Source organism: Cannabis sativa, chromosome 6 (genome assembly GCF_029168945.1).
Source record: "Cannabis sativa cultivar Pink pepper isolate KNU-18-1 chromosome 6, ASM2916894v1, whole genome shotgun sequence".
Taxonomy (NCBI): domain Eukaryota; kingdom Viridiplantae; phylum Streptophyta; class Magnoliopsida; order Rosales; family Cannabaceae; genus Cannabis; species Cannabis sativa.
The window spans coordinates 63553031-63625119 of NC_083606.1; the positions used below are offsets into that span (position 1 = coordinate 63553031).

The following is a 72089-nucleotide window of genomic DNA, read 5'->3' on the forward strand; positions in this document are numbered from 1 at the left end:
AGGTGAAAAAAATGATATTAAAGGTGTCATTATATGATGAGGAGGATGATAGAGATGGTAGCTAGTGGTGAAGGGAATAGTGGTAATGATGTTGAGGTATCAAAAGATGTTGTCAACGATGAAAAAAAAAAAAAGTTGATGATGATTTTTTCAAAGGTTATAGCCAGCTACCTGTTGAGGATGATGATGTTGTTATGGCTGGTTTAAAAGCTATTGCAAAATTTTATGTATTTTCTTTTTTATTAATTTATTTTCTTTTATTGTTTGTTTATTGTTATAATGTTATTATTTTGTTGTTTTGCAGCAATCCTATGCTTTAGTTCCATACGATCCACAATTAGTATCTTCTACTAATCTAGTAAATTTTTTTTCTAATTGTTTTGTTTATGTTTATATATTATTTTTTTAATATATATGTGTTTTTATCTTTTTTATGTAGGATTTGACATCTGTTGTTAATATAGAAGAGTCTGACCCTAATGTTGCAGTCGAGAATTTTATTGATATTGATGAGGTCACTCCTCCCGTTGAGAGGAGAATCCTAAAGCCTGGTTTACATTTGCAGTCTCCTTATGCCAAGCAGTTGAGTTCATCATCTAAGCCTACTATAGTTACAAGTAAGGTTAAAGGTTTATGTTAATTGAGTTCATCATCTAAGCCTACTATAGTTACAAGTAAGGTTAAAGGTTTATGTTAATTGAGTTCATCATCTAAGCCTACTATAGTTACAAGTAAGGTTAAAGGTTTATGTTTGCAATAATCTATTGTTGACGATGTCAATGATAATGATGAGAAAGTCTTTGATGCTTGGTTCAAATCTAGTTTGCTGAAGAGACCCACGTATGTTATTTTTGTGTTTTTGTCTATGTTATTTGTGTATAGCATTTATTTTTTTTAGATATTTAATTTTCTATTAATATTTTTGTTTGTTTTGTGTTTATAGGAAGGATATGAATGGTCATTCTTGTATTTTGTCCCTGCTAATAATAAGCTTGAGCCAGGTTTTAATTTTGGTTGTGAATATGTTCAGCGGAAGATGTGGTTTCACTCGTTGCTTCATTGTGATCAGTTTCTTAGTGATTCTGTGAGGTTTTTTGTTGTTTTTTTTTTGTTGGTTTTTGTTAAATCATCTTTTTAATATTTTCAGCATATGGATGTGATTTTTTATTATTAGAAAAAGAAAGCTAAGTATTCTACTGCAACAAACATGAAGATTACAACTACATATTGCTATTTCAATAGTAGCATCAGGTATTTGCATGAAAAGTATGTAAGTATGAATGAACAAATGTCCCTTGTTCATCCAAAGCACCAAATTACTCATTTCATAAAGGGTAAACGTCTTCGATGTGGTATACGTTGGAGTCAGGCTAACCATGTGTTGTTATTGGTGCACATAAAGACTATTAGTCATTGGGTAAGTCTAGAATTATATATTTGTATAATTCTCTAAGGACCCCGAAGTATGAGGCTGCTTCTTTGCTTTCTTTGGAACCTTATTCTGTCATGTTGCCATTGTTTTTCTCTCTGTTAGGTGTTTATGATGAGCTTCCTTACCTTACCAGCATTTGTGAATCCTACTACACATTTCACTATTGTCAATGCTGAAGCACTTCCTGAACAAGTGGATAAGTATGAATTTTTATTGTTTCTGTTATGTTTTAATTTTGTAATTTTATTGTTATTTTAACATGTCTTATATTGCTGTTTATTTTTGTTGATTCTAGTGATTGTGGGGCATTTGTTGCTGATTTTGCTGAGTATTTCATTGAGGGGAAGAATATTTCTGCTAACTTTGATGTTGAAGAGTATCGCCTAATTAAGGCTTTCTGTGTTGATATATAAGTTTGGACTAATAAAATAGGTTGAGAATGTTGAAAGTGAGCCAGAAAGCCCACCTAAATCTCCAAAGAAGACGACGGCAAAAGCGAGAGGAAAAGCGGAAGAAAAAGTGAAGTGATTTGAATTTAAGGAAAATAGTTTATGTTTAACTTTTGTTGTTTAGTCAGGATATGATAGAATATGTTGATAACTTACTGTAGGTTTTTTTTTAATTTTTTTTTTTATTTTTGTGTTTATGTTGTTTAGCCACAACTTAAAGCAAATGTTAGTTTCTTGCTCATGGCTTTTTTTTTTTTTTTGTTAGCCTCAACTACAAAGCAATGTTGGTTTATTCCTTAATTTTACTATTCTATATAATGTTGATTTTATATATAGTTGTGATCAAAGTTTTATTATGATTTTTTTTGTTTGCATTTTAAATTATTATTAATATTTTTTATACAATGTTAAAATAAAAAATCAACATGTTTATCCGTTTTCTAATGTTTTTTTTATATGATTCTAGGTAAATTAAGCTTGATTTTTTTTTTAAAGCATTTAGTATCTAGAAACCAATTTTTAGCTGTTTTAAGGGTTTGTTCTTTAATTTTTTGTAAACAACGTTAACATTAAATTTTAATGTTTTTGTAACATTAATCAAGCCATTTGATGAAATTCAAAATTAAATCATTCATTATCAAATTAATTCATTTAAAATGCAATTCAGAGTTAATCTATTCAATAGCCACCAAATTCAAAGTTAATCAATTCAATAGTAATCATTGTTTAAAATTCCTTGTTTTTTGTTTTTTCTCTTTGTATCTGTAAAATTATTCTATTTATGTTGTTTTTTTTTTGTTGTTGTAGTATTTTGTAGCTGATGTTTTTTCAGTCTAGACTTGGGTTCTTGCATGTCCTCCTATTGTGTCCTTTTCTTCCACATTTGGTGTATTTGTTTTGTGTCTTTGTCTCCCAAATTGGTCTTGTTCTTTTCTTTTTTGGTCTTTCTGCTTTCACCCTTTCTAGTGGTGGTAATATTTCAATATCTTTGATTTTTTATGGAATGTCCTAATTGCGCTAATTTTCTACTGGGTATACAGTTGCTTCATAGGTTTCTAGCCAGTTTTTTGTGTTGTAGTAATCTGAACAGTAATTCTTTGGGTCGAGATACATCTTTTTCATCACTGCTAAGACATGCGCACATGACATTTCATCTATTTAAAACCTATTGCATGTGCATATTTTTTGTTCTAGATTCACCACCCATGATCTTTTTACTTTGTACACTTCAAATATGTGTTCATTTGATGCTCTAACCTTAGAACACATATGTTGAGTATTTATTTTGGCATTATAACACAAACAAATATTAATTCAACATTATGAAATTATGTTTATTAAATATTATGTACCTTTAATTTCAAAGTAGCTTTGTAGTTGCCCTTCATCTTCATCTCTGCAGCTGGAGTCAATTTTTTTAATGTTCCTTGTGCCATTTTCCTTTTTTTGCATGTCCATTATTGGATTAAAGTCCTCAAAGCTTCCATTAGTATTGTTATTGGTAGTTCTCTAGCTGCCAGGTTTGCTGCATTTAATGATTCAGCAACATTTTATGTCATGGTACTGTATCTTTTGTTTTTAGAATACAATCTGGACCATTTCTCATATCCAATATTTTGTAGATATGGTCGATCCCGTTTGTCTAAGGCGTCGAGCTCTTTCATGTGATATTTAAATTTTTTAGCAGTGTATGCCTTTGCTGCACGAGAAAATGTCTTTTTAAAGAACCTTGTATTTTTCTTGAATGTTGTCTTCAAGTTGTTGAGTAGGTGATACACACAATATCCATGTTGTATTTCAAGGAAGACTTGTTGAGCTGCCTTTATTATACTTTTATGTCTATCAGATATAACACGCTGTTCTTGTCTAACACCAAATGTGGCTCTTAATTTTTCAAAGAACCATTCCCATGAGATATTATTTTTCGAATCTGCCACACAAAAAGCTAATGGGAATGTTTTACTTGCTGCATCTTGTGCACTAGCTGTTAGTAGTGTCCCCTCATATGAAGCTTTGAGAAAAGTTTCGTCTACTACTATTATAGGTTTGTATTTTTTCCATGCTTTCACTGAAGCGTTTTGTGCCATGAAGCAAAACAAGAAATTGTTGTTTTCTTCAGTTTCAATGTGTACTACAGATCATGGGTTTGTTTTTTGAAGCATATAGAAATAACTAGGCAACAACTGATAAGACTCCTTTGCTTTTTCTCTAACTATGTTTAGAGCATGTTCCCTACTCCTCCATGCCTTCATGTAATTCATTTATAACCCATATTTTCATTCATCTCAAATCTAATATCTGCTGGTGTAGTTGTTATTTTTATGTTCAAAAACTTGTATTTAACACAGTCCCTTATTATCTTTGTTGAAGCTTGCATTTGATCTCCAAATTTGATGCTTAGTGCAAGTGTATTTTTCATTGTATTTCCTTACTATGAAATTCTCTGTTGCCCCATTCCTTGAAGCTCTTAGTGACCATTTGCAATCTTTATCCACAACTTAATTTAAAATTCCTTTGTGCAAGATTTTTTCACCTTGTATTAAAATTATTGTTTTATTGCAAAGTAGCTAAGGACGTTCTTCAAAGTTTCCTTATCTTTGTACATTTGCCCTTTCTCAATTTCTGGATGTTGTTTATCTGTGATGACAAATGCTTCTTCATCGTGGCTTTCTTGTTGATCATTTGTCTATCTTGTTAGTTGAGCTACCATTTCTGCAGTAATATTTTTGCATAGTCAACAAAGTCAAATCCATCATTATCTTCTATTTTGTTTTCTTTTTGTTGATGCATGTGTTGGTGTTTCCCCTGACTGAATTCCATATTCAAGCATGTGGACTTCATGTCGTGTGTTAACCTCAGTTAAAAAAGGTAATTGTGATATTGTTTTTGTGTTGGGGACCATACTTATGCACAAAGGATGTTTTGTCATGTCCTTTTCTGTTGATTTTAACTGCAAGTCAAACTCCAGGCTTTCATCATTCGTGATCTTTAACGCTGGATATCCAAACTGTATCTGAAACGGCATTTGTAGGGTACTTGAGTTTCTACTGAAGTTATATTTTTTCAACAGTCCGTCCACTAATTCTGTATATTTGTAGTTTTTTTGGATGCGTATCCATGTAGCTTCAAAACTAATGTACTGATTAGTCTCATCCCATTGTTTATTGCTTTGAACTAGAACATGTATTGATTCCATTTGTTTGCAAATCAACTAAACATTTTCCAAGCTATGCAATGAGTGTATTCTTATTACCATTGGATATCACCCGCGATATGGAGAAAACTATGAATAAGTTTTGGTGGCAAAGGTCTAATAAGGCAAAAAATGGCATTCATTGGTTCTCTTGGGATCAGCTTTGTATGCATAAGTCTAAAGGTGGTATGGGATTCCGCTCATTGAGAGATTTTAACCTGTCCATGCTAGGAAAACAATGGTGGAGACTCATGACTCGTCCTAATTCCTTGGTTGCAAAAGTCTTCAAAGCTCAGTACTTTCCTAATAGTACTTTCCTTTCGGCTGAATTGGGAAAGAACCCAAGTTTCGTTTGGCGTAGTCTCCTTGAAGCGCAAGATTTGGTAAGAAAAGGAACTCGGTGGTGTGTTGGTACTGGGGAAGAGATTAATGTCCTACATGAACCATGGCTGCCTAGTGAAGAACAACCTTTTGTTATGTCAACTCATCCTGGTTTGATGGGCAGTAAGGTGTGTAATCTTATGGAGATAGGGGGTGGGAATTGGGACAGGAAAATCTTAGATGATTTATTTGAGGAGCGGGACAAGAAGCTTATAATGGACATACATTTGCATAGTACTCAAGGAAGAGTTAAATTAAACTGGATTCATGAAACTTCAGGATTTTACTCTGTCAAGAGTGCCTATAAGCTTCTACAGAAGTTAAAGGGCAGATGGCATCAACAAGAGGATGAGCAAACGAAATTTTGGACAAAGTTTTGGAAGCTAAAAATCCCTCCCAAGGTTAAAAACCTGGTTTGGCGTGCTGGCAGGGAGTGTTTGCCTACTTTGAAACAGCTGTGGTTAAGGAGAGTGGATGTGCAAATCCTTTGTCCAATATGCCGTGATGCAGAGGAGTCAATTGAACATGCTTTATTGCTGTGTACAAGAGCGAAACAGGTCTGGGATTGTGTTGGTATTGGGACTGCAATTGCAGCTACTGGTGCGGGTAATTTTCTGGACTGGTGCATCCAGTCTTTTGCTACTGCTGATGCAAATAAAAGGAAGTTGCTACCGGTTCTCTGTTGGGCGATATGGAGTGCACGAAACGACTTTGTGTGGCAGCAAAAAACTGCTACTGCTGCTGCTATTTTGAACACAGCAACGGGATTCCTTGATCAATGGAGTAAAGCTCAGAATACTCTTATCGAGACGTCTTGGTCGAGTTATACGACTCATGACGGAGCTGAGCAATGGGTTGTTCCAAGTGAAAATAAAATCAAGGTCAATGTTGATGCTGCGTTGTTTAAAAGTAGTAACAAGTATGGTTGCGGATTTGTTGCTAGAGATCACCATGGTATGCTAGTCCAAGGGAAAACACTCTTGTTCACAGGTTCGGCTTCTCCGGAGCTTGCTGAATCAATTATCATACGGGAAGCATTGAGTTGGATAAAAAGTCATGGGTGGCAACATGCTACATTGGAAACCGATTGTCTTACGGTAGTTCAAGCACTTAGAAGCTCAATGGACATGATTTCCCCCTTTGGTCAAGTCATTTTGGAGTGTAAAAAGTTGTTATCTGATTTGAAAACTGTTTCTGTTTTATTTGTTAAGCGATCAGCTAATATGGTAGCTCATAACTGTGCAAAAGCTTCTATATTATATCCTGGTTGTACTTTCGATATGGAGTCTGTTCCATTCGAGTTGCTACCCTCTTTGGTAGCAGATTTTGATGGTTAATAAAGTTGCATTTTACCATTCAAAAAAAATTGTATTTTTCATGTATGAAAATATATGAATTACATTAATTAACCAATAAATTAACATTAATCTTTATTTTTCTTTTTTACAGAAAAATTAATTCTTTATCAAACAAAAATTTAAAATTTCTAATAGGCAATTAAAAAAAACAATTTTGTTCTAACTTATTATCATTAAATCAACAATTTCTATTTATTTCAATATATATGTAACTCTATTTTTTTTTTATTTTATACATGAATAATTTGAGCATTAAAATGATTTACAAAATTTAATATAATTAAACAACAATAAACATTTGAATTAATTTGTATTTTTCATGTATAAAAACATTTAAATTATATTTATTAACCAATAAATCAACAATAATCTTTATTTATTTTTTAAAGGAAATATTATTTCTTTATGGAATTAAGAAAATTAATTTTATTCCAACTTATTAACAATAAATCAACAATTTTTATTTTATTTTCAAGGTATATGTAACTCAATTTTTTATTTTTTATTTTATACTTGAACAAATTGATCATTCAAATGATTTACAGAAATTAAACAATTAAACAACAATAATTATTTACTGTTATATATTTTTTTAATTTTTTTGAATCAAATATCTCAATCATTAACATGCAATTATCAAAAGTAATCCAATACCTTGTTAATTTTTTTTGGATTTGATTGGGAGCTCCGATCAACAATTTTTCAACTCATTCTTGTATGATCTGCAATAATTAAATGATTTTTAGTATAGAACTTTTTCTATTAATTTTGTGTTTCATGACTCTGTTTTTTCATACCAGTTTTCAAAATGATTTTGGATTTAGTAGGGAGCTGGGATCAATAATTTTTCAACTCATTGTAGTATGAACTGCAACTATTAAACAACAATTATATGTTTTGTACTATAGATATTTATCTATTCATTTCGAATTTTGTTGCTTTGATGTTTAATGCTTGTTTTCAATTTGAATTTGGAATTAGTAGGGGGGCTCCGATCAACAATCTCTCAACTATTTATTGTATTGTAAAGACCGCTTAGTTTAAATTTGAAAATTAGCTGATAATTAGGGTTTAATTATGAAAATTATTTATTGCTATTAAAATAATTATTTATGATGATTTATTTTGAATTCAGAATGCATTTTATATGTCATATATAGAAATTTTATAATTTTGTATTTTCGGTGCCCGACAACATTGGAATGAGGTGTATGGCTCAGTAGAATCACATCTTAGTATTTTAGTATAGCGAGGCGGTATTGCTAGACTTCGGGAATATCGGGACTGGTCGGGAATTTAGAGTTTTCCCAAAATACCCTTGGTGACTTTTAGTAATTTTTAGTGTTTAAAAGGGAAAAATGGTCTTTTGTATCAAGTTGTATTTTGTCTTTTGTGGGATAAATTAAGCTGATTTTTTTTTTATGGTTATTGGCTGAGTTATTTTGGTAAAACTAAGTCATTACTCCATTTTATTTCAAGAAAATAAGAATTTGTCAAAGTTACACTTTCTCTCTCTCTCTCTCTCTCTCTCTCTCTCTCTCTCTCTCTCTCTCTCTCTCTCTCTCTCTCTCTCTCTCTCTCTCTCTCTCTCTCTCTCTCTCTCTCGAATCCACCTAGAGGTAGCTAGGGTTTGGATTGTTTTTCAACAATTCAAGCAGTTTGCAGCAAGGATTTAGTGTTCTTGAGCTTTAGGTAAGGTCTCTAGCAACTCTCTTTTAGTTCTTGATTTTTAAAGTTAGAGAATCATGCATGTTTTTCCAAGTTTGGTTGATGTTCTTGTTGCTAGTGTTGAATTGTGTTTTCAGTAGTTATATTATGATTTCATATGGTGATTTGAGCAGGTCTTGTTAGTTAGTTAGTTGGATGAGCAAGCTTTGAGTTTTTGAACTCAAGCTTGACTCATCAATGGCAAATTTTGATTCTGTGTATGGGTGGCTATTTTATTGCTTTAGAAATATTCATTGGGGTCTAATTAGCAGGTTTGGAAGGTTTGGTACGATTTGGGGTTGTTTTGAGGAAGATTTAAATTTTTGAAACTTTTCTGCACTGAACCGAAATTCCGGTTCAGTCGGACTTGTAGGAACCGGAATTTCGGTTGGTCCCAGGAAAAACCCCACAGAACCGCAATTCCTGTTGGGGCAATTTTGGGAACCCTAGTTTTTCCCATTTTTGTGAAATTTAGGGTATTGCCATGTTATTTATCGATAGGGAAACTTTTAGTTTCAAGTTTAAGTCCCCGGAAAGTGATTTAGCTTGTCACTCATCTATGTTATAATTGATGTGATTTAGGAGCCTGTAATTCGCCGAGCAACTGTTCCACTCAGGTTGACCGGCACACCTGAATTCGAAATCGAGGTAAGATTAGTATAACAGTATGCATATGTATTTACATGTTTAGTGTGCATGTTAGGAAGCCTGTTAGAATACATTAGTTATGTATGTTGGCTTTTGTACTATCTGACAGTATCACATCGGTACGACTAGAGTATGACTAGCGTACCGAGTATAGGCTGATATTATGGTCGATAGTATCGTACTACTTGACAGTATCACATTGGTATCGTTAGAGTATGACTGACATACCGAGTACAAACTGATATAGTATCACATCGGTACGGCTAGAGTATGACTAGCGTACCGAGTATAGGCTGTTACTATGTCAAAAGTACCGTCGTACGAACGTTCAAGACTCAGTACCGTGTGGGACACGGGGATTAGGGTTGTGGTCAGGGGTATGGGCGTCTGATCATAACCCGGGATTTATGTATGTTATATGATTTATGCTTTTCTTACTGAGTCTATCGACTCACAGTGCTATGTTTATGTGTAGGTAAGGGCAAGGCTAAAGTTGAGGAACCGTGAGGACGAGCAGATGAAGATTGTACATGTCGGAGTGATTAGGCCTGGAGCGTACGATCCTCGGGACATCAGGGCTTTCGTTGTTAGTCGCTGGGCGACAAATGTTTTGTAAATGAATAGCAAACTTTTGTAAAGTGTTTTGTAAATGGGATCCCGAAATATTTTGTATGTAATACTATAAGTATTTAACAAAATAAGCAAAATTTTAATTAATCACGATTTTCATTAACCTCGTTGATTAGCAACGAGCTGCACAGTACGTTTAAAATCACGTTAACACGCCTATGCTAGTTAAAGTGTGACAATTTGGTATCAAAGCTGCCAGGTTGTCTTCCGAAGATCGTCACGACATGTACAATCATCATCAGCAGTTAACTCATTCCACGGTTCAGTAAGCTTTTATTGCTTTAGTAGCTTATTTTAAATATTATGATTTAAGAAAAGCCTGTTAGGAAGCATGTTAGTAGCCTGATAGTAGAATAGGCGCATGTTTTAATTTCCAAGTAAGCGGCATTAGTAACTTCTCGTTGATCATGATCTGACCAGACTAGCTCATGGTTACGCAGGCTATTCAGTCTAAATGGACGCCAGGCGACATACCAGGAGCCAGGGCAACTCGGTCAGGTCAAATGAAGGCAGGGAGCTCAATTTCCCCCAAATACTCAGGGTCGGGGTAGAGGTCCCAGGGGCAGGGCACGTGGTCGGGGTGATGCTAACCCGCCACAGGCTGCCCAAGCTACTCAGGAAGCCCAGAATTGGGAAAATAGGTTTGTAGAAATGCAAGCTAAAATCAATGAACAAGAGGAAGTAATTCGGTAGTTGAGACAGCAGGGTGCTCCTGCAGTGCCTGTTCCAGAGATACCAGTGGCACCCGCCCCTGTTGTGCAGGCCGAATCGGTTGTGGCAACGAACCGAATGGAACCCTTGTATGAAAGGTTCTACAAGCAAGCACCTCTGGTTTTTCTGGGAGGTCCGGACGTTATGAAAGCCGAGCAGTGGCTAAAAATGATTACAAGAATCTTGAATTTCATGGGCGTTACTGGAAATGATAGAGTGGTCTGTGCCACTTTTCAATTTCAAGAGGATGCTCTAGTTTGGTGGGACATGGTGTCCATGATACATGATGTCACTACTATGACCTGGGAGAAATTCCAGGAGCTGTTTAATGTTAAGTACTATAATGAGGCCGTCAAAAGTGCCAAGAGAAAAGAGTTCACTCACTTGACCGAGAAGGAAAACATGAGTGTTAAAGAGTATACGACCCAGTTTAATCGTCGGGTGAGGTTGGCCTCGGGTATAGTGCCAACTGATTTCAGCAAAAAGGAAAAGTATATGGATGGATTGAATGCGAAGATTAGACATGATCTAATGATCACTAATGATGACAAAACCACCTATGCTGAAATGGTGGAAAAGGCACTGCGAGCGGAGGGCGCAGTTGGATGCAAGACTGAGTCTGTTGGGACTCCAGTGGTTGGCGGGGCTCCAACCCCTCCTGCATCAGGCTTTAGCAGGGGAGGTAGTGGTTCGGCCATGGATCAGAAAAGGAAAGCATCCACTGCAACCGGTGGCTCGGGTCAGAATAAGAGGTTCTAGGGAAACCAGGGTCGAGGTGGTCACCAGGGTAAGTCTGAGACCCGATACACTTACCCAGAGTGCCCCAGTTGTAAAAAGCACCATCTGGGGGAGTGTAGAGGACAAGGGTGCATTTACTGTGGCATGCCAGGGCACTACAAGAGGGATTGCCCTCAACTCAGAACTGAAGCACCGAAGGCTCCAGCGAAACCTACTCCAGCAAGGGTGCTCGCCATTACTTAGGCTGATGCAGAAGCCAGTCCTTCAGTGGTAACAGGTCAGCTCTCGGTCAACAACTCTTTTTACTCTGTACTATTTGACTCTGGGGCCACCCATTCTTATGTGGCAACTAGAATCTTTAGTAAATTAGATAGACCACACGATAGTTACGAATCAGGGTTCGGAACCTTATTACCTGACGGAGAGTTAGTTATCTCCAAAAGGTGGATTAGGTCTATACCGATCTGGATTGATGATAGGAAGATAAGTGCTGACCTAATAGAGATGAGCCAGTATTGACTGTAAGAGGAAGATGGTAATCTTCCAACCTGAAGGTGAAGAACCGTTTATTTTTGTCGGTTCGGTTCAGGGATCTCGGATCCCGGTGCTTTCGGCCTTATCAGCTAAAGAATTGTTGTGTGATGGATGTCTAGGGTTTCTGGCCGTGGTATTAGACACCACTCGGTCAGACTCTGTTCGACCAGAAGACATCAAGGTGGTTCAGGAATTTCTAGATGTTTTTCCCGATGAACTTCCGGGTTTACCACCTCAGCGAGAAATTGACTTTATAATTGATTTGGCACCTGGAGCACAACTGGTTTCCAAGGCTCTATATAGAATGGCTCCAGCTGAGCTTAAAGAATTAAAAATTCAGCTCCAGGGGTTGCTTGACATAGGGTTTATTCGGCCTAGTGTGTCACCCTGGGGAGCTCCGGTATTGTTTGTCAAGAAAAAAGATGGGTCTCTAAGAATGTGCATCGACTATCGGGAGTTAAATAAGCTAACCGTTAAGAATAAATATCCATTACCTAGGATCGATGATCTTTTCGATCAACTTTAGGGGAAGACGGTCTTCTCAAAGATTGATCTCCAGTCGGGCTATCATCAGTTGAGAATCCGAGAGGAGGACATTCCAAAGACGGCTTTCCGTACTAAGTATGGACATTATGAATTCCTGGTTATGTCGTTTGGACTAACCAATGCTCCTGCAGCATTTATGGACTTGGTGAATAAAGTATTCAAGGATTTCCTCAATATCTGTGTAATTGTGTTTATCGATGACATTCTTGTGTACTCTCAATCGGAAGAGGAGCATGAGTTACATCTCCGAATGGTTCTGCAACGGCTTCGAGAACACAAGCTTTATGCCAAATTCAAGAAATGTGAATTTTGGTTATCTCAGGTGTCCTTTCTAGGGCATATTGTTTGCAAGGATGGGATCAAGGTGGATCCAGGAAAGATAGAATCCGTCACGGATTGGCCTAGACCGAAAATAGTGACAGAAATTAGAAGTTTCTTGGGTCTAGCTGGTTATTAGCGTCGGTTTGTGGAAGGGTTCTCTAAAATCACAACACCCTTAACCGAGCTTACCAAAAAGAATCAGCGTTTTGTATGGTCAGAAAAATGTGAGGCTAGTTTTCAGGAGCTGAAACAGAGGTTGATTACAGCTCCAGTGCTAGCTTTGCCTTCTGACAAAGAAAAGTTCGTGGTTTATTGTGATGCATCCAGGCAAGGTCTGGGATGCGTGCTGATGCAAGCCGACCGGGTTATCTCTTATGCCTCTCGTCAGTTGAAAGATTATGAGTAGCGATACCCGACTCATGACCTAGAATTGGCCGCGGTAGTGTTTGCCTTAAAAATTTGGCGGCATTATCTTTACGGAGAAATATGTGAAATTTATACCGACCATAAAAGTCTCAAATATTTCTTTACTCAGAAAGATTTGAATATGAGACAGAGGCGTTGGTTGGAGTTAGTAAAGGATTACAATTGTGAAATTCTTTATCACCTTGGGAAGGCCAATGTAGTGGTCGATGCCCTGAGCAGGAAGGGTCCCGGGCAGGTAGCTAGTATGGTTCAGATTTCACCTCAGTTAGCAGAGGACATGGTCCGATCTAGCATTGAATTTGTTGTAGGCAAGCTTCACAACTTGACGCTGCAATCTGATATGTTCAAACGAATTAAATTCGCTCAGATGACTCATCCAGAATTGGTAAAAATCAAAGAGGAGGTTTCAGCTGGTCAAGCTAGAGATTTTTCAGTGTTAGACAGTGGGATGCTATTGTTTAAAGCTAGATTTGTGTTCCAAATAGTGTGGAACTCAGAAATAAAATTCTTGAAGAGGCTCATACTACCCCATATTCTTTTCATCCTGGCACCACCAAGATGTATCAGGATCTTAAACCTTACTTCTGGTAGAGCGGTATGAAGAAGAATTTGGTAGAATTCGTATCAAGATGCCTAACCTGTCAGCAGATTAAAGCTGAACATCAGAGACCAGCAGGGTTGTTGCAGCCTTTAACCCTACCTGAATGGAAGTGGGAGGACATCACGATGGATTTTGTGGTTGGGTTGTGGTAGATCGTTTCACGAAGTCTGCTCATTTCCTGCCAGTTAAAACAACCTATTCAATGGATCAATTGGCAAAGTTGTATGTTAAAAAGATAGTAGGGGTGTTTACGGATTAGTTTGGTCCAGATTTTAATAATTTTTGAACCAAACCAGTATAACAGTTTTTTGAATATTAGAAACCAAACTGGACCAAAAAATTTCTTAAACCAAACCATTAAGAACGGTCTGGTTTGGTTCGAAACCACGGTTTATGTTAAATTTATAATTATTCATATTTTTTAAGTAATTGTACTATTTTTATTAAATTTTTAATTTTATTTTTCAAAATATATATTTAACATGATAAGTAACATATTTATAACCTATAAATAACGATATAAAAATATTCTTAAAAGTTATACATAACATAAAAATCTAAAATTCATGCAATAAAAAACTTGACACACAAATGTTAGGCTACTTTTAGCCTATATTTTGGGATTGCCTTTATGTTCGTTTTTCGTTGTTTTAGGACGGAATTATGCGTGTTTTCTAAGTTTTCAGGTTCCTCGGAGTTACAGAGGTCTCGGGATGCAAAAGTGCAGTAAAAGATGAGCGGAGCCAAGAAAAATGCGATTTTTTAGACTTACGCATATCTGGCCGCGGCCAGAAACACCATCGTCGCGGTCATAGTGAAATTACAGAGACATGTTTTTGTAGGCTTATCTGGCCGCTGCGAGATACACCATCATCGCGGCCATAGTGGACTTACAGAATCAACAATTTTCGATGCTTATCTGGCCGCGGCGAGGTACACTCTAGCCGCGGCGAGATCCCGTAGGACCAGGGGCGAAATCGTCCGAAAAACCCTAAAAATCACTTATTAATAGAAAACTGTGGTTGAAAGTCAGGGGGAAGCGATTTGGAACCCTAAAACACAACAGAAAGCGGCAGGAAGAGTAGAGGAAATCAAAGTGAAGATCCAGAGTTATTCCACCAACAGTTTCTTTCTCTATTCCTCTTTAATTTATTTATGTTGAATAGTGTTATAGGAATGGTTATGGATTTATTTCTGAACTAAATTTCCCATTTAGGGAGGATGATGAATGTTGTTTAATGTTTGTACCTAGTTAATGCATAATTACCATTCCTCCATTCTTGATTGTGAAATTATCTTTATTTGTGTTTAGTTCCATGTGTAAGCTTGATCACCTTGTGCATGTTCTATGATCTCAATTCAAAATCTGAAAAGTGAGAATTGAGAATGCTAAAATTGGATAATCGATGTTCTATGTGAAACGAGAGTATTCACATGACTTATGTGACAAGTAGATTATTGCTTAATGCTGATTTCATGTTAGTTTAATTAAGAGATTTATTAGAGAACATGTGTCTAGAAGATCTGAAAAGAGCTAGGTTAATTTATAATCTATCATTTACTTCAAGAAAAGGATAGCAATTAGGCATTAACAATTAGGTAAACATACAACAGGATTCTCCTCCCTATTATCTCATCTTGCTTACTTTCACTTGTGTTCTTTAAGTTTCTGAATTACTTTAGATTCTTTTGAATCATAAACACTATTGAATTGCCAAATAGAATCATAAGTATATTTTAGTAGTAATTAATCCAATTCCCTGTGGTTCGACCTCACTTGCGTGAGTATACTACTTGATTGCGTGCACTTGCATAGTAATTAATATTTTTAGCAACAAGTTTTTGGCACCGTTGCCGGGGAATTGTATAAAGATTAATATTACACAAAATTATACTAACATCTACTTTGGTTATTTTTCTTGCTAATTGCTACTCTGTCTCTTGCAATATTTTTCTTTATCTATTTCAGGAATTCTAAGTGTATGCGTCGTCAAGGACAAGCAGTCATATTACCAGTTGATCCTGAAATCGAGAAAACTTGTAGGAGAAACAGAAAGCATAAGAGGCAAGAAAGAGTTCCAGCAACTGCTGAAATACCAGAAATCATGGCTGCTAATGCGAATGCTAATGCTGCAAACAATGGAGGTAACAACGGTAATAATGGAGGTGTCGTTGAAGATCAAGCTAATGGCCGCAGGTTGAGAGATTATATTCTCCCTACTCTTACAGGGGCTCAGTCATGTATCAGGCCACCGGCAGTGGAGGCTAACAACTTTGAAATCAAGCCTGCCATACTCCAAATGGTGCAGTCTTCAGTCCAGTTTGGTGGACTCCCTTCTGAAGATCCCGATCTACATCTATCAAACTTCATAGAGTTATGTCAGACTTTCAAAGTAAATGGGGTTAGTGATGACGCCATCCGATTGAGACTGTATCCTTTCTCACTCAGAGAAAGAGCCAAGAGTTGGTTGAACTCCTTGCCACCAAACTCCATAGCCACTTGGAATGACTTGGCAACAAAATTTTTGTCAAAATTCTTTCCTCCAGCAAAGTCTGCCAAGTTGGGTGGAGAAATCAACAACTTCTGTTAGTAGGATAATGAGTCTCTCCATGAGTCTTGGGAGTATTGGAATTTATTTTACCAGGATCTTAGATCTACTCACAAGTATGTTTATTAACACCCTAAATATGAACTTTCTAAAACGATGAAATAAACACATATAAAGTTAAAGAAACCTTACATTGGGTGCAGCGGAATATAATGACTCCTTCCGTTCAGATATCTAGCCCTTGATTCCTTTCTGTAGCAGAGCATTATCAATATCTGAACCTGGATCTCTTTCTCTGAATCTTTGATGCTGAAACTCCTTCTTGCTGAAAGTCTTTCTTCACGATATTCCTCACTATGATTGAGGTATCACTTGCTGTGTGTGGGCACTACTCATACACTAAGAATTTCGAAATTTAAGGAAGAAGAAAGAGAGAGTGGGTTCGGCCAAAGATAGGGAGAGAGAAGGCTCAGGTTTTTCTCTGAAGGAAAAATAGAAAATTTAAGTGTAAATTTCCTGAAGCCTTCACTATCTATTTATAGCATTCCACTAGGGTTAGGTTTGAATTATTTGGCATTAAAATAATGAAAATATCGTAGGAAAAACCCTACAAAAGTGGTCGGCCCTACATAGTGGATTTGGGCCTCACTTTTTGCAATTTTGCAGTTTTATCTTTTCTGCATCTGATTTTCTCAAAAACGCCAATTTTCTAATTCAACCATTTAAATGTCAATTCTAACTATTTAATAACTATAAATAATTATTAAATAATATTGTCATTTATCATATTTATTAATTGAACCATACAAAGTATCATAATTAACAAATATGCCCCTACAAACTCTTTCTTTACAATTTTGCCCTTACTTAGTGAAAAATTCACAAATAGACATAGTCTAATTTGAGAATTATAATTGATTAATCAAAACTAATTATATGAGTCTTACAACCAATATTATCTCAACTAGTGCGGGGACCATGGGTCTATATAACCGAGCTTCCAATAAGTAGATCAAGAATTTATCACTAAAATTCACTAACTTATTAATTCTTCGTTGAATCCACGCATAGAACTTAGAATTGCACTCTCAGTTATATAGAATGCTCTATATGTTCCACCATATAGACACATCATTAGTTATCCATTGTTATAATCCTAATGCGATCACTGATCCTCTATATGAATGATCTACACTGTAAAGGGATTAAATTACCGTTACACCCTACAATGTATTTATTCCTTAAAACACTTGACCCCGTATAAATGATATTTCAGCTTATGTGAAATGAGTACTCCACCATTTATGTTCGTTTGGTCAAGCTCGAAGGAGATCATCCTTTGCTTACTATTCGCCAGATAGAAGCTATAGATTCCATGTTTATGATAGCGCTCCCACTCAATTGTACTACCGTGTTCTCAAAATGTACGTTTCACCCTGACCTAAAAGTAGGCTTAACTAACAAATCAAAGAACACGAATAGCCTTTCAAGATTGAGCCTAATCATATCAGGATTAAGATCATTTGATCTAGGATCAACTAGGCGATATTGACTTGAATAGATATTATGGTAAGTTTAATAAATCTAAGTCAAAGTTCAATATCGGTCCCTTCCGATGCATACTCCATGCATCCACCCTGAGCTTTACTTTAACCAATGCTCTGGAAAGAACATAGCACTTCTCCAAATGCAAGTAAACTCTGTTGTAGATTATCATATCAGTAAAACCCTATGTCTGATAAATCTAGGAAACTTTATTCACATAGTCATGTTTACTTTCCAATGTGTTGACGGCACAATAAACAGGATCAAGTATGTGAAAAGGGTTTCAGATGAATTTATACATTATGTACATATAATCATGAAATAAATCATGTGAACCATGCAACATTAAATGTTATTTCTGATCTATATTAATAAGTAAATCTGATTATATTGAAATGAGTTTTATTTAGGGCATAAAACCCAACAAACTCCCACTTTCACTAATATAAAACAAAAAGTGTGTTTCAAATAATCTCAACACCTTGATATACAAATCAAGTGTAGTAGTAGTAAACTTCTCGTAATAGGATCTGAAAGGTTGAATTAACCACAACCTTTCCTCCACTATTACTCTTCCTTAATCACAAAATCATTGATAATGTGAAATTCCTCTCTATATGTCTACTCTCTTGGGATACTGGATTCTATACTTTTGGCAACTACTTTTGGTTAATAGGAAAATAACACTAGTAGTTTAGGCAATTTGGAATGGTGCCAAAAATGTATAGAACTTTCCTTAGACTGAATAAGTACCTTTCCTGCAACTTTAACATTCAGTCCCTTTCTGGTAGACTTAGAGACTTTAGATAGGTTTTTACACTTCTCCAAAATCACTATTCCACCCCCAGAGTAACCACCATCTTATCAGAAAGATTTACTAGCACAAAGGCAAATTTCGAAATCTTATATGGTGTAGTCTAAGAGTTTTAAACACACCCTTATAGACTAACATATAGTTCCTCTTCTTAATCTTAGGATTTACTTGATTGTGTTCCAATGTTCTTCTCCTGGATTAATCTGATACCTACTCATTACTCCCACTCAACAGCAGGTGTCTGGTCTAAGGCATACAAAAGCATATCTAAGACCTCTCACTGTTGATATAAGAAATTCTTTCATGGCTTTATCTTTTCTGGAATAGTTAAGACTTTTCCTTAGATAAATAAAATCTATACCTAAGAAGTTGTGAAGCCTCTATAGATTGCCATTAGAAAGAAAATGCTTCAGCATCTTACTAAAGTAAGTTGCTTGCATTAGAGTAAGTAATTACCAGGTATACCACAAGCCATAGGTTTAGATAAACTCAAACCTATAATAATAGGAACAGGAAGTTTGTTAAGTCCATAGAATAGACTTATTAACTAAAATTTCCTTTTATGTCCTTGTAATAGAAAACTTTAGGTTATTCCATGCGAATGGATTAAACCATAGTTCTATTGGCTTTTCTTCTTATTTTCTTATCTTGACAATCCATTACTTGTTTAAACTCACAATGGATTTTAATCACTAGTATCTCCCAAGTCATAAGAAGGTGAGTTCCTATAAACTCTCCCACTACGACGAGGTACCGTGAATTATGTCTAAGAAAACTAAATGGTATTGATCTCTTCGGTTGTGACAAGACAACAGAGGCAGTGGGATCATCATATATCAAATAAGATGACAGAACACTTTTGGAATCAAGAATTAAATATCTCCTTTATTTGCTACTTGTTTTCAGACTTAGTCATTATCTTAGAAAAGTAGTATTTGTTTGAACAAACACTTTCTTATCTATTGACAATGGGATGGTCCACCCCTAATCACTTAGAATAGCTAACAAACCATGGTTAACAGTTCTAGCTTTTCTTAAGATTTTGATTAGGTCATCCATGAATCTAGTAATGATTTACATTAAGTACCCACCCATGACATCATTCTTAAATTGTATTACCATAAAAGGATTTAGGAAACGACTAGTAACTAATCATCAATATGCAACTCGAAATTTCTGGGGAGGTAAGTTTGGATATAATTCAAAAATCAAATTAATGATCTTTGAACTGCATATCTACTAACTATTTCTCCACCCCTATCAGTTCGCAAGATCTTTAACCACTTACCTTAATGGTTTTAACCATTGCTAGAAATTTATGAAATTTTTCAAACATTTCAAATTTCTTGCTAAAAGGTATAATCTAGAGTTATCGTTTTAAGAATACAACGAAAAACTCATATCCACCCCTGAATGTACATCCATCTGCAAATGAGATGAACTACTTTCAGTGGATATAGGCATATTAACTCTTTGCAGAGATTGATCTTGTCAAATCCACTATGAACAAGATACAAATGCCATAGATTAAAAAAAATGTGGTAGTGTCTATTGATGACATAGGTTTAGTTACATCAAAGAGTTCTTAGAATACTGCAAGTGGATCCTGGTCACAGAATACCTAACTCATATTCCATACAGTTTTAATCCATTAATAGAAGATGGATATTAAACACTTGAGAAAGTGTAACTGTATTGTATTCTGGAATTAGAAATATAAGAAAATTTCTATATGGAATCTAAAATTAAAGTCAAAGACTTAAATTTATACCAAATATAATGAGTAATTCTATCTTGGATCAGCACTACTAATTTAACTCTAAGTCTGATTTGCCCATACAAGTAGGAGATTTCTAAGATTGAGGATTTATATCAATTGGGAATAGAATTTCGGGATTATAATCATATGCGTCATTTAATTTCTTAAGAGAAAATATAATGACATGAAATGATTTATAGACCATTCATCCAATGATATATTATTGAGCTAATTCGAAATGAATAAGCTAAGAGGAATTAGGATAATTTCGTTTATAAATAAGAATCCAACGATACTTCGATTAGCGAAAGACAAAGTAATCTTATTTATGTAATCTTCTTGTTTCATATTGTAAAAATACTAGTCTAAGGTGTCATCAATTGATGAACAGCTAGATGTTGCATATACAATATTTATCTTTCGAGATCTTACACTATTATGTATGTCTAATGGTGAAAATCCATTAGGGATTTATCTCATTAGAAAAACAAACATGTTAGACCAACAATGAAGATTCGAAATTAAACTACAACTTAATAACAGAAAATAACATGGTTCAATATAAATTCATACACAATTCAGAAATTATAAACATATAGCAAGTAGGAATGACTAGTGAAAATACTAAAACATACAATCCTAAATAATTTCCAAGGTTTTCAACAAGGCGATACGGTGTCCGGTAGGCGAGAGTCAAAGTATCATTTATTGAATAGAGTTGTCAGCTCATCTAAAATAGAAACCATTCTAGCAACCTTTTATTCGATCAAAATAAGAATCCAACGTTGTCCCGGTAGGCGAGAGTCAAGGTTATTCTTATTTTATGAGCTTCCACCATTGTTTCATGTTTTATGAGTTTATCTCTAAGTAGTCACCGTAGGGGAGAGTCTAAATAGAGACGAAAACTCACAAAACACTTATCAAATGAAATCTTACGGTGTTAAATGCGTTCAACGAATAACCATCCATAGGGGGACGAAGTCTAGCGTCTCGAGGTTATATTGAAAACATTTAACTTTTGTAAGACCAACAATGGAGATCGAATATCTTAATAATAATCAAGCTCATTATTTAAAGTGAGTTGTATTTTCTTTGATTCTCTTTATTTAATTTATTTATTTTAAATATATATTTATTTAAAATTTTCAATTTAGAATGAAAAATTCTAAATATAAATTTTAATTTAATATTTATAAATTTTACTTAGATGGATATGAAAATAACATGAACTATTTCCATCTTAGTAATAATTTCCAATAAATATTTAGAAAAATATTCAATTTAAGTTGTTACAAAATTAATTAAATTAATTTACAACTCAAATTTAATTTTCTATAAATATATATTGCATTTCGAAAAATTAAAGTATTCAAGGATACAATTTTCGAAAATGCAAGTTAAAATAAAAAAAAAAATTAATCCTGGAAAAATTATTCTAATTTAATGTTGGCCCAAAATTAATTAATAAAATTAATTTACAACAAAAAATATAATTTTCCTATTTAATTAAATACATAAGAAAAATTTCAAATATTTAAGTATGATGATGAAAATCAACTTAAATATTAATTTTCTATTTAATTAAATACACTAGAAAAATACTTCCAGCAAAAATATCATCTATCTAGATTTTCCTTTGACTAATTAATTCAATTTCTAATAATATACTTTAATTCAATTTATTTTAAATTAATCAATAAATGAAAAAGTCATTGATTTAAGTTGATCCAAGAATTAATTAAAATAAATAATTAATTTACAACTTAATCTATTTTTCAAATAAAATTCGAAATTCTAGCATTTAAGAAATGCAATTTCGAAATTTGATTAATAAAATAAAGAAAAAATATATTTTGAAAATTATTTAAATTTAGTTGAAAAAAATAAATTTCAACTAAAAATAATTTTTAATTTAATTAAGTGTCATGAAAAAGAAATATTTAAGTATCATGATGAAAATCAACTTAGATATTTAATTTTTCAAATTAATTAAATGTATTAAATTCAAGAAATAAATAATTAAGTGTAGAGAAGACTTAATTATTAATCTCTAGTTTAATACTAGGAAAAAATATACTTAAAATAAATTGTACCAAAATTAATTATTTAAATAATTAATTTCACAATTTATAATATTTTCCTATTTAATATTAGAAATAATAAGTAGTCTAGAAATAACTATCTAGAAAATATCTTATTTGACTAAGTATCTTTTCCACAAAATTTGAAAAAAAAAATATCTAATTTAGGTTGTATTAGAAAAAATCTAGAACCTAAATATTTTTCAAATTTAAATTTAATTAAATATCAAAAATTAAGTTGTAATCACTTAATTTGAAAATATTCCATTTTAAGTTAATATTCGAAAAGATATTAACTTAAAAAATATCTAAAATATTCCATTTTAAGTTAATATTCGAAAAGATATTAACTTAAAAAATATCTAAAGAATCTTAATAACCAATGCCTAAAATCCCTCAACTTAATTTTGAAATTTTAAATCCAAAAGATATTCAGATTTAAGTTGGTTAGTTGTAGATAACTAAATATCAACTTAAATAGGAATATTTAATGAAAAATTTAAATTAAGCTCCAGAAAGCATCTAGATGGTTATAATTCTATATTTAATTAAATACAAGAAAATACATATAGTTTTGCTTAGAATAAAAAATTCTTTAAACTATAATTTTCTTAAATTAATTTCAAAATAAATGAAATTAATTATGTTGCTGATCAATTTTATTAGGTTAAACTAGTTTAATTAACCTAGTACAGTTATTCAAATCAGGCAAATGGGCCTTCACAATTGGGGTGGTTCATGTGAGGGGGTGCTGGGTTCAGTATGTCGTACCCACTACTATGGCTCCCAACTCTCACACAAGGCCCAAAAGAGAGGAATTTAACCTTAATAAGAACAACTGTTATTAATTGAATAGGCTCAAAAACTAAATGGGCCTAAATAAATTCTATCAAGAACTATGATAATTTATTTTAGCAACAACAACCTATATGCATCTATAATGAAATTAAACACATAGGCTCACACAGGCACACTTTGGATGGGTCCTATCATGTTGCTAGGTCATACACAGATGAAAGAAGATTGTAAATATACCTGTTACAAATTATTAACTTGACCAAGGGAGCCATCAGATCATTAGATCTGGCAAAAAATAACCATGGCTATTTGCAATCAAGTAATAATAGGTTTTGAAAACTTACAAACAAGTTAAAACATATACTCCTGCAACAAGGTTAGCTGGATAGTTGGATGTAGGATTCATTTAATTTTAAATTAAATAATTAATTTCGAAATTAAATAATTAATTTAATTTAAAATTAAATAATTAATTTCGAAATTAAATAATTAATTTAAAAAAAATCGAAAATTTAAAACAAATTTGAAATAAAAAAAATCGAAATTAAATTAAAATTTAAATTTAAAATTAACCCTACAATTTTAAAAAATTAGGTTTCAACCAACCTAAATATCATTTCAAAATTTTCTAACTACTTTTAAAATTTAAATGTTATTTTATAAATAAAAATTAAATAAAAAATTAAAAAAGATAAATGAATATCTTTTTCAGATTTTAAATATAATTTAAATAAATAAAATAACAAAATTTAAAAGTTAGCAAAATATCTTACATCTATTTAAAATTACATGATTATAGTTATCTTATTTTAAATTTAAATAAGGTCAAATTATTTGAAAAAATTTAAATTTAAAATATATAAAATCTGACCTTAAATTTAAAAATAAGATAAGATATAATCAAATTTAAAAATAAGATAGATTATTAAGCAAATAAGATAGATACTAACTATTTTAAATTCAAATTACACTAATATTTTGAATTAAATTTAAAAAATATTAAATTAATTCATAATGATAATTAGAATTGAATTAGGAATAGTAATAGTATAAATATAGAACTACACAAAAAATCGGAAGTTAATTTCATGAAAAAGCATGAAAAATCGAAGAAAAACGAAAAAATTGTGAGCTGTACGGACAGTTTTCGCGATCGCAGGAAAATTTCAGCACAGCCTCGATTTTTTCGAATCTTCAAAAAATCATAACTAATTCAAATTAAATCGAAATTGAGTTCTGTAAAAAAGAAACTTGCTTAATTTTTTCCATACTATCCAATAAAAATAATTCCAGAAATAGAATCGCAATTATTTTTAACGAAAATTCATAAACATCAATCAATCATCAAATGACACTCAATACAACATGATACCATCCAAAAACAAACAAACAATCGTTTTAAAGTCCAAATTTCTTGCAAGTAAATCAATTACCATGGCTCTGATACAAGTTATTGGAATTTATTTTACCAGGATCTTAGATCTACTCACAAGTATGTTTATTAACACCCTAAATATGAACTTTCTAAAACGATGAAATAAACACATATAAAGTTAAAGAAACCTGTTGCTATAATTTTAAACACTACGCAAGTATACGCAATCAAGTAGTAAATCTCACACAGGTGAGGTCGATCCCACAGGGAATTGGATTAAGTACCACTAAATTATACTTATGATTCTATTCGGTAAATCGAAAGCAATTATGATTTAAAAACAGTAAAATATGAAAGAAATTCAGAAAACTTAATAACACAATTTAAAGTTGAGCAAGATGAGACAATAGGGAGGAGAATCCTGTTGTTGTTTACCCAAATCGTTAATGCTTAATTACTATCCTATTCTTAGAGTGAATGACAGATTATGAAATAACCTAGCTCCTTTCAGATCTTCTAGATTCTAAATCACATGTTATCTAATTAATTCCTTGATTAAACTAACATGAAATCAGCATTAAGCAATAATCTACTCGTCACATAAGTCATGCAAATACTTTCGTTTCACATAGAACATTGATTATCTTAATTTTAGCATTCTCAATTCTCACTTTTCAGATTTTGAATTGAGATCATAGAGCATGCACAAGGTGATCAATCTTAAACATGAAATTAAGAACAAACTAAGATAATTTCACACACAAGAATTGAGGAATGGTAATTAAACATTAACTAGGCAAAACATTAAACAACAATCATCATCCTCCCTAAATGGGAAATTTAGTTCAGAAGCAAATCCATAACCATTCCTATAGCAATATTCAACATAAATAATTAAAGAGGAATAAAGAAAAGAACTGTTGGTGGATGAATTCTGGATCTTCACTTCAATCTCTGTGCTCTTCCTGCCACTTTCTGCTGTGTTTTAGGGTTCCAAATCGCTTCCCTTGACTTCCAATCGCAGTTTTCTATTTATATCTAATTTTTAGGGTTCGTGGGACAAAAATACCCCTGACCGTACGGACGCTCGCCGCGGCCAAAAGTGGTCTCGCCGCGGCCAAAAGTGCATCAAAAAACTACGTTTCTGCCCAGACTTTCTAGCCGCGGCCATGGAAATCTCGCCGCGGCGAGATGGAATTTTCAGCTTCGACATCTTTTAGTAAAATGGGCATAACTTTCTCATACGAACTCCAAATGGGCTGATTCAAGATGCGTTGGAAAGATAAGAAAGAGATCTAAAACTTTTATGTTTTGACTTTTTCCAAAATATGATCAGAACATAGTCGAATTTAGGCTTGAAGTTTCAGCTTTATTCTCTTTCAAAATTTTCTCTATTTTATAGATCACTGTTTTCCGAAATTTGTCCAATTTATACATTCCAAGTGTAGAAACCTGAAATCAAAGAAAACAAGCGTAATTCTATTCTAAAAATAATAATAAAGAAGGAAAACAACTATAAAATGTGACCCGAAACTTAGGCTAAAAATAGCCTAACAAATTCCCCCAAACTGAATCTTTACTCGCCCCCGAGTAAAGCTAAAACTCAACTAAACTAAAAAAAACAATGTAATAGATAACTAAACCTTCCAATGATTGAACTACCACTACCACCTGCACAACTTCAAGCAATCAATAACCAGAATTTCAACTCGATAACTCTAAGAACTAACTTGGATGTACAATTTAGAAGTAAGCAATTCATACAGGCACAAAATATCGCTTTTGACATTCATATCACAACCATTCTACACTTTCCGACATTCCGCTAACCCATGTTCAATAAGTTTGGATGACATACCTCTCTCCACTAATGTTGACAATTTTTGCTCAGAATCAAAAGGTCTTTTTCGGTTATAATAGCATGGCTTAGGCAAAACGGGTAGATGAGAAGTCATTTAGGTTACATTATACCATAAGCACAATTATACCAAACAAGCACCCACACTTATCCATTTTTTCTTTTTCATATATCCCAAAGAAGATAGTAAGAGATTGCATATTTTTTCCTATGTGCCTACCCCATTGTTCACAATTGATTCTCAAGAAGAAATTATCACATGTCATTTTTCTCTTTTTTTTCTTCTTTCTCTTTTTTTCAATAGAGGCACAACACATGACAACTATTTAATTTTTTTTTTAATCTCTTACTGCAAAAATTATTCCCCACTTACACACTTCATTCCCCCCAAACTTGATTAAAAGCTTATGGCATAATAAGGTACGTTGAGAATGAAAGTAGTTAAAGATAACGAATTAAGCTTAGTTAAGTGGTGAATATATGTATATATATATTTTATTTATTTATTTATTTTTTTTTTTGAAATAGGCTAAGGCTCAACTTTGGGTAAACTAAGGATAAAACTTTTCAGGTAGGCTTGAAAGGCTCAATCGATCCAAAGAAAATTTGCCTAAATCACTTTCCAAACAAAAATCAACAAGAATTTCGCTTCAAGAGAGTATGTCAAACAAATTCTATTCCATGTTAAACCAATCATTCCACAATCCAAGTAGAACAAAAGTGATATGCGTCAAAAATAAATATTTTACATCTACATGAGCAACCTTCTAATACACATCCAATTTAATTCAAAAAGTTATGAGTCAAGCACACAATTAAGATTTTAATCCATTGCACAAGTGAATAACAGTAGTTCAATCAATATTCCAGCTCAGATATCAATACATGACACTAACAAAAAACTAACTAAACGAAAAAAATAACTGAAATAAACTGAAAAAAATTAAATCTCTCCCCCCAAACTAAAGATGCACATTGTCCCCAATGTGTTATTATAAAATTGTGGTTGAGAGAGACTTACCTGAGCGCCACATCAACAAGCGGTTGACGCCCGTAATAAGCGTCATGCAAGACAACTTGAAAATTGTTGTTGTACTTGCCTTCAAGCTTGGCAAGTGATGAGTTTGAACCAAAATCAGCACCAACAACATAAGACTTTGGATGATGAGCTTGGGGAGAAGCCTTTCGTAGCTCGTAGAGGATATGATATGATGTAGATGAAATATATGGATTCATTGGTGGTTTATCAGTCAATATCATTGATGAAGTCGAAACAATGATGCCATGTTCTTCTTCATCCTCCAATGTCACAGTTTCTACACTTTCATCTAACAACCCTTCTTCTTGTTGCTCACTCTCCACTTGGCTATCCATACCCTCACTTGTGATTTCATATTCAATGATTTCCTCTTCACAAGGATCTTGATCTTCAATTGTAGGCTCATTATCCTCCTTGTATTCAAATAATGACCCTTCTTCATTGTACCAACAACTCTCATAACTTTCATTATTGGAGTTATTACATTCTGAATCATGAGTCATTGAATTATCACATAAGGATCTCACCATGTCAGTTAAGCGGTTAATCTCTCCTGGAAGTGATTGTAGAAGTGATAGAAGTTGCTCCTCTTTTTCAGTTTGTTGGGATGAATTCGGGCAATAAGGTGGATATTGGTGACTCCAACCCTGAAGTGATGGATCCCAATGCCAGTCGTAATCAAAATCTGCCATATCATTCAACAGATTTATTACGTCATAACCTCTCATTAATAGAGGCGCTCCAGTGACCTCTGCTCCATAATCAACCCAGTTTCTTGTTTCATCATTAAGTCCGTTATAAAAGAGCCACGTAAAACATCCACTTGAGAAAGTGGGATAACATCTCTCTCCAAGCTCTTTAAATCTCCTCCAAGCAGAATAGAATGGTTCATTGTGTTGTTGGGCAAAATCCTCAAGATATAACATCTGGATTTATCTTACAGGTCAAACTCATAAGTAACACATTAGTAAAATTAAAAGAAAAATAAAACTAAATTAATACTAAAAAGATAAAAATTTGAAACAACAAAATTAATACTAAAACTAAAAAGTAAAACCAAATTAGAACAAAATTTAATTTTTAATAATATTACAAAAATTAATCTAAAAGAAACAGATTAGAAATAAGCAAAAAGAACCAAAGTAGAAGTTAGTATAATTTTATGTAATATCAATCTTTATACAATTCCCCGGCAACGGCGCCAAAAACGTGTTGCTATAATTTTAAACACTACGCAAGTATACGCAATCAAGTAGTAAATCTCACACAGGTGAGGTCGATCCCACAGGGAATTGGATTAAGTACCACTAAATTATACTTATGATTCTATTCGGTAAATCGAAAGCAATTATGATTTAAAAACAGTAAAATATGAAAGAAATTCAGAAAACTTAATAACACAATTTAAAGTTGAGCAAGATGAGACAATAGGGAGGAGAATCCTGTTGTTGTTTACCCAAATCGTTAATGCTTAATTACTATCCTATTCTTAGAGTGAATGACAGATTATGAAATAACCTAGCTCCTTTCAGATCTTCTAGATTCTAAATCACATGTTATCTAATTAATTCCTTAATTAAACTAACATGAAATCAGCATTAAGCAATAATCTACTCGTCACATAAGTCATGCAAATACTTTCGTTTCACATAGAACATTGATTATCTTAATTTTAGCATTCTCAATTCTCACTTTTCAGATTTTGAATTGAGATCATAGAGCATGCACAAGGTGATCAATCTTAAACATGAAATTAAGAACAAACTAAGATAATTTCACACACAAGAATTGAGGAATGGTAATTAAACATTAACTAGGCAAAACATTAAACAACAATCATCATCCTCCCTAAATGGGAAATTTAGTTCAGAAGCAAATCCATAACCATTCCTATAGCAATATTCAACATAAATAATTAAAGAGGAATAAAGAAAAGAACTGTTGGTGGATGAATTCTGGATCTTCACTTCAATCTCTGTGCTCTTCCTGCCACTTTCTGCTGTGTTTTAGGGTTCCAAATCGCTTCCCTTGACTTCCAATCGCAGTTTTCTATTTATATCTAATTTTTAGGGTTCGTGGGACAAAAATACCCCTGACCGTACGGACGCTCGCCGCGGCCAAAAGTGGTCTCGCCGCGGCCAAAAGTGCATCAAAAAACTACGTTTCTGCCCAGACTTTCTAGCCGCGGCCATGGAAATCTCGCCGCGGCGAGATGGAATTTTCAGCTTCGACATATTTTAGTAAAATGGGCATAACTTTCTCATACGAACTCCAAATGGGCTGATTCAAGATGCGTTGGAAAGATAAGAAAGAGATCTAAAACTTTTATGTTTTGACTTTTTCCAAAATATGATCAAAACATAGTCGAATTTAGGCTTGAAGTTTCAGCTTTATTCTCTTTCAAAATTTTCTCTATTTTATAGATCACTGTTTTCCGAAATTTGTCCAATTTATACATTCCAAGTGTAGAAACCTGAAATCAAAGAAAACAAGCGTAATTCTATTCTAAAAATAATAATAAAGAAGGAAAACAACTATAAAATGTGACCCGAAACTTAGGCTAAAAATAGCCTAACAAAACCTTACATTGGGTGCAGCGGAATATAATGACTCCTTCCGTTCAGATATCTAGCCCTTGATTCCTTTCTGTAGCAGAGCATTATCAATATCTGAACCTGGATCTCTTTCTCTGAATCTTTGATGCTGAAACTCCTTCTTGCTGAAAGTCTTTCTTCACGATATTCCTCACTATGATTGAGGTATCACTTGCTGTGTGTGGGCACTACTCATACACTAAGAATTTCAAAATTTAAGGAAGAAGAAAGAGAGAGTGGGTTCGGCCAAAGATAGGGAGAGAGAAGGCTCAGGTTTTTCTCTGAAGGAAAAATAGAAAATTTAAGTGTAAATTTCCTGAAGCCTTCACTATCTATTTATAGCATTCCACTAGGGTTAGGTTTGAATTATTTGGCATTAAAATAATGAAAATATCAGAGGGAAAAACCCTACAAAAGTGGTCGGCCCTACATAGTGGATTTGGGCCTCACTTTTTGCAATTTTGCAGTTTTATCTTTTCTGCATCTGATTTTCTCAAAAACGCCAATTTTCTAATTCAACCATTTAAATGTCAATTCTAACTATTTAATAACTATAAATAATTATTAAATAATATTGTCATTTATCATATTTATTAATTGAACCATACAAAGTATCATAATTAACAAATATGCCCCTACAAACTCTTTCTTTACAATTTTGCCCTTACTTAGTGAAAAATTCACAAATAGACATAGTCTAATTTGAGAATTATAATTGATTAATCAAAACTAATTATATGAGTCTTACAACCAATATTATCTCAACTAGTGCGGGGACCATGGGTCTATATAACCGAGCTTCCAATAAGTAGATCAAGAATTTATCACTAAAATTCACTAACTTATTAATTCTTCGTTGAATCCACGCATAGAACTTAGAATTGCACTCTCAGTTATATAGAATGCTCTATATGTTCCACCATATAGACACATCATTAGTTATCCATTGTTATAATCCTAATGTGATCACTGATCCTCTATATGAATGATCTACACTGTAAAGGGATTAAATTACCGTTACACCCTACAATGTATTTATTCCTTAAAACACTTGACCCCGTATAAATAATATTTCAGCTTATGTGAAATGAGTACTCCACCATTTATGTTCGTTTGGTCAAGCTCAAAGGAGATCATCCTTTGCTTACTATTCGCCAGATAGAAGCTATAGATTCCATGTTTATGATAGCGCTCCCACTCAATTTCACTACCGTGTTCTCAAAATGTACGTTTCACCCTGACCTAAAAGTAGGCTTAACTAACAAATCAAAGAACACGAATAGCCTTTCAAGATTGAGCCTAATCATATCAGGATTAAGATCATTTGATCTAGGATCAACTAGGCGATATTGACTTGAATAGATATTACGGTAAGTTTAATAAATCTAAGTCAAAGTTCAATATCGGTCCCTTCCGATGCATACTCCATGCATCCACCCTGAGCTTTACTTTAACCAATGCTCTGGAAAGAACATAGCACTTCTCCAAATGCAAGTAAACTCTGTTGTAGATTATCATATCAGTAAAACCCTATGTCTGATAAATCTAGGAAACTTTATTCACATAGTCATGTTTACTTTCCAATGTGTTGACGGCACAATAAACAGGATCAAGTATGTGAAAAGGGTTTCAGATGAATTTATACATTATGTACATATAATCATGAAATAAATCATGTGAACCATGCAACATTAAATGTTATTTCTTATCTATATTAATAAGTAAATCTGATTATATTGAAATGAGTTTTATTTAGGGCATAAAACCCAACAGGGAGAGGTTCAAGGAGTTAATCAGAAAGTGCCCTCATCATGGTATTGAGAAGTGGATGTTGGTTCACAATTTCTACAACGGGCTAGTTAGAAACACTAGAACTCTTATAGAAGCTGCAGCTGGTGGAGCATTTATGAGGAAGAGTGCAAATGAGGCTTATGATCTGTTGGAGGAGATGGCCCTAAATAATCAGCAGTGGCCAACTGAAAGGAGTCAAGCTAAGAAGGTAGCTGGTGTGCTAGAGGTTGATGCCATTACAAAGCTGACAGCTCAGGTTTAGGCCCTAACAAAGCTGATTGTAGTGCAAGCCAAACAAGCTCAAGTGGTCTGTGAGATATGTGGAGGTCCCCATCACTTTTTTGAGTGCCAGGCAGATGTGGATGATTTTCCAATGGATGAAGGAAAAGCCATTGGAAATTATTCTCAAAACAACAACTATGGGTTTAATCAAGGAGGAAACCGAAGAAACAATGGATTCTATCAACAGAGAAATCAGAACCAGTCACAGAACCAACAACAGACTCAGCAACAAAACTCTAGTGGAAATTCTGGTTTGCAGACAGATTTATTGTTACAATTTATGACAGAAACTAGATCCTCCATTAAAGATTTGCAGACTCAAATGGGGCAATTAGCAACTCAGGTAGCAACCCGTCCTTAGGGAAATTTGCCTAGCACAACTGAAGTTAATCCTAAAGAAAACTGCAAGGCTATTACCCTGAGGAGCGGTAAGAAATATGATGGGCCCGACATGATGCAACCAGTGGATGAAGAGATTATAGATAAAGCAGCACCAACTCCAACATCAACGGAAAAGAAGGCTACTGATAGCCCTGCACCACAACAACAGTCTCCACCAGTCAGTATTGATCATCATGTGAAGATACCATATCCTTAGAGACTCCGAAAGACCAATCTAGACAAGCAGTTCACAAAATTTCTAGAGGTCTTTAAAAGACTACACATCAACATTCCTTTTGTTGAAGCTTTAGAATAGATGCCGAGTTATGTGAAGTTCATGAAGGAGATTCTGTCCAAGAAGAGAAAAATGGAGGACTATGAAATAGTGGCTCTAACTGAAGAGTGTAGCGCCATTCTGCAAAAGAAACTCCCTCCCAAACTCAGAGATCCAGGGAGTTTCACTATTCCTTGTACCATTAGGAGAATTGAAGGAATAAATGTGCTATGTGACTTGGGAGCCAGCATTAACTTGATGCCTCTGTCTGTTTTTAAAAGATTTTAATTGGGAGAAGCAAAGCCAACCACGGTAACTCTACAATTGGCAGATCGGTCATTAGCTCATCCTAGAGGAGTCATTGAGGATGTGTTAGTCAAGGTTGACAAGTTCATCTTTCCAGCTGATTTTATTATTCTGGATATGGAAGAAGATAACAACGTCCTAATCATTCTTGGGAGACCATTCTTGGCAACTGTCAAGCTTTGATCGATGTTCAGAAAGGTGAATTAAAGCTGCGAGTACAAGGAGAAGAGGTAGTTTTCAATGTGCTAAAGGCGATGACTTACCCAAAGGCAAGTGATAACTATTTCTTTGTTGACCTGATTGACACAATTGTGAGTGACAAAAAGTTGATAGATGATCCTTTAGAACTGAGTCTAATTGAAGATGATTTGACAGAGCAAGAAGGAAAAGAAGTAATTGTTATGTTAAGATTCCTATGGGCCATTGAACAGAAAATATTATGAAGAGTTGGGAGTAGTACCAAAAGAGCTTGCGCCATGTACTAAAAAACCTCCAGAACTTGAGTTGAAGGTGCTTCCTAGTCATTTACGATATGAGTTCTTGGGGAAGGATAAGAAGCTTCCAGTTATCGTGTCAGCCTCACTTTCTAATTTGGAGACTGACAGATTGCTTAGAGTACTACGGGCGCATAGCAAGGCCATTGCATGGACACTGGGTGATGTCAAGGGAATCAGTCCCTCAACTGTGATGCATCGAATTCTGATGGAAGAAAATGCCAAACCAACAATTGATGCTCAACGTAGACTTAATCCACCCATGAAGGAAGTAGTCAGAAAGGAAGTAGTGAAGTGGTTAGATGCTGGAGTGGCCTACCATATCTCAGATAGTAAATGGGTTAGTCCGGTGCAAGTAGTTCCAAAGAAAGGGGGGATGATAGTAATTAAGAATGAAAAGAATGAATTGATTCCTACAAGAACAGTTACTGGTTGGAGGATTTGTATTGATTATAGGAAACTCAACAAAGCAACCAGGAAAGATCATTTTCCTTTGCCCTTCATTGATCAGATGCTACATAGATTGGCAGGCAAGAATACTACTGTTTTCTTGATAGCTACTCAGGATATCATCAAATAGCCATAGCACCTGAAGATCAGGAAAAGACTACTTTCACATGTCCCTATGGTACTTTTGCTTTTAGAAGAATGCCTTTCAGATTATGCAACACTCCTACTACATTTCAAAGGTGTATGATGGCTATCTTTTCGGACTTAATTGAATCTTGCATTGAGATCTTTATGGATGACTTCTCGGTCTTTGGTTCTTCATTTGATCATTGCTTAGAGAATTTGGAGAAGGTGCTAATCAGATGTGAAAAGTCAAACTTTGTTCTAAACTGGGAGAAGTGTCACTTTATGGTAACAGAAGGGATAGTTCTGGGACACAAAATTTCAAAAGCAGGGATTGAGGTGGACAAAGCTAAAGTGTCAACAATAGAGAATTTGCCACCTCCAGTTTCTGTGAAAGGAGTAAGGAGTTTCTTGGGTCATGCTGGTTTCTATCGAAGATTTATCAAGGACTTCTCAAAGATCTCTAAACCATTGTCCAGCTTACTTGTTAATGGCATTCCTTTCGAGTTTGGAGATGAATGTTTGAAGGCATTCCAAGTTCTTAAAGAGAAATTGATTTCAGCACCAATTGTTACTTCACCGAATTGGGAGTTGCCCTTTGAGTTGATGTGCGATGCAAGTGACTATGCAATCGGAGCGGTTTTGGGTCAAAGGGTTGACAGGGTGTTTCACACAATTTACTATGCTAGTAGAACCCTGAATGATGCTCAACTGAATTATGCTACTACGGAGAAAGAGATGCTGGCAATTGTGTTTGCTTGTGATAAGTTCTGACCCTATCTAATTGGGAATAAGGTTGTTGTCTACACAGATCATTCAGCAATTAAATACCTTATGACAAAGAAGGATGCAAAGCCAAGATTGATTCGGTGGCTACTTCTACTCCAGGAGTTTGACATAGAGATAAAAGATAAAAAGGGCACTGAAAATTTCGTGACAGATCATCTGTCAAGACTAGAGTTGGAAGAGAGCCAGAATACGAAAGAGGTACAAATAAATGAGCAATTTCCTGATGAACAACTCTTTAGTGTGAGGGAAAACTTGATGGTACCGTGGTATGCTGATTATGTCAATTTCTTGGCTGCCAACATAACTCCTCCTGAGCTCTCTCGTCAACAATTGAAGAAGTTCCTTTCTAAGGTGAAACATTATTATTGGGAAGAGCCAATCGTCTACAAGCACTGTGCCGATCAGATAATTAGAAGATGTGTGCCTGAAGAGGAGATGTACTCTATTCTCAATCATTGTCATGCTTTACCATGTGGGGGACATTTCAGTGGGACAAGAACTGCTGCTAAGGTGTTGCAGAGCGGATTCTTTTGGCCAACACTTTTTAAAGATGCTAGTACTTTTGTGAAGGCATGGGATCGTTGTCAGCGCACAGGTAATATCTCAAGGAGAAACGAAATGCCTTTAACAGGGATCTTGGAAGTGGAGTTATTTGATGTGTGGGGGATAGACTTCATGGGTCCTTTTCCTTCATCTTTTAGCAATCTGTACATCTTATTGGCTGTAGACTATGTGTCAAAATGGGTTGAAGCTGCAGCAACACTAGCCAATGACGGTAAAACAGTTCTCCGCTTCCTTCAAAGGAACATATTCACTCGGTTTGGTACTCCCTGAGCAATCATAAGCGATGAAGGGAGTCACTTCCGCAACAAACAAATTGAAGCACTCCTTTCGAGGTATGGTGTCCGTCACAGAACTGCACTACCATATCATCCACAAAGTAATGGCCAAGCTGAAATTTCTAACCGGGAGATAAAGATGATTCTGGAGAAAACAGTGCAGTGATCAAGGAAAGACTGGTCAAGAAAGTTAGATGATGCACTGTGGGCGTATAGAACAGCATTTAAGACACCGATCGGGATGTCACTATATCGGTTAGTGTTTGGAAAGGCGTGTCATCTTCCGGTGGAATTAGAACATAAGGCCTATTGGGCTATGAAGACTCTTAACATGGATTTGAAGGCTGCAAGAGAGAAAAGATTACTGCAATTGGATGAATTGGAGGAGTTTCGGAATGAGGCTTATGAGAATACCAAGATTTACAAGGAGAGAACTAAAAAGTGGCATGACCGAAGCTTAGTCAGGAAGGAGTTTCAACCTGGGCAAGAAGTCTTACTTTTCAATTCAAGGTTGAAATTGTTTCCTAGTAAGTTAAAGTCAAGGTGGTCGGGGCCATTTATAGTGGTCAAAGTGTTTCCTTATGGAGCTGTGGAACTGAAAGGTGAAAGTCCCGAGACTTTCAAAGTTAAGGGGCAGCGGTTAAAGCTCTACTTGGGAGGTCAATTTGACCAAGCCAAGTCTGCCATGATTCAAGCGCCACTATGAAGAACGCGGTCAACGTCTAGCTGTGCGACGATAAAGATAGCGCTATTGGGAGGCAACCCAAATTTTCTTGATGCTTTAGTTGAACTTTCTTACTTTGCTTTAATTATTTTTATTTTTATTTTGTTCTTTTTAGTTATGTTTAGAAAACTGGTAAACCAAATTTTGGTTTTCTTTAAATTTTTGTACTGTATATATAAAAAAAAAAAAAAGAAAGAAAAAATATTTTTCGGGGTTGAGCCTAGTGGCCGCGGCCAGATAGAGAGCCGTCGCGGCCATAGTGGCTGGTTAGAAGCAGGATTTTTTTTTTGAAGGATCTCGCCGCGGCGAGGAAGAGGCCCGCCGCGGCCATATCTCCTAGGCAGAGAGGCCATTTTTCGAGCCTGTCTGGCCGCGACGAGATATACTCTAGCCGCGGTGAGACTAGTGCAGGCAGTTTTTAAAAGCCAAAATATCCCACAATTTCAAACACACTCATTTTTAAAATCCCTAACAAACCACCTCCGAAAATATCTCTTCACACCATTTTTCTCCATTTCATCTTATTCTAAACTATTTTTCTTCAAATTTAACCACAATCTCTCATCCCAAACCATTCTAAATCACTATTCCTCTCATCAAACACTCTCTTCCTTTAAAAATCAACCCCAAATCCCTAAAACCTCACCCAAATTTCAAAAACCACTATTCATCTTCTTCTTCCTCAAGAACTTCAAGGTTTCCTTCAATGGAGGTTGAATAAAGGTGGATTCTCATTGAGCTAATAATTTTCAAACTCTCTATACAATTATTAATGGTTAATTTTGGATTGTTGGAGAACTTTGGAATTTTAGTGTGAATTTTTGGGATTGTGTTCAATACATTGTTGGATAAGGTTGTTTTTGATTAGGAATTGAGTTATTTGTGATTGGGTTGCTCCCTGGGAAAGTGAATTTTTAAGGGGAAGTGCTGCCAAAATTTTTACAATTTTTGAGTGTTAGAATATTTGGTGAGATGGGTCCTAAAAGAACTAGAGTAAGTGAAAGAGGGGGAGCTTCATCATCCAACCCACCTAGGGGCGCTCTAATGTTGATAGAGCAAGATTTGTGAATATGGAGGCCCAATAGCGATTTTTGCAACTGAAAGATAGACCTTTCATTGAGGATAGGGGGATAGATATTGGTGACCCAAGTCAAGCTAGAAACATACCTGCTATATTTGCGCCTATCAGAGAGCAGATCATGAATAGGCGTTGGACTAAGTTTGTGGATGTCACTGAGTGCAACAACCAAACCTTAGCTTTAGAATTTTTGGCCAATTGGCCAGAAAGAGAGGATGATAAGGTCAAAGTTAGGGGGTTAGAGTGCCAGTTTCCATAGCCGCCATCCATGTTGTCTATGACTTACCGACCTTCACCCCAGAAGAACAACCACTCAAACAGCAAATTCGAGCAAAGAGCTTGAATTATGAGGACATAGCTGAAACCCTAGGTTATCCAGGCCTTAGGTTTCATGAGTATGATGGAGAACCGTATCAGTTGTTTCGGTGTGAACTCAACCCGGTAGCCAAGGCATGGCTATACTTTGTTAGTGCAAGGTTGTCCCAAACAAGAATTATTCTGATGCTCAGATCGACAAGCTTAGATTTGTGTATGCCATTATGAAGGGTTACAACCTGAATGTGGGGGACATAGTTAGAGTGACTTTTGATATGATGGAAGAGGGTGCTTGTGGAGGTGGACTTGGGCTTGCAGATATTATCACCACATTGTGTGAGGCACATGGAGTACCATAGTACTCTTATGACACGAAAGTAGCGCCACAACGTAGTATCACCATGTCCACGGTGCTTCAATTCAAACCACCACACCTGTATGGTCAACTGCCAGCTCCGAGAGATACTTCTATGGAAGAACAAGAAGAGCATGAGGACATTGTACCGCCACGAATTGCTGGGCCTCTCGACCCAACCATGCAATATACGCATGATCAGCTGAATTATCTAATTCAGCAGAACATGCACATGCAGAACTACATGGCCCAAAGGAGTGTTTTTGATGAGCAGCAGGTGGCCCAGTTGAACATGCTAATCACGAGGATGAATGTTGGTGTGGACGAACCCAATTACTTTGCCATGCCACCCCGCTTTAACCCCTATGATTAGCCACCTCCGCCAAACCCCTTCTGATGGGGCTCAGGTAAGTTTCTCTCAACCACAGTTTTATTTTCCCACATTGGGGACAATGTGCATCTTTAGTTTGGGGGAAGAGACTTAAATATTTTTTTCAAGTTTATTTCAGTTTTTCGTTTCATTTTTAGTTGTTTGTTTTTTCTTAGTGTCGTGTGTTAATAACTGAGATGGAAAATTGATTGAACCACTGTAATTCAGTTGTGCAATGGATTAAACTCTTAACTGTGTGCTTGACTCATAACTTTTTGAATTAAATTGGATGTGTGTTAGAAGGTTGTTCATTTAGATGTAAAACATTTATTTTTGACGTGTATCACTTTTGTTCTATTTGGATTATGGAATGTTGGCTTGACATGGAATAGAATTTGTTTGACATACTCTCTTGAAGCGAAATCATTGATGCTTTTGTTTGGAAAGTGATTTAGGCAAGTTTTCTTTGGATCGATTGAGCCTTTCAAGCCTACCTAAAACGTTTTATCCTAGTATACCCAAAGTTGAGCCTTAGCATATTTTTTTTTTAAAAAAAAAAAAAAAAATTCACCACTTAACTAAGCTGAATTCGTTATCTTTAATTGCTTTCACCCTCAACATACCTTATTATGCCATAAGCCTTTAAGCAAGTTTGGGAGGGGGGGGGGGGGATAAATTGTTGTAAGTGGGGGAATAAATGTTGGAGTAAGAGATTGAAAAAAAATAGTAGTTATGTGTTGTGCCTCTATTGAAAAAGAAGAAAAAAAGTAAAAGGAAAAAAAAAAGAGAAAAAAAGAGTAAATGTGATAATTTCTTCTTGAGAATTAAGTGTGAACAATGGGGTAGGCACATAGAGAAAAAAAAAATTGCAATCTCTTACTATCTTCTTTGGGGTACATGGAAAAGAAAAAAAATAAGTGTGGGTGCTTGTGTGGCAGAATCGTGCTTATGGTATAATGTAGCTTAAATGATTTCTCATCTACCCTTTACCTAAGCCAAGCTAATATAATCGAAAAAGACCTATTGATTCCGAAAAAAAAAATTGTCAACATTAGTGGAGAGAGGTATGTCATCCAAACTTATTGAACATGGGTTAGCGGAATGTCGGAAAGTGTAGAATGGTTGTGATATGAATGTCAAAAGCGATGTTTTGTGAATTGCCCGCTTCTGAATTGTGCATCCAAGTTAGTTCTTAGAGTTATCGAGTTGAAATTCTGGTTATTGAGTGCTTGAAGTTGTGCAGGTGGTAATAGCAGTTCAATCGTTTGAAAGTTTAGTTATCTATTGCATTGTTTAGTTTGAGTCTTAGCTTTACTCGCGGTCGAGTAAAGATTCAGCTTGGGGGAATTTGTTAGGCTACTTTTAGCCTATATTTTGGATCGACTTTATGTTCGTTTTTTGTTGTTTTAGGACGGAATTATGCGTGTTTTCTAAGTTTTCAGGTTCCTCGGAGTTACAGAGGTCTCGGGATGCAAAAGTGCAGTAAAAGATGAGCGGAGCCAAAAAAACGCGATTTTTCAGACTTACGCATATCTGGCCGCGGCCGAATAACACCATCGCCGCGACCATAGTGAAATTACAGAGACATGTTTTGGTAGGCTTATCTGGCCGCGGCGAGATACACCATCACCGCGGCCATAGTGGACTTACAGAATCAACAATTTTCGATGCTTATCTGGTCGCGGCGAGGTACACTCTAGCCGCGGCGAGATCCCATACGACCAGGGGCAAAATCGTCTAAAAAACCCTAAAAATCACTTATAAATAGAAAACTGCAGTTGAAAGTCAGGGGGAAGCGATTTGGAACCCTAAAACACAACAGAAAGCGGCAGGAAGAGCAGAGGAAATCAAAGTGAAGATCCAGAGTTATTCCACCAACAGTTTCTTTCTCTATTCCTCTTTAATTTATTTATGTTGAATATTGTTATAGGAATGGTTATGGATTTATTTCTGAACTAAATTTCCCATTTAGGGAGGATGATGAATGTTGTTTAATGTTTTTACCTAGTTAATGCATAAAAACCATTCCTCCATTCTTGATTGTGAAATTATATTTATTTGTGTTTAATTCCATGTGTAAGCTTGATCACCTTGTGCATGTTCTATGATCTCAATTCAAAATCTAAAAAGTAAGAATTGAGAATGCTAAAATTGGATAATTGATGTTCTATGTGAAACGAGAGTATTCACATGACTTATGTGACAAGTAGATTATTGCTTAATGCTGATTTCATGTTAGTTTAATTAAGAGATTAATTAGAGAACATGTGATTTAGAATCTAGAAGATTTGAAAAGAGCTAGGTTAATTTATAATCTGTCATTCACTTCAAGAAAAGGATAGCAATTAGGCATTAACAATTAGGTAAACATACAACAGGATTCTCCTCCCTATTATCTCATCTTGCTTAACTTTCACTTGTGTTCTTTAAGTTTTTCTGAATTACTTTAGATTCTTTTGAATCATAAACACTATTGAATTTCCAAATAGAATCATAAGTATATTTTAGTAGTAATTAATCCAATTCCCTCTGGTTCGACCGCACTTACGTGAGTATACTACTTGATTACGTGCACTTGCGTAGTAATTAATATTTTTAGCAACAACAAAAAAGTTCAAAATTATACATATAGTCATAAATAAAATATATATAAATTAATTATATATTATAAACGGTCCGGTCTGATTTAACCGTTAACTATTTATTACGAAGCGCAACCGAACCATTACACCGTAAACGGTCCGGATTAACCAAACCACCAAAAACGGTTTCCCGGTTACGGTTTACAGTGGTTTGGATTGTAGTGGTCCAGATTTAAACTGCAGTTTCCGGTTTATATGAACAACCCTAAGAGATAGTAAGGCTTCATGGAGTACCAAAATCCATAGTTTCGGATAGGGATCCGAAGTTCACCTCCGAATTTTGGCAAAGTTTGCAGCAAGCCATGGGTACGAAACTGAAATTTAGTAGAGCATTCTATCCTCAGACAGATGGACAGTCCGAAAGGACAATTCAGATATTGGAGGATATGTTACGAGCCTGTGTTATGGATTTTGAAGGCTCTTGGAGTAAGTATCTACCGTTGATAGAATTTTCGTACAATAACAATTATCAGAGTACTATAGGGATGGCTCCCTATGAACTGTTATACGGAAGAAAGTGTGGATCTCCCATCCACTGGGATGAGACAGGGGAAATGAAATACTTAGGTCCAGAATCAGTGCAGCGGACCAATGAGGCAATTGAGAAAATTAAAGATAGAATGCTTGCCTCTCAGAGTAGACAAAAGAGCTATGCAGATCCGAAACGCAGAGATGTTGAGTTCCAAGTAGGGGATCACGTGTTTTTACGAGTATCTCCAATGAAGGGGATTAAATGTTTCGGGAAAGGAGGCAAGTTATGCCCTAGATTCACGGGACCTTTCGAGATTCTCGAGAAGGTTGGACAAGTGGCGTATCGAGTAGCTTTGCCTCCAGCTCTTTCAGCAGTTCACAACGTATTTCATGTCTCTATGCTGAGAAAATACATTTCAGACCCTGCCCATATACTTAGCTATGAGAACTTAGAGCTGCAGCCAGATATGTCATACGAGGAACAACCAGTACAGATCCTTGATAGAAAGGATAAAGTCCTTCGGAATAAGACCATAGCCTTGGTCAAAGTACTCTGGAGAAACAACAAGGTGGAGGAAGCCACCTGGGAGCTAGAATCAGACATGAGAGCTCAATACCCAGAGTTATTCAGGTTAGATTTCGGGGACGAAATCCTTTTAAGGGGGAGATAATTGTAAAGACCGCTTAGTTTAAATTTGAAAATTAGCAGATAATTAGGGTCTAATTATGAAAATTATTTATGATGATTTATTTTGAATTCAAAATGCATTTTATATGTCATATATAGAAATTTCATAATTTTGCATTTTCGGTGCTCGACAACATTGGAACGCGGTGTATGGCTCAGTAGAATCACATCTTAGTATTTTAGTATAACGGGGCGGTATTGCTAGACTTTGGGAATGTCGGGACTGGTCGGGAATTTAGAGTTTTCCCAAAATACCCTTAGTGACTTTTAGTAATTTTTAGTGTTTAAAGGGGCAAAATGGTCTTTTGTATCAAGTTGTATTTTCTCTTTTGTGGGATAAGTTAAGCTAATTTTTTTTTATGATTATTGGCTGAATTATTTTGGTAAAACTAAGTCATTACTCCATTTTATTTTAAGAAAATAAGAATTTGTCAAAGTTACACTTTTTCTCTCAAGTCTCTCTCTCTCTCTCTCTTTCGAATCCACCTAGAGGCAGCTAGGGTTTGGATTGTTTTTCAACAATTCAAGCAGTTTACAGCAAGGATTTAGTGTTCTTGAGCTTTAGGTAAGGTTTCTAGCAACTCTCTTTTAGTTCTTGATTTTTAAAGTTAGAGAATCATGCATGTTCTTGCAAGTTTGGTTGATGTTCTTGTTGCTAGTGTTGAATTGTGTTTTCAGTAGTTATATTATGATTTCATATGGTGATTTGAGAAGGTGTTGTTAGTTAGTTAGTTAGATGAGCAAGCTTTGAGTTTTTGAACTCAAGCTTGACTCATCAACGGCAAATTTTGATTCTGTGTATGGGTGGCTGTTTTATTGCTTTAGAAATGTTCATTGGGGGTCTAATTAGCAGGTCTGGAAGGTTTGGTATGATTTGGGGTTGTTTTGAGGAAGATTTGAATTTTTGAAACTTTTCTGCACTGAACTGGAATTCCGGTTCAGTGGGACCGGTAGGAACCGAACCGGAATTCCGGTTCAGTGGGACCGGTAGGAACCGGAATTCCAGTTGGTCCCAGGACAAACCCCACAAAACCGGAATTCCGGTTGGGGAACCGGTCTACCGATTGGGGAAATTTTGGGAACCCTAGTTTTTCTCATTTTTGTGATATTTAGGGTATTTCCATGTTATTTATCGATAGGAAAACTTTTAGTTTCAAGTTTAAGTCCCTGGAAAGTGATTTAACGTGTCACTCATCTATGTTACAATTGATGTGATTTAGGAGCCTATAATTCGCCGAGCAGCTGTTCCACTCAGGTTGAACGGCACACCTGAATTCGGAATCGAGGTAAGATTAGTATAACAGTATGCATATATATTTACATGTTTAGCGTGCATATTAGGAAGCCTGTTAGAATACATTAGTTATGTATGTTGGTTTTTGTACTATCTGACAGTATCACATCGGTACGACTAGAGTATGACTAGCGTACCGAGTATAGGCTGATATTATGGTCGATAGTACCGTACTACTTGATAGTATCACATCGGTATGGTTAGAGTATGACTGACATACCGAGTATAGGCTGATACAGTATCACATCGGTACGGCTAGAGTATGACTAGCGTACCGAGTATAGGCTATTACTATGTCAAAAGTACTGTCATACGAACGTTCGAGACTCAGTACCGTGTGGGACACGGGGATTAGGGTTGTGGTCAGGGGTAAGGGCGTCTGATCATAACCCGGGATTTATGTATGTTATATGATTTATGCTTTTCTTACTTAGTCTATCGACTCACAGTGCTATATTTATGTGTAGGTAAGGGCAAGGCTAAAGCTAAGGAACCGTGAGGACGAGCAGATGAAGATTGTACATGTCGGGGCGATTAGGCCTGGAGTGTACGATCCTCGGGACATCAGGGCTTTCGCTGTTAGTCGCTAGGCGACAAATATTTTGTAAATGAATAGCGAACTTTTGTAAAGTGTTTTGTAAATGGGATCCCGAAATATTTTGTATGTAATACTATAAGTATTTAATTAAATAAGCAAAATTTTAATTAATCACGATTTTCATTAACCTCGTTGATTAGCAACGAGCTGCACAGTATGTTTAAAATTACGTTAACACGCCTATGCTAGTTAGGGTGTGAAATGTATGATCTACAACATTCAAATGAGAATTTTGAATAAAGAGTGTAGATCTTACTCAGTTCAATCTGAGATTTGTGTTTCAAATGTTTGATACCTGTTTGTAAGCATATTTGTTCTTTTAGAATTTTTTGTTGATGAATTGACCTCTGTTGATGTTTGTTTCTTGTTTTTGTCAACCTGAATATTCGAATAGGTGAGTTTTTTTGTGAATTTTTCATTAAATTGTTGTTGAATTTTTGTTTCAAAAAGCTTCGTCGAAAAAAAATGGCTGCTTTGATTTTTTTTGGGATGTTTTCATTAATACGTATATGAAAATTCTTTTAATCATTTTTACGACACTTTAAGTTTTTTTTCATTTATATATACATACTACAATTTTTTTCACAAAAAGACGTTCTTCGCTAATAATATCACATTTTAAAGACATTTAAAATCTATATATTACTATTAAACATGATATTACATATTGATATTAATTTACATAAATATTTATATATATAACTATAGAAACACAATTATATATATAACTACTATAACATAGAAATATGAGGATTCCTTCTTATCGTCTAAAAAAATCCTTTATTATTTTGCCAATTAAATGGTAGTCTTGTGATCTCTTTGATCAATGATGATGATGATCACCTTGTTTATCATTTTTATATTTAGAACGTCAATGAGTTAGTGCCATCGTGTAAGGGCTTTTAAATTTCTTATATGACTTGTGATATTATACCATCTCTAATGAGTGGGGTACATTTTGAACTAAATTTGAGCTAAAAAAATGAGTCTATGATTTATATTTATTGAAATTAGCAACTCTTTCAACAACTTAATCTCATATAAAAATCATCTTAGAAACCTTTATGATAACCCAGTTCTCATACATCAACCACATGAGCAACTCTTACAACAATCAAGTTAACAACTCAATCTCATACATCAATCACATATTAGCAACTCTTACACCAACCATGTTATCAACCCTTACACCAACCCAATCTCATAAAACATTAGCAACCCAATATCATATAACAACTATGTTAGCAACCCTCGTAGCCTCCCAATCTCATACACCAACCATATTAGCAACACTTACAACAACCCAATATTATAAAAGACAACAACCTAAAACTATACAAGACCACAACTATTTTAGCAACTCAATCTCATATATAGAAACCATGTTAGAAACTTAATTTCATACAACAACCACCTTAGTAACTCTTAAAGAAATCATGTTAGCAACCCTTACAAACACTCAATCTTATAAAATAATATAACAATTAGCCCTTAAAACAACGCAATCTTATATATTAATCGTGTTAACAACCCTTACAACAACTCAATCTCATATAGAATCCGTGCTAGCAACCCTTACAACAATCCAACCTCATACAACAACTGTGATAGCACCCTTTATAGCAATCCATATCAATTGTATGAGATTAAATTGCTAACCTGGTTATTGAAGGGTTACTATCAAAGTTGTTGCAAGGGTTGCTATAATGATTGTTGTATGAGATTGAGTTGTTATAAAAATTGATAACATAGTTGTTGTAAGTGTTGCTGACTTGGTTGTGGCATAAGATTAAATTGCTAATATGGTCGTGATATGAGATTGGGTTGCTAATATGATTGTTGTGAGGATTGTTAAATTGGTTGTTTTATGTGATTGAGTTGTTGTAAGGGTTGTTGCATGATATTGGGTTGTTATAAGGGTTGTAAGAGTTGCTAACATGTTTGTCGTGTAAGCTTGAGCAGCTAACATAATTGTTGTAAGGATTGCTAATATCAAGTAATGGCCTTTAGAGGAATATATATTAATTTTATACATGTTTCCACATTAGATAGTGTAGTGATTATGAGTATGCAACCTTACTTATCAAATACTTACATTAATATAAGGCTAGTTAAAAATTTCCCCCACCCCCAAACTTTGACATATACCAAATCATGCCCCTTGAATTTTTTTAGCCGTTAAAAATTCCCCCTGAACTATTGAGATTGTTAGATTTAAGGACTTTTGTCTAATTTCATTCAATTTTACTGTTTCAGTGATTGTTTATGTACTAAATCATGCTCCCCAGACTTTGATATCTACCAAATCGTGCCCCTCAAACTTTGATATGTACTAAATAATGCCCCCTGAACTTTCATCCATGTTAAATTTTTTTTACTAAAATCAGATAAAAGTCCTTAAATCTAACAATCTTAATAGTTCAGGAGAAAGTTTTAATGGCCAAAAATGTTCAGGGGGCATGATTTAGTACATGTCAAAGTTCAGGGAAAAAAATTACTAATTAGCCTTAATATAATCAACCTTAATGATTATTAGATCTAAAAATATGTGTTTATATATAATAATATAAAGTCATACTGATTTATAAAGAATATCATCACTAAAAACCAAACCTTATCACTAGCAAAGACATAACAAATTAAAACATAACTCAATATATATATCGTAAATTGTACTATAATCAATTAGTATAATAAAATAGCAAAAGGTCACAAGGTCCTTATATATATGTCCCAACAATCTTAAATATGGCTAGTTATCTTGAACAAGTATACTATGAGCACTAACATCTCCATACTCATCAAGTAATTTATTCTATGCAAAATTTAAATGTATCTTTGTATAAAAAGATTTAAAAGTATCTTATAATTCTTGACACATACAATCTTCAATTCTAAATGAATATTATTGAATACATAACATTAAGGTTCACTGAGGTAATTCAACATATAATGATTCATAATATCAAATACATTCATTATTACAATTTTAATAATATCTATCTAATCTAAAAGTTAGACCTATAAGGAGAAAGATACAAATGAATGAACTTAATTCATATTTTCAACATTATATATAGATACGGAGAAATTCATCCATTATTCAATTAAAATATGAAATGAAATTGCATAAACACAAATTTATTTTCCAGAGACATGCAAGCCAACATTGTTATGCATACCTACTCAAACTAGCATTTGAACTACTTAAACGTAAATGCTAATTCGAAGAGTGAGTTGAAAGCCATGATTGAAGCTCGTAATTGACAAATGGGAGTGACTTCAAATAGTCTTCAACTATACTTTCTCATCATTAGAAATTTAAAAAAATATAGATGGAAGTCTCTACAAAAGAAGAGCAAGAGGAAAGGATGATAGGAGCCTAGAATCAGAACAAATGCGAGAAGCATGATGATAGTCTCACCTTAATGTTGAGGGAAATACGAGGAAGACCAAAAACTGAAATAGTTTGGAAGAAGAAAGTAAAATAAAATAAGAGAAAAGGAAAGCAGTGAGATAATGTAAAAAAATAAAATAAAAAAAATTATGTTAAATGTAGAAATAAAAAAATGAGAACACATAAGTGAAAATAAAATAAAAAAAACGTAAAAATGAATAAAAAAGTATAAAACTCCATACTCCTGGAGTGATTTCCTTTTTTTTTTTTTTTCCTTGATGAGAGTGTTGAAGGTGTGAAGAAGGTGACACCCTATTTTATGTAAATTAATATATATTTACCGTATTTATGTTCCTTTTCCATGTCCACCTATTTTTGTTAAATTTTTCCTACTTTTGTGTGCATTTGTAAAAATTTCTCATATAAATATGGGAAATACCACTAATTTCTTGTACCACAATCATTATGTTTTTACTTATGTAACACAGCAAATCAAATTCTTAAAGCGAAAAGTCATATTTGTTAAAAAAGAGTCCACGGTATAATTTCCCCAAAAGTAAAGATTAATATCGAAGCACATAAGATGGTCTAATAGAATAGGCCCAGCCCATGAAGGCGAGGCCCAATTACAGTGTTGAGGGGAGGAATGATTGATGGGAGACAAGACCTCTCTTCTAAACTCAGCCGAAAGAAAAACCTATTCTTCTGTCTTCTCTCTCCTTCCTTCGCTCTCCATCTTCAACTGGTTGAGATTCGTTGTGGACTTTTTCCGAGGTAAGAAGATTCACGACGCCATTTCCCTCCTTATTTTTTTTCCCTTGATTTTTACTTTCATATCTTTATTTAATATCTCCTTTATTAGATCTGTTTAATCATCCAGTTTTAGTTCGATTGATCTCAAACCGAATCTGGTTTGAGTTCCCTGTGATCTGATCCTGGACCATTGTATCTTAATTTTGAAGCGAAGTTTTTGCAAATAGGGGAGTTTAGGGTTGTGTTTCTTAGCCGAGAAAATGGTGGGAAACAAATTAGGGTTCTAGGCACTGTAGTTAGTTTCGTCGAGAAGGGAAGTAGAATATGATTTTTTTTCCTTAAAGATTACATCCTTTAAAGCTCCTTTTTTTCATTATTTTTTTTTAAAAAAATATCATAATTATAATAAAATTGAAATCGATAATCTTATTGTATTGTGCCCTAAAATTTTTATAATGTTTATGATATGGTCAGGTGGTGTTTCTTTCCAGCACTATGTCGTTACACTGTTTATTTGGATATAATGCTTGTTGCATGTAAACAATTTCATTTAGTTCTGTCAAGCATTTAATGCTCTGAATTGGATGTTTTGACATGACATTTATTGTAGATTACAATCACATTATATGGGTTGTGACTTTGGTGTCCCATTAGCAGTGGTGAGAATCTTATAGTTGTTATTTGAACTAAATATAGCAGTATGCAATTGTTGGTAGTTTTAAGATAGTATGGGTGTGCCTGTAATTTTGGTGTCCCATTTGTGTTGTGTAGTTAGAGTATCAAAAGTTTTCATTCCTATGTATCTCGGTACTCCATGTAGTGAGAATTATGTAGTTGTACTTGAAAGTTGATGCTTGATATACTATTCTTAGTTCTTATCTACAAAAAACTTCACACTAAAATATATAAAATCTTTCTATTGTCCAAGCTTACGAAATAAAAAGGTTGATTGTCTCTAATAAAAAAGAAGCCCATTCTTGGCTGGTGGGTGACAATATTTTCTTTTTTGTTTACACAAATGTGCATAATTGGCTTTTTTTTTCTTTTCCTTTTTGAAGTGATCCTGCTGCTAATTTTCCTTGTGTTTAATGCTGTTTGTGGTGCAGCCAGGTAACTCGGCAGCCTCATCCGTGCTGTGTTGTGTTCCTCGTCTTATCTATCCACAATGTAAGGCTCTCACGTCTTTGCTTTAGTTTTAGTTTTGTTGTTTGCTTCTCTGTGGCTTTACTTACATTGTTATGTTTTGCAGTGCCTTACTCTTAGCTATAATTTCTTTGATTCTCTGTTGCTTCAGTAGTACCTTTCTCAGTCTCCCCCCTTCTACATTTATAATAGGTCAAATAATTTTTTTTCCCTCAACTATTGCCCTTGTGGAGTTTTGAAAACTTTCCCCTTTTGTGTTCATGTTTGAACTGTTTCCTCATGTAGTCAGACCATAGGCATAGTTGCAGTACGAGGGTTTATTTAACTAATTGAATCTAGCCGAAATCAAGTTAACTGGCTGTAAATATGTTAATATATCCCTATCTATGTATATCTGTCTGGACTCTCAAAGCGGGTGATATTAGCACCACATCAGGGTTAATTCAGTACTCTGCTTAAAAAATGTACAATATGCAAACGAGTGGGCATTACGATAGTTCTGGGGGATTTTTGTAACACAACAAAGTTTACTCTTTATAATATGTTGAATATATAAACTACTGATTTTTTATATTATTCGAACTATGTAGTCATTGAATATATAACCAATATTAAACTATCTACATATTTTTTTTATTATTATTATATTTTTTGTTTTTCTTGTTCTTTGTTATATTTTAGGACTTGTTATTGTTGTATCAATGACTGATGTGAGAATCTATTAGGATGTTTAACAAATAGGCCTGGTCAGCTGTGAATTTTTTTCGCATCAATCGGTATACTCAAGGAACTTGGTTTCAAATTTATACAGGCTTTATGTTTTTATTCTTTTCATGAGGTGACACCGCTTTTGTACTTGACTACCTTGAAACAATGGGCGCTATATGAAATTCTGAATAACTAAATCTAGAATATCAAATAATATTATGTACAAAAATGCAAGCTTCATTTTGATGTTTAATTAAATACTAGTCGACCTGCTTATCAATCTGAAAGACATAATGTAGGATTCCTATAAATAAATCAAAAAGCTAATAGAAATTTCTCAAGTTTGTATGTCAACTAGATTAGTGAACTATATGCAAAGATAAGAATGTCTGTGTAGCCACTCTATTTTTAAGCAATAAATAGACCATCATGTGTGCTTTGGTCTATATTCATAGGTCATAACTAACTACAATCAACTTATTTCTTCACAAAATAAGCATATCCTCATAGGTGATACAAGTAATGTTTTAATTCAACATTGATCAAAGATAAACAGAAATCCTTGAATTTCTTTGCCACTGGGGGCCATAGAGAATCTTTAATCATATTTCTCAGACGTTAAGGAATTTTCATTTTGGTTCATAACAAATGCAATTGTGAATATTCATTCTATTTGATGTTTATTTAACTAGTAATTACTAATTGGTATAATTCCTTGCTTTCCAACTGTGCGGATGTTCTGATTATTTTCTTCAGTTATTTATTTCTTACATTCTCCTTCTTGCTTGTAGGGCGGATGATGAACCTGTTGATCCAAAGAAGTATCTTGAGGAGTCATGCAAGCCAAAGTGTGTGAAGCCATTACTTGAATACCAGGTATGTTGCAAAATTCTGGGGATCTGAATTTAATTTTGTAAGTAGGTAGAAGTAGACCTTTTCTTTGATTGATATGCTGCGTCCTGATATAGGGGTGAACACTTTAATAATTGTTCAGTACTCAGTTGCTGCTTTCTGTGTATGGTAAATGTATTGTTGATGAAAAATTAGAGAATATTCAGACTCTCCATTTACCAAATACTTTGTTTTGTCCAGAATACCTTGAATTTTTTTACTCTTTCCAAATGGAACTGCCTAAAATCATAATTTCAATTAAATTTTGAATCAATCTTATACTGTTCAATACTTTCATGTTTTCACCTTGTGTCTTTCAACACCATTCTTGTGCAAAATTAAACAATCTCTACATGCACCGATACCACTTTTAATTTATCTCCCTGATTTGAAGTCAATTAGTAATAATTTTCCCTTTAAATTCCATCTTCATTTTTATATAAGATAACAAACAAGCTTTGGAAGCCTACTTAAATCTGTGGCATATATACAATTGAGAGGAGAGGGAGAAACCGATCATTTCCCAGGCACTATAGTTATGGCTTGCATGTTTAAGTGATTCTGGATTTAACAATTCTGTGTATCTTTTTAAACAAAATGATTTCAAACAAGGACTGATTTATAATATAATTTCTGTTTACATAATTGATGTCCTTTTCATTTCTTACCTCTAAAACTATTGAAAGGCCAACTAGTTAAGAATTATACTTTTCGATGAATGTGATGGTTTGTCAAGAAAAGTTTTGTAAAATGTCACTCCATTCTATCTGCCATCTTTATGAGCCAGTCCAAGAGTTCACTGGAAAGTGGCTGTTATATGTTTGGTTTGAACTGGTTCCGCCTACATTGTTTTCCTGATTAAATGCTTTTTTTTTGGTGTATGAAGCGATGACTAAAAATACTTTAAATTTACTCATTCAACAGGCATGTGTTAAAAGGATCCAAGGCGATGATTCTGGCCACAAGCACTGTACCGGGCAATATTTTGATTACTGGTCTTGTGTTGACAAATGTGTAAGTATCAGTGATTCTTCCACCAACAGGCTTTATTTTCTGGTTATGCTTATGGTGTTTTTCTGAGATTGTGTGTGACTATGCAGGTGGCACTGAAACTATTTCCGAAACTGAAGTAATGGGGGAGTTTATATTCTGTGATGAACATTTGCCATTTTTCTTTCTCTTTTCAATTTCAAGAAACTGTTTTCTTGAGCAGTTGATTTTGTTCCCTGGCTTAGAGACATGCCTGAATGGTTTTCTTCCAGAGGACTGCATTTTTTCTCAACAAAGTAGAGATTTGAAAAATAATTAATAAAAGGAATCCTCAATGTTAGTCTGACCAATACAACAAGGCAAATTTATACTTTTGTTTTATAGTTTTGGTGGTGCAAGTAAAATATTTAATTGTTCAATGAGAAGAGCAAACATCTTTATTGTGTCGAAAGACAAGGGGGAATGGATTATTCAGCTAGCATTTGGAAGTTTTCAAAGTAGATTAATATTTAAATTAATCTGAGTTTGATGCTACCCTAATTATGGAGTTTGTTAGGGCTGAACATTGGACATTGGGTTTTGAGTTCAGGGAAAAAAAATTACACTTGAAATCTACTCGTGTGATGATCGGGTTTATTTATTTATTGTTAAGTAAATAGAGCACTTTACCATTGGCATTTACAATCCTAACCCCAACTCTCTCCCTATCTCCTCTTCTATCTATCCTCTCCTGTGGTGGTTAGTAATCATGGTGGGACTCAAAATTGCAGGGAGGATGGGGAAGGGTGAATCTCAGGAAAGAGGGAGTGGTTCGGTGGGGAAGGAGGCGGTGGTCGGTCCAGTTCGGGGGGGGGGGGGGGGTGTGGTTGAGCGGTGGCGAGCATGTTGAGTTTTGGTGATTGCATTCGTTTAAAAATTGTAGGGAGGAGGGAGGGGGAGGGGTGAATCGCAGGGGAGAGGTAGTGGTTCGGTTTGGTGAGAGGGGGTGCTGAGTAGCTACGAGCATATTAGGTTTTGCTGAGGGTCTGCATTTGGTTTTCACTTGGGAGAGGGGGGGAGGGGTTAGGGTTTTTATTTTATAGGTTTAAGTGTAAAAAAAACAGTTATATAATTCAACGGGGTCAACAGGAGGATACGGATTAGACCCTGCAACTCCTACTTAAAGATGCATACCTGCGATCAAGAGAAGTAGGAGTTGCAAGTGGGGGGGGTTTGTGGTTGAGCAGTGGTGAGCATGTTGAGTTTCGGTGGGGGCATGCGTCTAAAAATTGTAGGGAGGAGGGGGAGGGGTGAATCACAGGGGAGAGGTAGTGGTCCGGTTTGGTGAGAGGGGGTGCTGAGCAGCGACGAGCCTATTAGGTTTTGCTAAGGGTCTGCATTTGGTTTTCACTTGGGAGAGGGGGGAGGGGTTAGGGTTTTTATTTTATAGGTTTAAGTAAAAAAAAACTGTTATATAATTCAACTAGGTCAACAGGAGGGTACGGGTTAGACCCGGACTTGACCATATGTAAAAATATCACCCCTACTTGCCCGGTAACAATGAACGGGTTTAGTCGGACATGTCCGATACTGATGGGTAAGGGTGAGTAGAATATATGCTTAACCATGAAACCTACATTATCTGCATTGCACCGTACAATGTGGTCTGGTTAATTTCATTCGTGGTGCGATTATGGTTAAATTTTTCACTATCATCACGATATGTTGCGGTGAAGCAAAACAAATATAAAAAACTGTAGTATCCACGCTGCATCATATACATAATATTAATATTTTATACATTATCATTGATTAAAAAAATTATTTAGTGTAAGATAAATACATGTTTCATGTTATTGATTATGACATTGCCTCTCTTTTAATTCTTATTTCTTTATATATTATTAGTAGCAGCACAAAGTAGTAATTTTACCATGGTTAACTGCAATATTTCGCACCGCATATAGGTACAATGTGGTTTAAAATTAAGGAATATGAAATTAACCGTGCGATTAAGATTTTCACTTAATCGCACTTTGTGGGTTGGTTAAGTTTTTTTATCAATTCATTGCCAACCCCACACAACACTCACCCCTACTGACGTGTTTACCGACGTGTTTCTTCCAATTTTTAAGTTGCACGGATTGGGCTCGAGCGGGTTGGCTGGGTTCGGGTCAAACCCAGTCCAAATGTTCATCCCTACTTAGAGTTTGTGGCCTGATTTTGGATTGGGAAAAAGTTGGTTCACCTGTTAGGTTTTATATTTTGATGGAATTTGACTAAAGATGCTTAAATATGTTTCTATATTCGAGGAATATGCTCTATGCTTGAACCTCCATTTCATTCTTTCATGAGTTCTGTCAACCAAAATATATCACTTTCTTATCCATTCAAATTATTTCGTCATTTTTATTGCCAAAATAGTACAAACAATCAATATTTTTTCTTATAAGTAAATTATTTACTACAATTCTTCACAAAATTATCACCATTTCAAATTTTTAGAACACAAGATAAATTACCGCTAAGTACTTTTTTGGGTATAGTTTTTAAGCATAAACATTAATAAATTTAGCAATTTTGTATAAAGTTTTATTGTTGATGTTATAGCTTATATTAAATGAAACTTAAATTTTAGTTTTGAAAGAGAAAGATAATTTAGATGTAACAACTCCTATATCAAGTTGAAAATTATTATGAGAAATAATTGGGGAATGTGTTTAGCCATTTACTCGAGGTGAAGTAACAAGAGATGGACGTCAGATGCTTCACTCAAACTTAAAGATGCATACCTGCGATCAAGAGAAGTAGGAGTTGCAAGTGTCACTTGATTGAGAGACATATATCTGGAGAAATTAGGAAAGACGCTGACCAAGATGGCACACTAACAAAAACTTGTTCTTTTGGACAATATGTACTTAGAAAGTCTATTTTGAAAGGAAAATCACTCTCATTAAAGATAATATTTCGTGAGATATACAACCTGCCTATGGTGCTAAGATATTTATATTCTTTGTGTGAGCCACTATAGCCAAGATTCCCGCATTTGACTGAATGATATTGAAATTCGTAGGTCTAGTAGGGACGAATACAAGGATAGCAAGCTGCTTTGAAAACCTTTAAAAAAAATTTAATTAGGAGATTTTTAGTAAACTATTTCAAAGGGTAATTGATTGTTCAATACTAGAGTAGAGAGTCTTCACCACTAGACTCAACCCCCAAGCGACGCTGCCCTTTTCGTTGCCGTTAGCTCGGGATCACAAGTCAAAGTTTGGAGGTTCAAACTTTGAACGGATTTTTCAGCCACCTCTGGTGTTTGTTTGACGAGTCGCACGTCTTCACTACTAGACTCATCCAACTGGACATATTTAGCGATTCTCAACTGGTTGTGAATCAAGTCCTTGGTGAATACACAACTCGAGGTGAAAAAATGGTGGCCTACTTGAGATAAATCAAAGACGTGCTAAGTCAGCTCAAAGGCTACACAATCAGGCAAATCCCCAAAGAGCATAATGCTACATCAGATGCACTTGCCCATTCAGAAAGCAGTACCAAGCTTGTCGAGGAAAACAACTTCACTAAGCCATTTCGCCTAGCCCGCTACTTTTTTCGGTGAAATTTTTGTAGCTCTACCCCTTTTCGACGACTTTCTAGCGATATTGTGCATTGTTTCGACAAATTGTTGGCATGGGTATGATTTGCTCGTCGAGGTGGTTATTTTAATATATACTATCCCTATTTTCGACTACATTTCCAGCACACCAATTTCTACTGCCACCGATAATTAATTTACATCGCATAGGTGAGGTTTTAAAACTCCAAAGTCTTAATATAGTCATATTATGTGTCGTTAGACTCGATTTTGAAAGTAGAATGTAATGATGATAATTATTTAGCCATTTGATGGTATAGGTGAGAGTGATATTTAAGATTAGACTAAGAAATTGGAGCTCAAGACTTGAGAGCTTAAGATCGTTTTTTGGACAAAGTTTAACGATTTGGGAGAGATAGGGACTCAATTTGCATTATTGGACTTGATTTTTATGTTGAATAACATTAGACATATTCTACTTTTTATGATCTGCAAATTGTTTGAAAAATTAAAAACTTAATCTACACATATTTCTGGACTATTTTGGGGCACTGAGTGCCAAATATATTTTTGTACAAATAATTATGCAGATTATGATTTTTGGGTTTATTCAATATACAACCGTTATGCTGCCGAATTTCCTAGATAATAAAAAGGAAATATGTTCTTTTGTTATTCTATTATTTTGCCTGCTTTTAATTATACTAATAAGAGCCATGTTGATCATGATTTGTGTATATTGTTGTTCCACAGCCTAGTTTCTATGTCATCATAAGTAGATCAGGTGTGCACTCACCTGTAGGTGAAAGACCTAGAATCTGTACAGAAAGTGAATTGAATCTGAGTCCTGGTATTATGGTGGTTATCAGGTGCAACTACCTGGTTTTAGATGTCGTTTTCTATGAATGGTATTGAAAGGTAGGGGTCTAGTGGACGGTGTGATATGCATTTGATGTTTGATTTTGTGATTATATGTGGTCTCTCTACTTTGTTATACATTTTGACAATGGTGATAAGATATGTTATTATTTTTTTAAAAGCTAACTAGAAATTTTTATTAAAGTAAGGATCCTTTGATATTAGTTATTTTTCTACTAAATTTATAAGCTCTCCCCTTTTTCTCCTATTCTAGGAACTCAGTTTGATGCTAGTGGATGAAGATGGTATTGTTGAGGAAGAAAGTCATTATTAGTTTAGTCTTATTCTACTTATTAAACTTTCAATGAAACTAATTTTGTATTTAAGCTGGAATGGATGGTCTGAATGACTTAAATTACCTATGTACTAGTTAGAAATGAGGAATGATGGATATTAGATATTATTTTGGTATTTTATTGACTTATTAAATGAATCTATTCGGTTACTACATTACTGTGAGGATATTATTGTTCTTTTATATTAATGAGATCTTGATTTTGTTACTAATATATTCTTATCGATATAAGAGTTAAACTATTATTTTTAAATAAGTATTTTGTGATATAAATTAAAGGATCATTTGTAAGTGTTATCTTCCTAAAAAAGTCAAAGTGTTGACCTTTGACCATCCAAGTTATAAATTACATATCTCTCATCTCATTTTTTTTTTTGCCTTATTTTATTATATGGTTATGTGGTAATAATTAAGCTTTCTGTGTGTGATTGAATGGTAAGTTCAATCATTTGATGAAAGTAAACAAAAAAAAAATATATTAAAAAGAAATTCAAAAATATCATTAAAAAAAGATATTCAAAATAATTTGGTGTATCTCGCTCAAACATCTTTATTAAATGTCGTGGCGCGTTCTCATTGCCTCTTAGACAATCCACCGATAAAATCTTTTTTAGAAGTCCTATAAAAGAAACCCCTTATAATAATAATAATAATAATAATAATAATAATAATAATAATAATAATACAATTAATTTTATTTTTTTTAAAAAAAATCATTGTACTAATTCAAATCTTCAACAACAATAATATTGAAGTAACAAAAAAGAGGATTACACGTTAACTAGATGATATTACATGATATGGGTAAACTATATATAAATTAATAATCTATAATATATCAATCAATTGATATTACTAGTAAGAGAGTAATTTTAGCATAAAAGTAAATAGATTTACAAAGCTGCATGCATGCACAAAATAATAAGGTTTGAAAATCACCTAATGCCTATATGATCAGTTATAATCAGGTCTATTTTTTCCAACTAATAAATTAACAAGCTACAGTCTCATATCTAATGCATACAAAAAGCTAACTAATTATAAGACCAAATGCAACTTCTATAGCCCACGCCACCAAAAAAAAAAAAAAACGAAGTCTTCCGTTTTAGAACAAGAAACGCATGAGCCACTGATTTTTCACAAACAACACTATATGCCCTTATTAGTCACATGAACAACCCCCAACACTGACTTAATTATATTTTCTATTAAATTACTGTACCTAGGCTATATATATATATATATTACAATACTTTTTATTACTTTGACCCAATTTCTCAACGTAAATATATAGCATTGATATCTATTTTACATATATATATATGTATATGTCTGTGTGCTGGTGGACTGGTGCGTACATATACCTGTTTACTAATAAAAATGAAAAGAAGAATCAACTGTCTGATCAAGGAGAGGGTCCACCGGCAGATGGCTTCAACAAACCGACCTCTCTTTCCTATCTTTTTCCTTTTTCTTATGACTTTATTTCTTTTTTCTTTTTCATATATATTTCCTTTTCCTTTTTTAAGGTTTTGGACAAATTACTATATAAACATATATTTAAAAAATTTATTTTGTCACAACACAACATGCATGTGAAAAATTATGACGTCAAAGATCAGAACGTGTCAAATAGTGTGATCAGTGTAGTAACGAGTGAAATTGTACATTTATGTCATTAATATAATATTACGTGTATTGTTATGGTTTATTCTATATATATATATATACAGTACGTATCACTATAACATATCCTCCAATTTAGATATATGTGAAAATATTTATACATTTTTTCTCTTCCTCATCTTCTAATTTCTTATTTGTTTTAAATGATAAAAACAAAAAATACTTGTAAAGATGATCCCAAGCGCGTAATTATATTTTAAAACAGAATGATCTTTAGGAAAAAAATAATTATTAAAGAGTGGGAATAGAATCATCCTTATACAAAAATGGTGTCCAATTAATTTGGTGCTCTCTTAATATTTTCCATTTACGACATATATTCATCTAAAAAAGTACCATACATAATTTCTATAGCTCATTTTCTTTTGCTTTATTATTTTGATTATATTATAAAAATTCATTGTGGGGTTTCAAGTTTTGAATGTGTGAAAGCACAATAAGATTCTTTCAAAACACACACACACAAAAGAAAGAAAACTCAATCAATATCATAACTTTACACCTATTCATATTCATGGCCACCCCAACCCACTATGATTTCTTATCTATAAATATCATAACAAATAGGCGTGTGTCCTCCACACTCCAAATATATCCATCCATAATTCCCTCTCTCTTTTCTCTTTCTTCCTTAATATAATTACCTTCCACCATGGCCGCCACCACCCAATCTTCATCTGAGCCTAAACCCTCCGCCGTATTCCCCTTAAAAGACATTGAAAAACAACAACCACTTAAACTTGAGTCCCAGTCGGTGGACTACACCGCCAGGGCTCAGTGGCTCCGAGCAGCAGTGCTCGGAGCTAACGACGGACTCCTCTCCACAGCATCGTTGATGATGGGAGTAGGAGCCGTAAAAACCGACGTTAAAACAATGGTGCTAACCGGCATAGCCGGCATGGTGGCCGGCGCGTGCAGCATGGCGATTGGAGAGTTTGTTTCGGTTTACTCTCAGTACGATATTGAGCTGGCCCAGATGGACAGAGATGGTGGGCGTGATAAGGAGAGGATGAAGAAGCTGCCGAGCCCATGGCAGGCGGCCGCGGCTTCGGCGTTGGCGTTCGGTGTTGGGGCTGCGGTGCCGCTCCTTGGGGCTGCGTTTGTTAAGGAGTATAAGGTGAGATTAGGAGTGATTGTTGCTGTAGTGAGCTTAGCTTTGTTAGGGTTTGGAGCTTTGGCTGCCATATTAGGGAAGGCTCATCCTGTTAAGTCTTCATTGAGGGTTTTGTTTGGAGGTTGGATTGCCATGGCTGTTACTTTTGGTTTAACTAAGCTTGTTGGTTCTACTGGACTATAGGAATTAAGTTATCATTTTTAATATATTATTATTACATATATAGATATACATCATATATACATAAAGATTGAAAAAATCGGTTTTACATGACCAATATGGTAGTGATGGGACTATATATATAATTAGAATGAATTAATTAATTGTTCAAAAAAAAAAAAAAAATGAATGAGGTAAATAATGTCACATGATATAGTGGGTGATTATTGGCCTATTAGTTCCTATATGTGATGTGCCACTATATATATATTTATATATATTATGATGCATCATCACATATAGTAATGAATAACAACATAACGTGTCATGTACGTATAGTGTGTGTCTTTTGTACAAGTGTATGAGTATTGATTTAATTATCATTACTTAATTGATATACCATAAGGTTGTAAACTTTAATACGTGTAATAATAATTTTATAACAGATTTCTTCTTGTATTATTTCTTTATATTTGCTTTTAATTTGTCAATATATATGTATATATTTCGATCCAGTTATTGGTGCCAAAAAACTTTTACAATTAGGTGATGTTTGGTTTAATTAATATATAATAGGAATTGCAATAGAATTATTATTATCAATATATTGTTTGGTTTAATTTTTAAAGGTTTATAATAGCTTTACATATTATAATAGCCATTACATCATGTAATTCTCATTACATTACAAAACTAATGTAAAGATTATTATATTGTTTATATTGTTTGAAATACCTTTTTTGCCTTTTTTTTTAAATTTTTATTTAAAATTTGAAAATTAAAAATAATTAAATTAAGAATATTTTTCTCAATATACCTGATTACAATGTTTAACTACGTAGCCAAACATCACTTTTATAGACGGATCCTCCTATTGGTATCCCTATATTAACAATTTTAATTCTCTTCTCTACCTCATTTCTGCATATTTTCTGGTCTCATAAGAAAAATGTGAAATAATCCTATTTAACATTTTTTTTTAAAAAAAAAACCAAATAAAATTAGGAACAACCTTTTACTCTCTCTCTCTCTCTCTCTCTCTCTCTCTCTCTCTCTCTCTCTCTCTCTCTCTCTCTCTCTCTCTCTCTCTCTCTCTCAAAAAACACTTCTTTCAGTTTAAGAAATCAAATAATATATAATAATTGACAATGGGTATTCAATGATCGATGTAATTGACAATGGGTTTATCATCATCTATCACTTTCATGAAAGCTCAAAGACAATTTTAATAGTGTGTTAATTTACTTACACATAATTAGAATGATTACAATCAAATTTAATTTTAATTGGAGTATATATGACTATTCGTGTTTTATAACTATAGGAATGAGATTTAAGTATATATATTCATGTACTTATTACCTTATATATTGTTTAGCATAATTATTCTAAAGTTATTCGGTATGCAAACATGAATAATTATACTCAAATTTCATTCCCATTAGTAAACATGAATAATTCATACTCCATAAACGTATGAAACTAAAAATTAATTTATTTGCTAATAAGATGTTATATTGCTGTGTATGTTTGAGATATATATATATATATATATATATATATTATACATATTCAACTAGCAACAAATTTGTCTCAATTATTTTTTTAATATATTATTTTTTAAAAAATATATTAATAGGCTCTTTCTTAAATCAAATCAAATCTTGGCAGTGGCATATTGGTATCCAATACCAAAAAGGATAAAATTGGATTAACGTGTTGGTTTTGATCATAGTTTTACTTTTTAAAAAATAAATATATAATTAGTATTAGTCATAAAGATTATCTTAGCTATAGCTATAGCTATAGCTTACTTTTTATGTGGGTTCTTTATTCCAATATTGATGGGTAAGTGGTGGTGGTGAGAATAATTAATTAATTATAGTACTTTAAGGTACGTAGTAGGTTTTTCTTGCCTTCTCTTGGAATGCATATTGGAGGAAATTAAGAACGGTTACTAAAGCTAATTTTGGCTTTTGTTCTACTTTATTAAGCACTAACTACTAAAGGTAAAACAGAAAGATTGGCATGTTTATGGCGGTTTTGATAAAGTTTTCATACAGAGTCGCAAAGTAATTTCTTTAAAATACGTTTAATTAGATTAATTTTAATATTATTTTTTTAAAGCATGAACAAAGTCATTAAAAATATAATAACAGCGTACAAACTAGCTATAAATACTATATATCTTGCATGTTCATCAAGCAAATACTATATACATGCCTTGCCATGTTTATCAAAATAATAATATACATCTCACAAAAATAAAATATGGATAATCATCTAGTTAAACAAGTTGTTCATCTATATCCAAAAAGAACGCATAACTAATCCATGTGTAACATAAATTAGGGACACTCTTAAAAATTTAGATAATAAATTTGCAAAAATTTCTAACAATAATCATTAGAGTAGGAAACTCTGATAGTAAAAATATTTATTATTGCTAAATCCTGATAACAAGTTCCAATCTAATGTCATAATCAATGTCACGCAATATGTTTTAAAAACTTGATGGTTTGTTAAATTAGATAGAGTAAATAGTTGTGATTTATTTTAGGTGATAGTTTTGTAATGTATTTAGTGACTAGTGTAGTGCGATGATAACTTGATAGTTGGTTGTGTATTTCGTAGAGAATGGTTTGACTTAGAAGAGCATTATATAAGAAAATAGTAAGCTTTATTGATAGTTTGGATGTTGGTTACAGAATTTAGAATTTTTAATGGGGTATTTATAGTTGCTTACCCCTTACACTTTGTAGTTGAAATAATTTCTTCTAGATCCTTCTTTTACTAGAAGAAATTGTATCTATACACATCTAAATGTTTCTAGACTTCACTTAGCTAGTATATTCTACATTAATCTATTCTATAAATTACTAAAGTTCTTAGGGAATTTTTTTTTAAATGTATAGAAATTTCTAGACTAAACTTTTGTAAAAATGTGTAGCACATTCTAATACTGTTCCTTGGTACACATTTTGGTAATTCCGACCAGGTCTCGTAGTAGCTCAAACTTACTCATTGGTAGCGCCTTAGTGAAAATATCTGCCATTTGTTCTTCGGTCTTGCAATGCTTAAGCTCAATTTCTTTGTTTGCTTCAACTTCTCTGATGAAATGATATTCTATATGCTTGGTCCTGCTATGGAATACAAGATTCTTCGCTATTACTATAGCTGACTTGCTATCGCAATATATCTTTGTAGCCTCTTTTGGTGAACCTCACATGTCTTCAAGTATTATTTTAAGCCATATAGTTTGGTTTATAGTCATTGTTGCTGTAATATATCTCGCTTCCGCTGATGATTGCGCAAATGTTGCTTGTTTCTTAGAGGCCCATGAAAATATTCTAGATCCAAGTGTGAAGGCATATCTTGACGTACTTTCAATGTCATCCATGGATCCTACCCAGAAACTATTTATGTAACCAATCAGTTTTGACTCATTCGTGACTTCGTACCAGATTCCGTAAAGTTTTGTTTCTTGTAAGTATCAAAGGATTCGCTTGGCTGCTCCGTAGTGAACATGACTTGGATCATGCATGAATCTTGATAGAAGACTAAATGCATACATTATGTCAGCTCCTATGGTAGTTAGATAGAGTAGGTTGTCAATTAGACTTCAAAATTTTGATCCATCAACTTTCAGTGAGCCATCTTCCTTCTTGAGAGCTTTATTGTTGTCTAATGGAGTTGATACGTACAGTCTTGCATTCCTCCATTTTAAATTTCTTCAATAGTGTCTTCGTATACTTCTTTTGTGAGATGAAGATCCCATCTTCTTTTTGAGTTATTTCGATCCCGAGAAAGTAGTGCATTAAGCCCAAGTCGGTCATCTCAAAACTCTTCATCATGTCTTCTTTAAACTTCTTTATCATCTTCTCACTATTGCATGTGTAGATCATGAGATCATCAACATATAAGGAGACAATAAGTGTTTCATTTCTACCTTGAGTCTTGATGTAGAGTGTCGGCTCACTCTTGCTCCTCCTGAACTCTTGCTTAGTGAAGTAACTGTTAATTCTACTGTACCAAGCTTGCGGAATTTTCTTTAGGCCATACAAAGCTTTTTTCAATCTGAGAACTTTATTTTCTTGTCCTTGCACCACGAACCTTTGAGGTTGCTCCACATAGATTTCTTCTTCAAGATAGCCATTGAGAAATGCTGACTTTACATCGAGTTAAAAAATCTTCCATTTCTTGTGTGCAACTAGAGCTATCAATGCCCTTATCGTATCGAGGCGAGAAACTGGAGCAAATATTTCATTGTAGTCAACTCCATATAATATTATTGAGAGTATCCTTTCGCAACTAATCTTGCTTTGTACTTTTGGATAGAGCCATTTGAGTTGAGCTTTGTCTTGTATACCCACTTGACTCCTACAATGTCTTTGTCTTGTGATTGATCTATAAGCTCCCAAGTCTCATTCTTTTCAATCATCTTTATCTCTTCATTCATGGCTTGTCTCCATAATTCTTGTTGTTGAGCTACTTCCAAACTTTCTGGCTCCATAAGCACTAGGTTACATGTCTCATAGATCTCAGTAAGTGGTCTTGTTCGCCTTATTAGCGAGTCTGGCAGGATTCTATGACTTGTGTCAGTTCCTCTGTGGTTGGCTGAGTCGGAACTTCATTTTAATTAATTTCTTGTCTTGGCGGTAGAAGAATATTGACTGTCTTTCTTTCAACTTCTTGTGTCTCCCAGTTGTATGTAGCATCTTCGTCAAATTTTACGTCTCGGCTAATTATTAGTTTATTTGATTCTAAGCTATAAAATCGATAACCTTTTGATTGAGTACTATAGCCTAAGAAAATTCCCTTTTCAGTCTTCTCATTAAGCTTACCTCTTTTCTTTTGGAATGTGAGAGTAACATATCCAGCTGAAGACTTTGAGATGCTTTGTTGATGGCTTACGTCCACTCCAAGCTTCGATCAGTGTCTTACTCTGCACAGCTTTGGTTAGACGTAGGAATGTCAGTCGGGCCGGGCCGGGCCCGGCCCGACTCCTTCTTTTGGCCTAGCGGGCCCGGCCCGAGATAATCGGGCCGGGTTAGGCCCGACCCGTTTTTTTTTTTTTATTTTAAGAATACTTATTATTTTGTTTTGTTTCATTTGGTAAAGTGAATGGTATTTAATTTTGGTGGTGGTTGAGACAATTCATTATAGACACCTTTTTTATTTATTATGTTATTTTAGAGAGAGATAAAATTTGATGAGAAAATAGATAATGCATCAAAACTCACCATTGATTATTATTATTATTTGCCCTCTTTTCTTGTTATCTTCTTTCTAAAAATTATTATTATTATTAGAAGGTGGTTAGTTATAACTATTATACTATTACAATATGACATGCCTTATTAAAAGAGATTTCTTTTTTCTTTGGTTTTGTCTTGTTTTGAGTCATGGGTAATGAGAGAAATATTATATTGTTTGATTACGTTTTAAAATCAATATTGTAATAATTATATAAGTCAATTTATTTTTAATGAAGAGAATTATGTTATAATCAATAAATGAGGGATTCAATTATGCATAATAGAGGAAAGTTTGAGATTGTACTTTTGTTCCTAACAATATTTAATACATCAATAATAACTACCAACCATAAACTCAAATATAATAACTAGCAACTATAAGTACTAAACACTACAATTTGTTCTCATCCATGTCCTCACTCATATACTAAAAAGAACAATGTACTTTCTAATCATCAAGATCAACTACGTAAGGCTCCTGCAAAAAAATAAAAACAGAAAAAAGTATTAATAATAAAAATAAATAATTTATTTAATAAATTACAAAAACTTAACTAATTACTATTGTTGGATCAACATCATTATCTTCATCATTCACTGTTGCTGTTAAAAAAAATAAAATAAATATTAATTCTAATTAAGAAATGAAAAAATGTATATAAATATATATTTACAATTGTTAAATAATATCTACCTTTTTTGTCAGTCTTCAACCAATTTTGTATACATACTAATGCTTCTAATGTAGAAGGATGAAGTCTCGATCGATGTGAACTCACGTGCCTACCACCAGTGCTGAATGTAGATTCCGAAGCAACAGTGCTAACAGGCACAGCAAATACATCCTTGGCAATCATACTCAACAAAGGGTATTTGAGGCCCGTCACCTTCCAATAGTTGCATATATCAAATGACTCTTCAGTCCTAGGTATAAAGTTCTCCTCTAAATATAAATCCAGTTCAGACTTCATATTCTCTACTCGATAGGAAGCTCTAACAAATCTGTCAAAGTTAGAAAGATCATCCAATCGGCGTGTTGAAGACGATGTTGATACATTTTCTTCTTGAACCCTTCTTTCTCTCAAATGAGGAAACTTAGACCCATACTCCTCTAGTAGCTCGCAACAAAGCTCACGAACCTTCGCAATTTCAGTTACATATTGCTCATCTCCATAAATTACAGGGAAATAATATTCGAGCAACATGAACTTGTACCTCGGGTCTAAAACAACCGCCACACACATAAGCCCGTGAATCTCTCGCCAATATTTCTGGAACTTGGACATCATTTGAGTTGCCATGTCCTTAATAAAAGGCACCTCTGATAACATCCATGATTCAATGTTTGTCTTAATTTCACATATTTTTGGAAAAAAAATATTGGCGGTAGGGTACTTTGTTCCAGAAATTAATTCGGTTACTTCATGAAACAACTCTAACTTATCACACAATTGTTGAGCATTTTGCCAATCAATTTTTGAAGGGGCACACCTCAAACGCAACTCCCGCAGCCTTGCACGTTCAAATACTGTCTTGTAGGATAAAGCTGTGCTAAGCATTAGAAAAGTTGAATTCCACCTCGTTACACAATCAAGTGATATTTTTTTGGTGTATGGTACTCCAAGTTGACGAGCAGTGTCTTCAAATTTTTCATGTCTTTTTGGTGTGCCCGACCAATAAGCAACACTGTCTCGAATTTTGTCAACACTATCATCAATGACAGATAAGCCTTCTTTGACAATTAGATTTAAAATATGTGCACAACAACGCACATGTAGCAACTTTCCCTTCAAAATAAAACTGTCAGGCTCAAATTGTCCTTTCAAAAGATCAATCATGGAATCATTGGCAGTACAGTTATCGAGAGTCACTGTACTGATCTTGTCTTCTATTTTCCAATCATTAAGACAAGATCTTAGGGCCTCAAGTAGTGCTGGAGCATCATGAGGACACGGAACATACTTAAACTCAATATCTGACTGTGTAAGTTCCAAGAATCATCAATAAAATGAGCTGTTACAGCCATATATCCCCTCTTCTGATGATTTGCAGTCCACATGTCACTGGTTATGGCTATTCTGCTCCTACTTTTTTCCAAATTTTGCCTGCACTTTTCTTTCTCGGTTTTATACATTTTCATAATGTCTGACCTAATTGTATTCCTTGACACCATTTGAAACATGGGACATAAAGTGCTTGAATATTCTATAAATCCGCTATGCTCAACCATAGACAAGGGATATTCGTGCTTAACGATCATTTGAGCCAATTTGATCCTTGCTAAATTAGGATCAAAATTAAAAGAAACTGAAGGGCTTGCCGTTGCACGAGGATTGGCGGCAAGTTGGGCCTTTCTTACAGGACACGTTTTCACGTGAGAATTTAAATGCCTAGTCCCACTAGAACTTTCTCCCACCAGCTTACGCTCGCAATACTTGCAAACTGCTTTAATTTTTCCATCAATTTTTTCCCGTGTGAAATGATCCCATGCACGAGAAGTTCTTTTTCTCTGATTCTGAGTTTCATCTACTGTATTGCTAACAGATTGTACTTCATTTGTAGTTGATGGCACAAAATCAACATCATCCTCAAAATTAGAATCGATTTGACCAGACATTATATTTTAACCTACATTAACACCATATTCTTATATCTATCAATTAATCCATGCAATTGCTTTAAAAATATGATAAACATATCTACGAAAAATCGGGCAGCATTTTCCCTATTTTATTAACCTAACCATCTGTCAATTTTAACTATAAATAATCAGATAACACACAATTTATCATCCTTATATCATCGCAGCACATAAATTTCGTAGAACCTACTTCACTATGGATGAATATATAAGATATTCAAACTCTTCTATAAATTATATGTAATATAATAAAGTAATTATATAAAAAAAATATATATACCTCTCCGATGAATCGAGATTGAAATTTCCACTTGACTCAAATTCTTTTCAAACACTTGCAAAACGCCAAAGCCTATAAAAAAAATATAAAACAGAGCAAAATCAAATGGAGCCAATAATTCATGTTTGAACACTTATACTGAATTGAACCCCAAATGTATATATACATATACCAGTATTTTGACAGATATATGTGTAGGTAACTAATAGTCATGAGTTGACATGATACAAAACTGAATATGATACATATATAAATATGTTTCTGACGCAGATTCCATATTAACAGCAATTTCACTCTACCTAGTAAAATAGCTTATCCAAGCTTTCAGAGGAAAATAATAGGAGTTCTCGAGAAAAATTTATATTGCATTCACACCCTCAACCTGGACTTCTCGGACTGACTAAAATGCCAAAATCAAAATGTAAGAAATTATAGTCCTGTAAAATTGTATCATGTAACCTTTTCCTGACAAATATGAGGAAAATACTTGTTTGATTGACACTTTACGAACTATCTATACATTCGGTACATCATCCAACTTACTCAAATTAAAAATTCTCAAGGTTTCAATTAGACCCAAAATTAAAATATTCAATAAACATTAATGTGCAACAAAAAAGCAGGAACATTCCTGGAGCACAATTGCAAATACCTGAGAAAACTGCAACTCATGGTTTATTACTTTCAAACTCATTGAAAATGTAGTAGGCAAATTTAACCTGATACACATAATTTATAAATTATACACATAATGTAGTGGTGTATTTGTGATTTGTGAATGGACACTGCAAAAGAAACAAACAATTCAGCAACACAAACGTGGCTGCTTTCAGGACATGCATTCATAATAAGTATTTATTTATTAGTAGTTTCCTTACTAAGTCATGTAAACATACTCATGTTCTTTTGCTAAATATGGACGAACAAACAGTTATATACTATGGCTGGACCAGACACAAACGAAGAAATCAAATCTACAGCTCAAGTAATAGATTGGTTATCTGAAGGACTACAAAACTTGCTTCCCCAACATGTTAAGGCAAATCTAAACAAAGTGGGATTAGCAGGCCATAGTCGTGGTGGGAAAACCTCTTTTGCACTTGCTTTAAGTAAAATATATATATACCCTTCTCTGTGCATTTTTCTCAGGAACCAGACAATAAGCGAAAAACCCATTAAAGGGTTTCATATAAAAAACAACACAGATTCAGCAACAAGAAGGAAAAAGTACCAATTTTGAGAGGAGCTTGGATTCAAACCACGACACAATTAGAAGAATAATAAATTACAGAGCGCCTTCTTCAATCTGAAGCCGTACCGCAGACATTGAGCTCCGGAAGAAGAAGAACGAGAAGGTGAGCTATGGACTGAAAATCAATGAACCGGTCGTCGGAGAGAGAGAGGAAACGAGAGAGAAGTCTAGATCTGAATAGTGAGAAGAAATTAGAATTTGGGATTTTTTTTAGGGATTTAGGTTTTTTTTTTTAATATTTGAAATCGGGCCGGGCCGGGCTCGACCCGAAATAATTTGTACCGGGCCGGGCCAGAAGCCCGATAAGAGCCCGAATAATTCGGGCCACAGTCGGCCCGTCGGGCCGGGGGCCCGGCCCGGCCCGCGAAAATGGCCCAGATTGACATTCCTAGTTAGACATCTGTAGAGCAAGTAGACTGTAGCTCTTACTGCCTCTGCCCAAAATTGTTTTGGGAGACCTTTTTCTAGTAGCATGGCTCTTGTTGCCTCCATAACAGTCCTATTTTTCCTTTTAGATACGCCATTTTGTTCTGGTGCCTATCAAACAGTGAGTTGGTGCTCCACCCCTTCATCTTCAGAGAACTTGTTGAATTCATTACAAGTGTATTCTTTACCTCTATCACTTCTAATTGTCTTGATATAGTGTCCACTTTATTTTTCAACACAGGTTTTAAATCTTTTGAAAATATAAAAAACTTGGGACTTTTGTTGAATAAAATAAAACCAGGTCATTCTAGTAAAGTCATCGATGAAGAGAATGAAGTACCTATTTTGATCATTTGATGGAGTGGGCATTGCCCTGCATATATCTATATGGAACAGCTCTAGTGGCTTTTTGGCTCTCCAAGCTTTGCCTGACGGAAAAGATTGACAATGTTGTTTCCTGATCATGCATCCTTCGCAGACTGTGTTAATCTCCTTGATTGTTGGGAGGTCTCGCATAATATTCTTCTGTTTGAGGATCTTTATTAGCCCGTGGAAGTTGAAGTGACCAAACCTTCTATGCAAAAGCCACGACTCATCTATTTGCGCTTGCATTTTCACATTGCTTACATATCTCAATTGTATGAGAAAGCATCTGTTATCTCTCATTTTTTTCCTTTGCAATTTGAAATGATTTATCTTGCTTATCATAGATTATGCAAGAATCTCCTTCAAAATGAAAAGAGTAATGTAACGCCCTAAATAATTAGGCACGCTACCCAAAATGATTATGAAACCGTAATCCCCTAACCGGGATTACTAATTAAAAATAGCGCAGAATTTAAACTTTTATATTAAACAGACTGAAAATAAACTTGTAATATATTTAAACTTTTCAAACATAGTTGGGATCCCAAAAATATTTACAAAATTATTACAAGTTCTTTCTTACTAGCCAACCTAAGCGGCAAAACAGAATACAAAAGTCAACACTGCTAGACCCATAACCCGCTTTGTCTGAAGTGGCGTGAACATGTACATTCTTCGTCTGCTCCTGAAACTCATGGCTGATCAGCTAGTGTCTTACCCTTGTGATTGCATGTTCTTAAGTATTATAATCTTGATGAATTGAGTGTGTTAATCTTTGGATTTAAGTTCTTGAGCATGGATTTTGATTCTAGGGTATTTTCTAGCATTGAATCTTATGTGATTGTGATGTTGTGTTGGGTGAGTTCATGCCCTAGAACATGAAGTTTTGATGAGTTTGAGCATGATTTTGCTATGTTTCTCAATCTAGATTTTTGGTAATCTTATGAGGATTTAGATGCATGTAATGTGTTAATTGAGTACCTGTTATATGCTAGTAATCCTTTATGTTAATCTGAATGTTTAGTTGAGAAACTGGGGTGAAAAGATTGGAATGGTTGCTGAATTTTCGTGTTTCAGGCTGCTGGTTTCTGGGTTTGGAACCCAGATGCCGCGGCATGCTCTGAGCATGCCGCGGCCCGCCCCTGGTTGCTGAAACCTGGGTTTTGTCCCAGGTGCCGCGGCATGGTCTGGGCATGCCGCGGCCCGCCCTCGTGATTTTTGGGCAATTTATGTTGAATTTTCGAAAATGCATAACTTTGTGATCCGAATTCCAATTCGGGAGTTCTTTATATCGTTGGAAAGCTCGTTCTGAGCTCTGTATGATTATCTGAATTTTAAATGCCATGCTTGAATTTTTATGAGTTGAAATTCAGGGGTTAACCCTAAGTGTGAATTATCCCGGATTTGTGTGACTAGGATTACCGACACCTGATCAGGAGCACCCGGGGATTCGGAATCTCCTTCTATAGCTGGACAACAGGTAAGACAGTAGTTTGCACGTAGAGTATGCGCAGTGGCGCTTATGTGAATATGATATGCATGAAAAATAGCGCAGAATTTAAACTTTTATATTAAACAGACTGAAAATAAACTTGTAATAATTTTGTAAATATTTTTTTTGGGATCCCAACTATGTTTGAAAATTTTAAATATATTACAAGTTTATTTTCAGTCTGTTTAATATAAAAGTTTAAATTCTGCGCTATTTTTAATTAGTAATCCCGGTTAGGGGATTAGGGTTTCATAATCATTTTTGGGTAGCGTGCCTAATTATTTAGGGCGTTACAAGTACCCTTTTCAATCATTTGGCCTACACTAAGTAGGTTTTGATCGATGTTGGGTATGTATCTCTTGCCTTTATTAGTTTCAATGACAATGGTGCCTTTGTCG

The 72089-nt window shown here is 34.4% G+C and overlaps 3 protein-coding genes across 5 annotated transcripts; all 3 read left to right on the forward strand.

The window, feature by feature from the left end:
- The first annotated feature begins 3742 nt into the window (after positions 1–3742).
- Positions 3743–52616, forward strand: LOC115694695 (cytochrome b-c1 complex subunit 6-1, mitochondrial). 3 transcript variants are annotated; one of them, XM_061117388.1, is made up of 7 exons: positions 3743–4749; positions 4850–4913; positions 48355–48522; positions 49608–49668; positions 51144–51228; positions 52168–52257; positions 52344–52616. In XM_061117388.1, coding segments are annotated over exons 4-7 (210 nt in total). In that variant the 5' UTR covers positions 3743–4749; positions 4850–4913; positions 48355–48522; positions 49608–49666; the 3' UTR covers positions 52377–52616. The 3 variants fall into 3 exon arrangements, with proteins under 3 accessions (XP_060973371.1, XP_030477638.1, XP_030477639.1); XM_030621778.2 differs by lacking the exons at positions 3743–4749; positions 4850–4913 and having other exon boundaries at positions 48205–48522; XM_030621779.2 differs by lacking the exons at positions 3743–4749; positions 4850–4913 and having other exon boundaries at positions 48406–48522; positions 49612–49668.
- Positions 36148–36522, forward strand: LOC115695390 (uncharacterized). Its single transcript, XM_030622456.1, has one exon. The coding sequence runs from the start codon at positions 36148–36150 to the stop codon at positions 36520–36522; it is 375 nt and encodes a 124-aa protein (XP_030478316.1).
- Positions 52617–59084: 6468 nt separating the features above from the next.
- On the forward strand, positions 59085–60435 carry LOC115724770 (vacuolar iron transporter homolog 4). The gene has a single exon (XM_030654115.2). The coding sequence runs from the start codon at positions 59356–59358 to the stop codon at positions 59998–60000; it is 645 nt and encodes a 214-aa protein (XP_030509975.1). The 5' UTR covers positions 59085–59355; the 3' UTR covers positions 60001–60435.
- Positions 60436–72089: the final 11654 nt, after the last annotated feature.

What these genes read in the sequence shown, in the direction of transcription:
- LOC115695390 (XM_030622456.1), top strand. Translation starts at nt 36,148, where the DNA reads ATGGATTTGAAGGCTGCAAGAGAGAAAAGATTACTGCAATTGGATGAA.
- LOC115694695 (XM_061117388.1), top strand. An exon ending in AGCCATTACTTGAATACCAG is followed by an intron (nt 51,229 to 52,167) that starts GTATGTTGCAAA and finishes CTCATTCAACAG; the next exon opens with GCATGTGTTAAAAGGATCCA. An exon ending in GGTCTTGTGTTGACAAATGT is followed by an intron (nt 52,258 to 52,343) that starts GTAAGTATCAGT and finishes GTGACTATGCAG; the next exon opens with GTGGCACTGAAACTATTTCC.
- LOC115724770 (XM_030654115.2), top strand. Translation starts at nt 59,356, where the DNA reads ATGGCCGCCACCACCCAATCTTCATCTGAGCCTAAACCCTCCGCCGTA.